At 43.7% G+C, this 71328-nt stretch overlaps 1 protein-coding gene, 1 long non-coding RNA gene and 1 pseudogene across 3 annotated transcripts; 1 reads left to right on the top strand and 2 right to left on the bottom strand.

The window, feature by feature from the left end:
* Window positions 1-6330: 6330 nt before the first annotated feature.
* LOC308628871 (small ribosomal subunit protein uS11-like) lies at window positions 6331-6889 on the bottom strand (annotated as a pseudogene). Its single transcript has one exon. The product of its transcript is annotated as a small ribosomal subunit protein uS11-like (transcript).
* A 24333-nt stretch (window positions 6890-31222) lies between these two features.
* On the bottom strand, window positions 31223-34022 carry LOC308628728. Its single transcript, XR_014017568.1, has 3 exons — window positions 33952-34022; window positions 31911-32050; window positions 31223-31386 (listed from the first exon to the last, which is right to left on the bottom strand). It is a non-coding gene; the product is annotated as an uncharacterized lncRNA (long non-coding RNA).
* A 6835-nt stretch (window positions 34023-40857) lies between these two features.
* HAPSTR1 (HUWE1 associated protein modifying stress responses) lies at window positions 40858-67905 on the top strand. Its single transcript, XM_081257309.1, has 5 exons — window positions 40858-41191; window positions 41521-41789; window positions 42404-42484; window positions 52167-52442; window positions 64666-67905. The coding sequence occupies exons 2-5, from the start codon at window positions 41564-41566 to the stop codon at window positions 64908-64910; spliced, it is 828 nt and encodes a 275-aa protein (XP_081113435.1). The 5' UTR covers window positions 40858-41191; window positions 41521-41563; the 3' UTR covers window positions 64911-67905.
* Window positions 67906-71328: the final 3423 nt, after the last annotated feature.

Genomic DNA, 71328 nt, shown 5'->3' with positions numbered 1-71328 from the left:
CATTTTATATTATAGCCACCCTAGTGGGTGTGAAGTGGCATCTCATTGTGCTTTGGGGTTGCAGTTCCCTGATGTCTGATGATGTGGAGCATCTGACTATAGCCTTTTTTTTTTTTTTGCGGTACACCAGCCTCTCACTGTTGTGGCCTCTCCCGTTGCAGAGCACAGGTTCCGGATGTGCAGGCTCAGTGACCATGGCTCACGGGCCCAGCCACTCCGTGGCATGTGGGATCTTCCCGGACCGGGGCATGAACCCGTGTCCCCTGCATCGGCAGGCGGACTCTCAACCACTGAGCCACCAGGGAAGCCCTGACTATATCTTTTTGATGACAAAGTTTAACAAGTCCCTTCAGGAAACAGGCCTTTATCTTCCACAAAGAGACAAGAGATTCTCCAAGGTGCCTGGTAGGGACTGAATGTTTGTGCCCAACCACTCCACCCTCGCAGATTAATATGTTGAAATCCCCCCCCACAATGTGATGGTATTTGGAGATGGGGCATTTGGGAGGTGATTAGGTCATGTGGGTGGAGCCCTCACAGAGTGGGATTAGTGTCCTTATTAAAGAAGCCCAAGGACTTCCCTGCTGGTGCAGTGGTTAAGACTCCGTGCTCCCAATGCAGGGGGCCTGGGTTTGATCCCTGGTCAGGGAACTAGATCCCACACTCATGCCTCAACTAAGAGTTTGCATGCCACGACTAAGGAGCCTGCGTGCTGCAACTAAGGAACCAGTGAGCTGCAACTAAGGAGCCCGTCTGTAGCAACTAAGACCCAGCGCAACCAAATAAGTAATATTTTTTAAAAAAAGAGAGAGACCCCAGAGTGTTCACTATTCCTGCCCATGTGAGGACACAGTGAGAAGACAGCCATCTGCAAACCAGGAAGCAGGGCCTCACGAGATAGCAGATCTGCTAACACCTTGACCTTGGACTTCCAGCCTCCAGTACTGTGAGAAATAAATGATTGTTGTTTAAACCCCCAGTCTATGGTATTTTTGTTACAAGAGCCCAGACAGATTAAGACGGTGCATGTAGTTCCAATGCTGTCCTGCTTGTTTTCTTGCTTAGGTAGGGATAGGTCTGCTATTTGCTGTGGTTCTCTCCACCCTGGACTTGGGCTCAGCTCTTCACAGCCATGCTGCAGGCCCTAGACGACAGCCTGAGGTCTCCAAGGATTGGCTTTCTAGAGACAGGCTAGGAGACACTTTTGCAAGGGGGAGAAGAAAGGAAGGATGGGAGACTGGAGTCTCCAGAGTCCTGAGGCACCCCCAGTTCCTCCAGGGAACTGATTCAACAAAGTAAGCAAAGCTGTGTTTCAGAGCCTCCTGGGGAATGATTTGTAGCTCTGGGAAGGCATCTGCTGAGTAATGTCCTACCACTATTGATGCGGATGGTGAGGATGACGAAAGATCCTCAGTGTGATGAGCGGGAGGCCTGCCAGGAGCCGCAGAGAGCAGCCCTCCTTTCTGTGGAGCATGCCTCCCTCTCAGGAGACAGGCTGACCCGAGGAGGAAGGGGGTGCCTACAGCCGCTTGTCATGGCCACGCTGTAAAGTGCAGGTTATCAGAGCAAAAATGGGAACTGGGGTGGTCAGCAGGGTCCATGCACAAAGAGGGGACTGGAAGCCAGGTGGGGGGCATCGAGAAGCATTCACCACACCCCAAGAACGGTGGGCTGCCTCAAAGGGCCAAGGAGGGTCAGATACGCATTTGTTAGAGGATGCTGGCTGTAGTATGGAAAGCAGACAGCAGGGGGCGGGAGGAAGACAGCAGAAGTCCTGTCTGGGAAGTAAAGCAGCAAGCCCTAGGGGCACCTCTGAACAAGTTCAGGTCCTGCTCTAGACACTTGCACAGACACAAAGGCAATACAAGACGTGGCCGTGGCCCTCTGGAACATTACAGCCACGTCTGGCTGGCCAGGAGACACACGTTTGCTGTTCTCGTGTGCAGTAAGTAGGTGAGTGAGATTTAGCAGCACCTCCTTATTTTGGCGTGAATAAATAAACAGCCCAACAGCAAGGCACACCCTCTCTGAGCATGTGCTTTACCCCCCAAGGCCAGTTAGCTGAAAGTCATACCCAGCCACAGGCTTTTGCCACCCAAACACCACTTCTAGAGGTTTTCCCTGTGCATTTGTAAGGTCATGACCATGCACTCCTGTCAGTTCATCTTTCTGGGCTTCAGCATCTTCATCTGTAAAACAGGATCATATGATTATCTCCATCACAGTGTGGTGATGAGGATTAACTGGGATAACACAAGCAAAGTGCTTAGCACAGGGCGCTCAGTGAATTTTTTTTTTTTTTTTTTTTGGCTGTTTTGGGTCTTCACTGCTGCATGCGGGCTTCCTCTAGTTGTGGCGAGCGGGGGCTACTCTTTGTTGCAGTGCGCGGGCTTCTCATTGCGGTGGCTTCTCTTGTTGTGGAGTACGGGCACGCAGGCTTATTAGTTGTGGCTAGAGGGCTCTAGAGCTCAGGCTCCGTAGTTGTGGCGCTTGGGCTTAGTTGCTCCGCGGCACGTGGGATCTTCCCGGACCAGGGATCGAACCCGTGTCCCCTGCACTGGCAGGCAGATTCTTAACCACTGCGCCACCAGGGAAGTCCTCGGTGAATGTTAATGATAATTGTTATTTCTGTTTTATCTTGATATGTCAGTATTAAGTTATTGTTCAACCGCAAGGCTGACTCTCCCATAGGACTGTGAATAGCCTGAGGGCAATGTCTATGTCTTAGTCATCTTTGCATCTACCATAAACCTAAATGCTTACTACCAGGGGTGGAGGGGAGAGCTGTGCCCCTGTCCACAGTGCTGAAGCTTCACGGCCTGAGCATTCCTTGTGATGCTTCCTCTCCAACCCATTCACACTGTCCTCTATGAAGATGCCCTCTGGAGTTGCTCATGATAGCGGTCTTGGCATCAGCCCTCATCTCATCTCCCAGCTATGTTAACTGAATATGGCAGGTAGTAAAAGGGTTCATACCACATGAACTCACTGTTGGAAAACACACCCTGTCCATGCATTCATTTTTGTAGAGCATATATTGTGTACAAATTATCAAACATGTATAGAAGAAGAATATATACCAAACAGTTAATGGTCTTATCATATTATGGTGGGATTGGTCACTGCAAAGGGATTGCTTTTTTTAAACTTATTCTCTTTGGTATTTTTGTTTGTTTTAACAATAACCCCTACTTTATCTTTGTCAAATTAATTTGAAAATAATGTTTAACCAGAAAACCAGTTAGGTGCTCGCTTAAGCAGCACATACAGTAAAATTGGAATGACATGGAGAAGATTAGCATGGCCTCTGAGCAAGGATAACTCGCAAATTCATGAAACGTTCCATATTTTTCAGACTTACAGATATTGAAAACAAACTTATGGTTACCAAAGGGAAAACATATGGGGGAGGGATAAATCAGGAGCTTGGGATAACACACTACTATATAGAAGATAGATAACCAACAAGGACCTACTGTATAGCACAGGGAACTCTACTCAATATTCTGTAATAACCTATATGAGAGAAGAATCTGAAAAAGAATGGATATATGTATAACTGAGTCAATTTGCTGTACACCAGAAACTAACACAACATTGTAAATCAACTATATTCTAAAAAAATTTTTTTAAAGAAAACACCGTTAGTTGGGAGAAACTGCACAAAGAAGGTTTGGGAACCACCTTCAGGGTCCAAAGGCAAAAAGATCAGTTTCATAATTAAGTATCATATGTTTATATCAGCATCACAGTCCCAGAACATTCAGAAGACAATGGATTTTGATGTTTTCTTATGCGTATGTATCAAAGCATCACCAGAGAGAAAGGAGGTTAGAAACCAGCAAATCCAGCCCCCTCATTTTACAGATGATAAAACAAACTCAGGGAGTGGAAGGGAAGAAGCCAACAACACTTGCTAATCAGAGGCAGCTCTGGGATTAGAACTCACATCCTCCTGGCTTCCTTCCCATGTATCAATTTCCTCGGGCTGCCATAATAAGGTACCACATACTGAGCAGCTTAAAACAATAGAAATTTATTCTCTCATGGTTCTGGGGGACTGAAGTCTGAAATCAAGGCATCCACAGGGCCATGCTGCCTCTGAAGGCTCTTGGGAAGGATCCTTCTTTACTGCTTCCTGGCTTCTGGGGGTGGCCAGCGATCCTTGGAGTCCTTCGGCTTGCAGACACTTCACTCGAATTCCTGCCTGTTGTCACATGGCCTTCTCCCTGGGTGTGTCTGTACCTTTTTCGTTTTCGTTAATTAATGTATTTATTTATTTTTGGCTGCGTTGGGTCTTCGTTGCTGTGCGCGGGCTTTCTCTAGTTGCGGCGAGCGGGGGCTACTCTTCGTCGCAGTGCGCAGGCTTCTTATTGTGGTGGCTTCTCTTGTTGTGGAGCACGGGCTCTAGGCACGCAGACTTCTGTAGTTGTGGGGTGTGGGCTCAGTAGTTGTGGCTCACGGGCTCTAGAGCACAGGCTCAGTAGTTACGGCGCACGGGCTTAGTTGCTCCGTGGCATGTGGGATCTTCCTGGACCAGGGACTGTACCGTGTCCCCTGCATTGGCAGGTGGATTCTTAACCACTACTCTACCAGGGAAGTCCTGCCTTTTTTTTTTTTTTTTTTAATAAGAATCCCCATGATTGGATTTAGGGCCCACCCTAATCTAGTATGACCTCATCTTAATCTACATCTTAATTACATCTGCAAAAATCTAATTTCCAAATAAAGTCACATTCACAGGTATCACGGGTCAACACTTGAACATATATCTTTTGGAGGGGACACAGTTCAACCCATAACACCCCATTTCAGACATACCAAGATGTCTCGATGTTCAATCATAACCGTTCTTAGCAATACCTTCTCATTCTCACTGACAACTTGCCATGCAGCAGGCACTGTGCTGAGTACTTTATAGACATTATTTCATGTGTCTACACTGTAGACACTATTATTATCCTCATTTTACTGATGAGGAAACTGAAGCCCAGAGAGGTGAAGCAACTTGCCTGGTATCTCATGCAGTTAGTGAGGCTGATTGTAATTGCCAAAAGGGGTCACAGAAATATTTCCAGCCCCATGTGCCTCTCCAGAATGGTGTTGTTCCCCATCAAGAAGCAGAATCTATTTCTCCTCTATCTGAATTTGGGCAGGACCTTGTGACTGCCTCAATGAATAGGATATGGGGGAAGTGACTCTAGGTAACTCCCAAAACTAGGTCATGAATGGTGATACAACTTCCAGCTGCCTCTGTCTTTGAGGATGCTTGGTCCTGGAACCCAGCGGCCATGCTGTGAGGAAGCCCAAGCCAAGCACTTGGAGAGGCCCAGCCTACAAGCATCATGAACCTCCCCATGTGTGAGGGAGGGAGCCTTCAGATGATCCAGCTTCTGACATTTGGATCTTACAGATGAGGCCCCAGATAAGGATGAGCAGAGACAAGCCATCCTGACTGATGTGCTCTGCCTGAATTCCTGATCCATGGCATCTGTAAGCAAAATAAATGGTTGTTTTATGGCACTAAGTTTGGGGAGTACTTTGTGTTGCAGTCATAGCAACCAGAGCAGCTGGTAAGTGGGAGAGTCAGGGTTTGACATTGGGAGTCCCAACCTCTTTTCACTCGCCCTCCACCCTTCCCCGCTCTCACTCTCTGGTGAAACTCCAGCGTTACCAGTGGCTAGCAGCCTCTTCTCTCCCAGTCTGGGGACCTCTGACTAATCTCAAGAGCAGTTATTTTTATATGGAAAATAAAAATTAGAATTCAAAGGCAATTGTTCACAGAGTGTGTAAAAGCCTCTCTCGATGACAGCTGTGGTTCTTTCCACAAAGGAGAGCCACCAGCCCACTTATCACCCCTGCCCGCGCGCCCCCCCATGCAAGAAAACCTGAGTCAAACAAAAAGTAATGAGATCGTCTGTTCCTTCCTGCCGCCCATGCCGTTTGCTCAGATCACAAAGCTTCCTCCTCCTCCTTCTTCTTTTAAAATGAAGTCTCTGGGCTGTGGCGCAGTGGTTGAGAGTCCGCCTGCCGATGCAGGGGACACGGGTTCGTGTCCCGGTCCAGGCAGACCCCACATGCCGCGGAGCGGCTAGGCTCGTGAGCCATGGCCGCTGAGCCTGCGCGTCCGGAGCCTGTGCTCTGCAACGGGATAGGCCACAACAGTGAGAGACCTGCGTACCGCAAAAAAATTAAAAAATAAAAGTCTCCAAGGATCGGAGAGCCAGGCATTGTCTTTTCTGTGCCTACCTTGCTTCCTTCCAAAACAGTGGGACTTATGCCTTCCATTTGCTTTAGCATTTTCTTTTTTGGAGCTTACATCAAGGCAATTTATTAACAGAAAACAATAATTTGAGGAGTCCTTCTCACAAAGAGTGACCACGGCTACCCCCCTTCCTGCGGGTGCTGTCGGAGGGGATGGGGGTGACATCCTCAATCCGCCCAATCTTTGTTCCTGAGTGGGCGAGGGCTCTGAGGGCTGACTGGGCCCCGGGTCCAGGAGTCTTGGTCCTATTTCCTCCTGTGGCCCAGAGTTTGATGTGGAGGGCAGTGATGCCTAGATCCTTGCACCTCTGGGCTACATCCTGGGCAGCCAACATGGCAGCGTATGGAGATGACTCATCTCAGTCAGCCTTCACCTTCATCCCACCAGTTACACGGCAGAAAGTTTCCTTGCCAGAAAGATCGGTGACATGGACAAAAGGGTCATTGAAGGATGCAAAAATGTGGCACACACCAAATACATTTCCTCCCTTAGCCACCTGAGGGCCGAGGCTGATGACCGGTTCTTCCTTGTTTTCTTTCCCCTTGCAAGGTGCCATTTCTGTGCATCTTCTCCAGAATCCACCACCAGAAACAGAGAGAGGGAGAGGGCGGGGCGACGGCTCAAGCTCGTCTGCTTTAGCATTAAAAAAAAAATCATACTTAACACATGGGCAGGTCTAGAAGCACATCTATGGGCCTTGAGGCTTGAGAGCCAAGTCTGGCTGAATATTGTAACCAAACGTGGGGTCAGGCTGCTCGTCGCCCAAAAGCCAATAAAAAGGCAAGGGTGGTGGAAAGGAAACTTTGCTTTATTTTGGATGCCGGCAACTGGGGGTGGGGGCAGTGGATGCCTGTCCAAAGGCCGACTCCTCCCCCATCCCTCCCCTGTGACAATCTGGGGGTAAGAGCTTTTATAGGTGAAGGGAGAGGGCTACATGCAGAAACAGCACAGTCAGCTCTGACAGTCATCTTGAAATTGGTCATTGGTGGTCTGACCAGTGTCATCTTGACTGTTAAAAGTACAGTTAATCTTCAGTTCCAGGGTTGGTTTGTTTCCATTTCTTTATTTTTTTCTGAATTTTTGAATTTTATTTATTTTTTATACAGCAGGTTCTTATTAGTTATCTATTTTATACATATTAGTGTATATATGTCAATCCCAATCTCCCAATTCATCCCACACACCTCCCCGCCCCTGCCACTTTCCCCCCTTGGTGTCCACATGTTTGTTCTCTACATCTGTGTCTCTATTTCTGCCCTGCAAATCGGTTCATCTGTAGCATTTTTCTAGGTTCCACATATATGCATTAATACACGATATTTGTTTTTCTCTTTCTGACTTACTTCACTCTGTGTGACAGACTCTAGGTCCATCCACGTCTCTACAAATGACCCAAATTCGTTCCTTTTTATGGCTGAGTAATATTCCATTGTATATATGTGCCACATCTTCTTTATCCATTCATCTGTTGATGGGCATTTAGGTTGCTTCCATGACCTGGCTATTGTAAATAGTGTTGCAGTGAACATTGGGGTGCATGTGTCTTTTTGAATTATGGTTTTCTCTGGGTATATGCCCAGTAGTGGGATTGCTGAGTCACATGGTAGTTCTATTTTTTGTTTTTTAAGGAACCTCCATACTGTTCTCCATAGTGGCTGTATCAATTTACATTCCCACCAACAGTGCAGGATGGCTCCCTTTTCTCCACACCCTCCCCAGCATTTGTTGTTTGTAGATTTTCTGATGATGCCCATTCTAACTGGTGTGAGGTGATACCTCATTGTAGTTTTGATTTGCATTTCTCTAATAATTAGTGATGTTGAGCAGCTTTTCATGTGCTTCTTGGCCATCTGTATGTCTTCTTTGGAGAAATGTCTATTTAGGTCTTCTTTGAACTGGGTTGTTTGTTTTTTTGATATTGAGCTGCATGAGCTGTTTATATATTTTGGAGATTAGTCCTTTGTCCATTGATTTGTTTGCAAATATTTTCTCCCATTCTGAGGGTTGTCTTTTCGTTTTGTTTGTAGTTTCCTTTGCTTTGCAAAAGCTTTTAAGTTTCATTAGGTCCCATTTGTTTATTTTTATTTTTATTTCCATTACTCTAGGAGGTGGATCAAAAAAAATCTTGATGTGATTTATGTCAAAGAGTGTTTTTCCTATGTTTCCTCTAAGAGTTTTATAGTGTCCAGTCTTACATTTAGGTCTCTAATCCATTTTGAGTTTATTTTTGTGTATGGTGTTAGGGAGTGTTCTAACTTCATTCTTTTTTTTTTTTTTTGCGGTATGTGGGCCTCTCACTGTTGTGGCCTCTCCCGTTGTGGAGCACAGGCTCTGGATGTGCAGGCTCAGCAGCCATGGCTCACGGGCCCAGCCGCTCCGCGGCATGTGGGATCTTCCCAGACCGGGGCACGAACCCGTGTCCCCTGCATCGGCAGGCGGACTCTCAACCACTGTGCCACCAGGGAAGCCTAACTTCATTCTTTTACATGTAGCTGTCCAGTTTTCCCAGTACCACTTATTGAAGAGACTGTCTGTTCTCCATTGTATATCCTTGCCTCCCTTGTCACAGATTAGTTGACCATAGGTGCATGGGTTTATCTCTGGTTTTTCTATCCTATTCCATTGATTTATGTTTCTGTTTTTGTACCAGTACCATATTGTCTTGATTACTGTAGCTTTGTAGTATAGTCTGAAGTCAGGGAGTCGATTACTCCAGCTCTGTTTTTCTCCCTCAAGACTGCTTTGTCTATTCAGGGTCTTTTGTGTCTCCATACAAATTTTAAGATCTTTTGTTCTAGTTCTGTAAAAAATGCCACTGGTAATTTGATAGGGATTGCATTGAATCTGTAGATTGCTTTGGGTAGTATAGTCATTTTCACAATATTGATTCTTCCAATCCAAGAACATGGTATATCTCTCCGTCTGTTTGTGTCATCTTTGATTTCTTTCATCAGTGTCTTATAGTTTTCTGAGTATAGGTCTTTTACCTCCTTAGGTAGGTTTATTCCTAGATATTTTATTCTTTTTGTTGCAGTGGTGAATGTGATTGTTTCCTTAATAACTGTTTCTGATCTTTCATTGTTAGTGTATAGGAATGTAAGAGTTATCTGTGCATTAATTTTGTATCCTGGAACTTTACCAAATTCATTAATTAGATCTAGAAGTTTTCTGGTGGCATCTTTAGGATTCTCTATGTATAGTATCATGTCATCTGCAAACAGTGACAATTTTACTTCTTCTTTTCCAATTTGTATTCCTTTTATTTCTTTTTCTTCTCTGATTGCCATGGCTAGGACTTCCAAAACTATGTTGAATAATAGTGGACATCCTTGCCTTGTTCCTGATCTTAGAGGAAATGCTTTCAGTTTTTCACCATTGAGAATGATGTTTGCTGTGGGTTTGTCATATATGGCCTTTATTATGTTGAGGTAGGTTCCCTCTATGCCCACTTTTTGGAGAGTTTTTGTCATAAATTGGTATTGAATTTTGTCAAAAGATTTTCTGCATCTATTGAGATGATCATATGGTTTTTTTTCTTCAATTTGTTACTATGGTGTATCACATGGATTGATTTGTGTGTATTGAAGAATCCTTGCATCCCTGGGATAAATCCCACTTGACTGTGGTGTATGATCCTTTTAATGTGTTGTTGGATTCTGTTTGCTAGTATTTTGTTGACGATTTTTGCATCTATATTCATCAGTGATATTCATCTGTAATTTTCTTTCTTTTTTTTTTTTTTTTGTAGTATCTTTCGTTTTGGTATCAGGGTGATGGTGGCCTCATAGAATGAGCTTGGGAGTGTTCCTTCCTCTGCAAATTTTTGGAATAGTTTGAGAAGGATGGGTATTAGCTCTTCTCTAAATGTTTGATAGAATTCACCTGTGAAGCCATCTGGTCCTGGACTTTTGTTTGTTGGAAGATTTTTAATCACAGTTTCAATTTCATTACTTGTGATCAGTCTGTTCATATTTTCTATTTCTTCCTGGTTCAGTCTCAGAGGGTTGTGCTTTTCTAAGAATTTGTCCATTTCTTCCAGGTTGTCCACTTTATTGGCATAGAGTTGCTTGTAGTAATCTCTCATGATCGTTTGTATTTCTGCAGTGTCAGTTGTTACTTCTCCTTTTTCATTTCTAATTATGTTGATTTGAGTCTTCTCCCTTTTTTTCTTGATGAGTCTGGCTAATGGTTTATCAATTTTGTTTATCTTCTCAAAGAACAAGCTTTTAGTTTTATTGATCTTTGCTACTGTTTCCTTCATTTCTTTTTCATTTATTTCTGATCTGATGTTTATGATTTCTTTCCTTCTGCTAACTTTGGGGGGTTTTTTGTTCTTCTTTCTCTAATTGCTTTAGGTGTAAGATTAGATTGTTTATTTGAGATTTTTCTCTTTTTTTGAGGTAGGCTTGTATTGCTATAAAATTCCATCTTAGAACTGCTTTTGCTGCACCCCATAGGTTTTGGATTGTCATGTTTTCATTGTAAGATGTGTCTAGGTATTTTTTTACTTCCTCTTTGATTTCTTCAGTGATATCTTGGTTATTTAGTAACATATTGTGTAGCCTCCATGTGCTTGTGTTTTTTACATTTTTTTCTCTGTAATTGATTTCTTATCTCATAGCGTTGTGGTTGGAAAACACGCTTGATATGATTTCAATTTTCTTAAATTTACCAAGGCTTGATTTGTCACCCAAGATGTGATCTATCCTGGAGAATGTTCCATATGCACTTGAGAAGGGACTGTAATCTGCTGTTTTTGGATGGAATGTCCTATAAATATCAATTAAATCTATCTGGTCTATTGTGTCATTTGAAGCTTGTGTTTCCTTATTAATTTTCTGTCTGGATAATCTGTCCATTGGTGTAAGTGAGGTGTTAAAGTCCCCCACTATTATTATGTTACTGTCAGTTTCCTCTTTTATAGCTGTTAGCAGTTGCCTTATGTATTGAGGTGCTCCTGTGTTGGGTGCACATAATTTATAATTATTATATCTTCTTCTTGGATTGATCCCTTGATCATTATGTAGTTCCTTGTTTCTTGTAACATTCTTTATTTTAAATTCGATTTTATCAGATATGAGTATTGCTACTCCAGTTTTCTTTTGCTTTCCATTTGCATGGAATATCTTTTTCCAACCCCTCACTTTCAGTTTCTATGTATCCCTAGGTCTGAAGTGGGTCTCTTGAAGACAGCATATATATGGGTCTTGTTTTTGTATCTGTTCAGCAAGCCTGTCTCTTTTGTTAGGAGCATTTAATCCATTCACGTTTAAGGTAATTTTCAATATGTGTGTTCCTATTACCATTTTCTTAATTGTTATGGGTTTGTTTTTGTAGGTCCTTTTCTTCTCTTGTGTTTCCCACTTAGAGAAGTTCCTTTAGCATTTGTTGTAGAGCTGGTTTTGGTGGTGCTGAATTCTCTTAGCTTTTGCTTGTATGTAAAGCCTTTGATTTCTCCATCGAATCTGAATGAGATCCTTGCCAGGTAGAGTAATCTTGGTTGTAGATTCTTCCCTTTCATCACTTTAAGTATATCATGCCACTCCCTTCTGGCTTGTACAGTTTCTGCTGAGAAATCATCTGTTAACCTTATGGGAGTTCCCTTGTATGTTACCTGTCATTTTTCCCTTCTTGCTTTCAATAATTTTTCTTTGTCTTTAATTTTTGTCCATTTGATTACTATGTGTCTCGGCATGTTTCTCCTTGGGTTTATCCTGCCTGGGACTCTCTGCACTTCCTGGACTTGGGTGGCTATTTCCTTTCCCATGTTAGGGAAGTTTTTTACTATAATCTCTTCAAATATGTTCTCAGGTCCTTTCTCTCTCTCTTCTCCTTCTGGGACCCCTATAATGCGAATGTTGTTGTGTTTAATGTTGTCCCAGAGGTCTCTTAGGTTGTCTTCATTTCTTTTCATTCTTTTTTCTTTATTCTGTTCCACAGCAGTGAATTCCACCATTCTGCCTTCCAGGTCACTTATCTGTTCTTCTGCCTCAGTTATTCTGCTATTGATTCCTTCTAGTGTATTTTTCATTTCAGTTATTGTATTGTTCATCTCTGTTTGTTTATTTTTTAATTCTTCTAGGTATTTGTTAAACATTTCTTGCATCTTCTAGATCTTTGCCTCCATTATTTTTCTGAGGTCATGGATCATCTTCATTATCATTATTCTGAAATCTTTTTGTGGAAGGTTGCCTATCTCCACTTCATTTAGTTGTTTTTCTGGAGGTTTATCTTGTTCCTTCATCTGGTACAAAGTCCTCTGCCTTTTCATTTTGTCTGTCTTTCTGTGAATGTGGTTTTCCTTCCACAGGCTGCAGAATTGTAGTTCTTCTTGCTTCTGCTGTCTGCCCTCTGGTGGATGAGGCTATCTCTGTATCCATTTCTTGAGGCCAGTTTTCAGAATTGTGGCAGCTTATGTCATGGGTGGTCATCATGTAGTTAACTTCTCCACCTGGTGGGGGTTTCAGTATCTGTAAGACAGCTCACAGGATATGGCTCAGAATATTATCTATAGCTCTTGAGAAGGAACTAAAGGTCCTTGACTATGCTTAATGACTCAACTATTATTATTTAGTCTTGTTGGACTGTTTTCCTTTGTCTCTACGTTTTCTCACTTCTCTGATTAAACTTATTCTTTGGCTAAAGTTTTTCCACAGACAAAAGGCAAGCTGAGGACATGGGGCCAGGGGGAAGGACAATAGGGTCCTGCTCCATTTCAATACAAATCTGTGTTTTCTTTCTTCTGGACATGGGGATCAGTTAGCAGTCACTGCAAGGTGAAAATGAAAAAAACCAAAACCAAAAAACCCAACAATCTCAACCTAAGCTGTTTTAAAAAATAATAATAATTAAAACAAAGAAATCCATTCCCTTACATAATGGGGAAGTTCGGGCATGGTTTGACTTCGGATGAAGCTGGATCCAGGGGCTCAGGTAATAATACCATCCAGACTCAGAATCTCTGCCTTCCTTCACTTTGCCTTCTCTGTGGTTTCTTCATTTTCCTGCTTCTCTTGGGGTTCCCTGGCAACTTTGGATTCCTCATGTCACTGATCCAAATGCAGAGGAAGACAGAGTTTCTCTGTCTAAGAGCTGGAAAAGAAGTCAAGGTTGGAGCCTTGTTTTCTCTGGTTGGCCCTTCTTGGGTCGTGAGCTCTGCCCTGAACCAATCATCATGACCTGGAGATGGACCTGTTGGCTCCCTTTGGGTCAAAGGCTGTGAATTTGACCACACAGGAGATTGGTGAAAAGGGGGACACAGGGACTGCTATCACAGGAAAGAGGAGGATTTGGATAGCCATAAACGGTGACTACAGGGTGGAGTTGGGGTACACAGAGAAAGAAACGTTAAATATCCACAGCCCTATTAACTCTGTCAGGGCATTCACAGAAGGTAATACAGAAATGGTCATTATACACATTTGGAAAGATGCTGAAAACAACAAGGTCCTACTGTGTGGTGCAGGGAACTATATCCAATCTCCTGGGATAAACCATAATGGAAAAGAATATATATATATATATATATATATATATATGTGTGTGTGTGTGTGTATAACTGAGTCACTTTGCTGTACAGCAGAAATTAACAGAACATTGTAAATCAACTATACTTCAATCAAAAAAAAAAAAAAAGCAAGAAAAGATGCTGAGCTCACCGGTAATCTGGGAAATGCTAAGGAAAACATCCAGTGAGACATGACTTTCCCATCTCCCCCATCCAGTGACAAAATAAATGAAAGCTATATCCATCCAGTGTTGGCAAGAGTGTGGGGATCAGGGACTTATACACTGATGATGGGGTGCAAACTGGGGCTTCCTTTTGGGAAGACAATCTAACAATATTTTCTGAAAATTTAAATCCTCACTTCTAGAAATCTCTAGAAATAGCTATGAGTTCCCAAAGATCCAAAGATACATGTTCAAGTGATGACGGTGAAAGGGTTGTTTGTAAAAATGAGATTGTGGAAACACACTAACAGTCCATCAACAAGGAATCAACAAATATATTATAGCATCTTTGTCTGTGGAATACCATGCAGTTCCGTGCCACCATTAAAGTGAGAGGAGCAGTCCTATGAGAACTGACATGGGATGTTCTCTAAAATATATCAAATGTAAAAAACAAGATGCAAAAGATGCACAAGGTATGACCCCGTTTATGGAAAAAGAAAATATACGAGAGACAACAGAATGCCATGGTTACATGTATAGACTCTGGGGCCAGGCTGCCTGAGTTTGAATCCCAACTCCTCCTCTCCAAAGCTGCGTGACTTTGGGGAAGTTATTACACTTCTCTGGGTCTGAGTTTCCCCCTCTGTAAAAGAGAGATGATAAAAGAATTTGCCTCATGTGGCTGTTGTGAAGATTAAATACATTACGCTATGTAGATTGCTTGGGGCAGTGCCTGATATGTGGTAAATGCCCAGTTAGTGTTAGCTATTAGCCCTGTGCACATTATCTACATAAATGCAAAGAAAAAAGACAGTAAGAGTGTGCTCCAAACTGTTGATAGTGGAAGCGGATGAAGAGGGACTTCATAGTTTGCTCTATATAGATCTGGAGTGTTAGAATCTTTCACAACGAAATTACATTCAAGGATTACCAGGGTAATAGTTTTAATATCCCTCACCCTGAAATCCCCAGCCATGAGTTTGATTAACATTCTTCCTTTTGTGGGATGTTCTCATTCTGTGTGAACTCGTATTCTAATTCTGTGTGGCACAGGGCACAGCTTAGCATGATATATCCCCCACTCTTGTATAGTTGGAGAAGGGGAAGTTGCCAGGGATTAAGCCACTTGGCCAGTCTCAACCTTTGACTAACTGGTCACCCTGGGGCCCACACCCAGAACCCTGATCACCTCCAACCCCACCCCACTCCTGTCCCTACCGTGGGGTTCAGTCTTCAGCACCTTTTCCTCCTTCTTTAGGCTGTACAAATCATCCCCACTCAAAAAAGTCCTGTTCCATCCTCCTGCCAACACTTGGAAGCAGATACTATTATTACCTCATTTTCCAGGTGAGAAAATTGAAGGACAGAGTGGTTAAGTAGGGAGCCCTAGGTCACACAGCTAATAAATGACAGATCTGGGCTTCAAACCCATCTCTTTCTGATGTTAAGGCTTCTTTTCTTTTTTAACAGTTAGATTAAATAAGTGTTTTAAATAAGTCAGGTATGGAAGGGGTTACAGCTGGTGCCGTCCATCCAAGAAAACCTCATAGCAGGAATGTCTTCAAGGTTTCATCACTGCCAGCGTTCAGAGCTTGCCATAGCTGTATAGGGACTGCTGGCCTGGGCCCTCATCTGTGGTTTCATCTGGGTCAGACGGTCCCAGGCAAGAGGGCAGAGGCAAGATGAGAATGGAGGCCCAGGCTATGTTCAGTCCCTGGCCTCATCCCCACAAAGAGCTCAGGGCGGCCAAGAACTGGAGGTTTGAGCAAGTCAGCACAAAGGGAAGCGGAAACAGTGACTCAGCTCCGGGTCACCATTCCCTGCTTCTTTGCCTAAGAGATGAGTCATCACCTTGATGCCTTTAATTTTCAGACTTCTAACTCATCCCAGCCATGCATAGAAAGCTGATGAAGGACCGACCGCTCCCTGCCACATGGGCTGTGCCCCCAGATGGCCTTGAGTTCAAATTCAATCTCTGATACTTACTAGTCATGGGATTTTGACAAATCACTGAGCCTGCATTTCCCCACCTGTAACCTGGAGATGCTAATGCCTATCTTGCTAGGTTCCTTCACCTGATCAGTATTTATTGTGCACCTACTATGTGCCAGGTGAGAGGGATATGGTAATAAACAAGACAGACAAACTTCTGGCACCTGTGAAACTTACGTCCTAGTGGGAGAAAACATGTATATATAATGTAATGTCAGTTGGTGTTAAGAAAAATTAAATGGATGAGGCAAGAGAGGGTCAAGAGGGTTGAAGGAATACTTCCCTGGTGGTCCAGTAGGTAAGAATCTGCCTTCCAATGCAGGGGACGCGGGTTGGATCCCTGGTCGGGGAACTAGGATCCCACATGTCATGGGGCAACTAAGCCCTCGTGCTGCAACTACTGAGCCCGCACGCCACAACTAGAGAGAAGTCCGTATGCCGCAGTGAAGGATCCCGCATGCTGCAACAAGGATCCCACGTGTCACAACTAGGACCCGATGCAGCCAAATTGAAGAAAAAAAAAAAAAAAGAGGGTTGAACGAAACAGTTTCCAGTGTCCAGCACGGGGCCTGCACATAGTAGAGCCTCAGTGAAGAAATATGAATTCCCTTTCTTGCAGGTTTAGGAAGGAAGGACCACATGGTTTTCAGCCCTGAAGAGGCTTCCCCTCCCTGGAGGAGATGCCAGGTGACAATTCCCACACAGGGTCCCAGGACTGGCTGAGGATTCCCCGCCTCAGAGCAGTGGAGGGGAAAGCTGTTCAGGGTGTGCGTGTGTGTGCGTTTAATATATTTTTTAATTGAGGTGAAGTTCATACAACATAAAGTTACCATTAACCATTTAAAAGTGAACAGTTCAGGGAATTCCCTGGTGGTCCAGTGGCTAGGAATCTGCGCTTCCATTGCAGGGGACATGGAACTTAAGATCCAGCATGCATCTCAGCCAATTGAAAAAAAGAAAAAGTGAAAAATTCAGTGACTTTTTTTTAATAGAAAGTAACTCTTTTTAAAAAAAATATTTATTTATTATTATTTATTTTGGCTTCGCTGGGTCTTAGTTGTGTCAGGCAGGCGGGATCTAGTTGCCCCCTGCATTGGGAGAGCAGAGTCTTACCCACTGGAGCACCAGCGAAGTCCCAACAATTCAGTGACTTTTTTTTCTTAATATTTATTTTATTTATTATTTATTTAATTTATTTATTTGGTTGCGCTGGGTCATAGTTGCGGCAGGCAGGCGCCTTAGTTGCAGCTCGCTGGCTCCTTAGTTGTGGCATGCGAACTCTTAGTTTCGGCATGCATGTGGGGTCTAGTTCCCCCACCAGGGATTGAACCTGGGCCCCCTGCATCGGGAGCGTGGAGTCCCAACCACTGCACCACCAGGGAAGTCCCAATTCAGTGACGTTTAATACATTCACAGTGTTGTACAACCATCACCTCTATCTAGTTTCAAGACATTTTCAGCACCCCAAAAAATTCCTGTACCCACTAAGCACTCACTCCTCATTCCTCCTCCTCCCAAACCCCTGAAAACCACTAGTCTGCCTTCTGTCTATAGATTTACCTCTTCCAGACATTTCATATAAATGGAAGCATACAATATATGACCTTTTGTGTCTGGCTTCTTTTACTTATTGTGATGTTTTTGAGGTTCATCCACATTGTGGCATGCATCAGAACTTCATTCCTTTTTATGGCAGAATATTATTCCATCATAGGGATAGACCAAATGTGTTTATCCCTTCATCAGTTGAACTGCATTCTTATGCTTTACCCTCTAGACACATCGCATGCCCCATCCCAGCCCTGGGAGCTGATTCCAGGAAGCACTGAGAGGGAGAGAAGTGAGACAGGGAAGGGAGAAGAACCAATAAAGGGTGTGTTAATGGGCAGGGTACCATGTTGGACAACAGGGCCTGTTTCCCTGGGGGTCCCCTGAGAGTCTGTGTGGAGTGCAGGTCACTGTGACTCCAATGGAGGGCAGAGAGCCTGAGGCATTTATTCACCGTCTGTCCTTCCTGGTTGAGGGAAGCCCTCAGGACTTGAACTCCCCCCACGTTTCCAGGGTGAGCCTGTGTTGGGTTGAGTTGGAGAGCGCCCTCAGGTAGAGAAGAGGAGAGGTGCAGGTTAGAGCTCAGGTGAAGGAGAGGATGTAACAAGAGTCAACAGCCTCTGGGACGCTTACGTGCGTGATGCTTGATTCAGGCTGGGCAAACATGCACGTGCCTTATAAATATCAGTTCATGGATTCCTCATGACAGCCCCATGAAGCAAGTGTTGCTGTCACCCCCATTTTACAGATGGAGAAACTGAGGCATGGGAGAACGGCAAACAGCTTGTACAAGATGACACAGCAAGTCCTAGCAGTGCAGGATTCAAACCCAGAAAGTCTATGCTTGTCACGACCACTTACTACTCTTGCCCACTCTGTTTTGCTTCCTTTCGTGCCTTCCATACTTACTGAGCACCAACTCAACCTGGCTGGTCTCAGCTTGGGGATCACCTCCCCTAAGAAACCTTCCATGACCATCCATCAAAAGTAGACGCCTCCTGCTGCTATGTATGGCAGAATTCTATTAGCTTTCCTCATAACACTTAACAGTTTGCAATTATTTTATTTGTTGCTTTACTGATTTATCATCTGTCTCCACCACTAGACTCCAGCTTCATGAGGACAGCAGTCCATCTGTCTTGTTCACTATTGCACTCCCAGTTCCTACCTCAGGGCGTGGCTCAGAATAGGAGGCTAATAAGAGCTGTGTAATTAAATAAATGAACCCACCGTACAAAACATACTGATGTCATATTTCTATACTCCTGACATATACAAATTATACTGTTTCCAAATATTAATTAACGAAGCCTTTGGAATTTCCGTGAGGGGTTGGCCAAGAGTGCTTCCATGTGGATGATCCAAGACGCAAATAGAGTGAAATGATTTATTCTGGGTCACTGATGACAGTGTCTGGAAATAGAAATGTACTCCAAAACCTTTGTTCTAATTAGTCAAGGTAATTGTTAGGCACAATTATCTAGGCATAAATGTCCTCAGCCAGGCTGTTTTATAACCCTTGGAATTTAATATCTTTACTAATTTTGCTTTAATGACAGGGTCAGCTGTGACTTGCCACCCCCAAAACATTTTTGCTTTTTCTGAGCTATCAAAATGTTTCTCTCAGGCTCCCTGGTGGCGCAGTGGTTGAGAATCTGCCTGCCAATGCAGGGGACATGGGTTCGAGCCCTGGTCTGGGAAGATCCCACATGCCGCGGAGCAACTGGGCCCATGAGCCACAACTACTGAGCCTGCGCACCTGGAGCCTGTGTTCTTCAACAGGAGAGGCCACGACAGTGAGAGTCCCGCGCACTGCGATGAAGAGTGGCCCCCACTCGCCGCAACTAGAGAAAGCCCTCGCACAGAAATGAAAACCCAACTCAGCCAAATAAATAAATAAATAAATAAAATTTATTAAAAAGAAAATGTTTCTCTCAAAATACAAACTTTTCAATAATAGATGCTTTGACTCACTCACTGTCACATTCTGGAATTGTCCCTCAAATTACTTCCCTCTAATATAGTTTTTGTTTTTCTCTTTTTGTTTTTGGATTAAAAAATTTTTTTTTAAATTGAAGTCTGATTTATTTGCCATGTTTCAGGTGTACAGCAAAGTGATTCTATTCTTTTTCAGATTCTTTTCCATTATAAGTTATTACAAGATATTGAATATAGTTCTCTGTGCAGTTTTGGGTTATTTTTAGAGGTCAATTCTGATCCCCTTACACACTCCGCTCCTGGCTCATTTATTGATTGAATCAGTATTTACTACACCCCCTACCAGGAGCAGGGCTCTGTGACCACACCAGGGAAGATGGGGAAGGAAACTCAGTTCCCACCCTGAAAGAAAACACTGAGTATTTCTGGAAGTGTGAGGAGGGTTTGCAGCATTTAACTTACTTCTTTATCTTCCTCTTGACCTCTATCATAGCCAACATTTCCCGAGGTCTTACTCTCTGTGAAGCATGGCATTGGCATTGCTAATTTAATCCTCAAAACAGACCTCTGAGCAAAATACTATTATTAGTGCTATTTTTATCATCCCCATTTTACAGATGAGGAAACTGAGGCCCAGGGCTTAAGTGATTTGTCCTAAATCATGCTGCTGGTGGGTAAATAATGGTAGCAGGATCTGAACCCAGGGAGTTGATATCAGAACCTACGCTCTTACCCACTATAGGAGACTCACTATACTGGAATTTTTGATTGCCCAGAAAGCCCCCCAGGTTCTCTGACATTGCATGTCCTTCTATATATTCACTCAGTAAACATTTGCCAGGGACTCTCTGTCTGTTGACAAGGCCCCAGTGAGGCCATGAGCAGGGTATGGAGATGAACCAGTGTAAACTCTTGCCATAGAATCTGGGTAGTTTGGGGGAAGGACCAGGATTTTGGAGCCAGATCCTGGACTCAAATCTTGGCTTGGTCAGTAATTAAGGTTGCCAGATTTAGCAAATAAAAATATAGGTCACCCAGTTATATTTAAATTTCAGATAAACAGTGAATAATTTTTTAGTATCACCGTGTTCCATGCCAGGTTTTGTTGTATTTTATCTGGCAACCTTACAGGTAATTGCTTTGTGACCATGAGTACTCACTCAATCTGTCTGATCTCAGATTTCCTGTGTTCAAAATGAGGATAATGATCACCATTTCACAAGATTGCTCAGAGGAGTGAAAGAGCACCTTTATGTAAAGTACTCAGAATGCTTCAGCCTTTCATAACTGGTCCATTTCCACAGACAGCCCACTCCAAACTGCTCCATGCAGTAGCTGAGGTTGAGGGACTTTTAAAATCAGCTCAGGCCACAGCCTACTGAAGACCCTTTGAGGTTCCCACAGCTCCTAGACTAAAGCCCACAGGCATCTGGATGTTTTCTAAAGTCCCGCAGGCTGTAGATGGTATCCAGGACAGAGACACTTCTCAGGAACCCAGCCCAGGGGCTAACCCCATCCATATCGTTTTTCTCGCAACCCATCTTCTCTCCCCAAAGTCAAGTGCCTGGGACAGTAAGCTCTCAGCATGAAGGAGGAGGGAAAATGCACGGGGGATTTAGGGCGTGAGATGTTGCAATAATCCAGTGTGACCCCACCAGATATATTTTGAATCCAAACGCCTCTCTCCAGCCTCTTTTCTCCTCTCTATCACGGTTGCCCTATCCAGGCACCACCACCTCTTGCCTGTATTATTTATTTATTTGTTTGTTTGTTTATTTCTTTTTGGCTGCATTGGGTCTTCATTGCTGTGCACGGGTTTTTCTCTAGTTGCAAGAGAACGGGGCTTACTCTTCATTGAGGTGCACGGACTTCTCATTGCGGTGGCTTCTCTTGTTGCAGAGCACAGGCTCTAGGCGCATGGGCTTCAGTAGTTGTGGCATGTCAGCTCAGTAGCTGTGGCTCGTGATCTCTAGAGCGCAGGCTCAGTAGTTGTGGTGCACAGGCTTAGTTGCTCCGAGGCATGTGGGATCTTCCCTGCCCAGGGCTCAAACCCACGTGCCCTGCATTGGCAGGCGCATTCTTAACCACTGAGCCACTAAGGAAGCCCTGCCTACATAATTTAAATAAACTTCTTCTTTTTTTTAATTTAATTTATTTTAATTAAAAAAAAATTTTGGGGCTGCACCAGGCAGCATGTGGGATCTTAATTCCCCAACTTGGATCAAACCCATGCCCACTGCAGTGGAAGCGCCCAGTGTTAACCACTGGACCGCCAGGGAAGTCCCACTTTTTTTTTTTAAATTACATAATTAATTTTTTTATTTGAAATTGTTTTTATTTTATATTGGAGTATAGTTGATTAACAGTGTTGTGTTAGTTTCAGGTGTATCAGTAAACTGATGGCTGGTCTCCCAGCTTCCACATTAAAACTCACAAGAGCAAAATTTTTATTGTGGAAAAATTTCAAAAAATAGACAAAAGTAGAGAGAAGAAAATAATGAACATAATTTCAACAACAATCAGCTAATCAGCTTATGGCCAATCCAGTTTTACCCATTCCCCGGACCCCTGGGATTTTTAATTCCTCCACTCCAGGATTTCTTTTCTTTTTTTTTTTTTGTTGAAGAATTTCAACCTCAAGGACAGGATAATCTGACTTTTCATCAATTCCCCTGCAAACATATTGTTTGTTATGGCATAAACTTTATTCCAAAATTTCATCAGGGATTTGCTTTTGAATCCAAAGTTTTGATACTCAAAATGAAAGTTTAGAGACCTTTAAAAAAAAAAAAAGCCTCTCTTTTACAAATCCTGCAAATCAAAAGCCTTGGCTTTCAGGATTATTGTCTCTGCCATGAATTTCAAAAGCCTGCTTAGGAACTCATAAAAGCCAAGAATTTAGCTCTTTGGCACTTTCTTTTTTTTTGAATTGCTTTGGGTCAAGCTTCTCCAAGGGGTGTATCCAGAATGATTCAGGCCTCAGCCTCAATACTTGGTTTTGTGGAGAGAGAGGTCACAGGATTTCTTTTAAAAAGGGAACAAACATAGCATTGCTGCATGTGCAGAAAATGTTACCCAGGACTATTTTTATTGTTGTTCAAATAATAATTTTAGTGAATTTAAGTGATTTCTCAGAATGTTCACAGATGTGAAGTCCACAACACTGTTTTTCCATAGACTTTTAAGCTCTTTGAGTACAATTTCTCCTAATATAAACTTTTACAAGACCCTAACTTCCAAGTTTGGGGGGGTTATTTTCTATTTAATGTTTCAATATCCTGGGTGTTTCTGCAAGAGTAGCTTGCTTCTCAGGGCTGTGCACCAGGGCACCCTTGCAAACAAGTGTCCTGGATGTCACCTAGAGTCTCATGTCATTTGAAAATTCTGCTTAGCTTTGCATCATCTGATTTCCTTGGTCATAAGCATTGGCATTAATGTTGAAGTTAGCCACCTGTTTTTTTTTTTTTAAAGTAAGATTTTATTTTTAGGCAAATCCACTGAAATCTCCCAATATTTTTCAAACCAAAAATCACCAGAATCAGGACTTACCCTCAGGCCTGGACATGATACAGACAAACCGAAGGGAAAGGAAGGATGGTTAGTGGTGAGAACCACTTACTGAGAATAGAATCACTGGTGTTTATCCTTAGCTCAGCCAACAGCTTCCCTGGTGACCTGATGTGCCAACGCTGGGTTCAGTTACCAAATGGGCAGTTTGCCTGATGACAAAATCAGAATATACTGAGTCCTCAAAGCCAGAGGCAAGAACCCTTGTGTTTTTTTAAAGTGGCCCAAATTATCACCATTGGGTATGACTTGATTGTTTTTTTTTAAATAAACTCTTAAAGGTACAACTCTTTTAGATTTACAGCAAAGTTGCAAAGATAGTAGAGATTTCCCGTATAACCCACATCCACTTTACTCTATGATTTTCCTGCATTATAAACGTCTTACATTATTCCCATATATATGCTACAGTTAATGGACCAATATTGATACATTTTTACTTAAGTCTATACTGTGTTCAGATTTCCTTAGTTTTTACCAAATGCACTTTTTCTGGTCCAGAATCCCACACAGGACACACATAATTACATGGAGGCATCATGGCTCCCTAGATGCCTCTTGGTTGTGACAGTTTCTCAGACTTTCTTGGTTTTTTGTTTTTTCCATTTGAGATGTAATTCATATACTACAATATCCATTCTTTCAAAGTGTACACTTCAGTGGGTTTTAGTATCTTCAAAAACTGTGCAGTCATCACTACTAGTCCCTGAACATTTTCTTCACCTCTGTAAGAAAACACACACCCACGTAGCACTCAATCTGCATGGCCCCAGCCCCCAGCTCCCAGCAACCACTAATCTACTTTCTGTCTCTATGGATTTGCCTATTCTGGAAATTTCATATAAGTGGAATCATACAACAGGTGGCCTTTTGTGTCTGGCTTCTTTCTCTAAGAATGACGTCTTCAAGGTTCATCTGTGTTGTAGCAGGTATCAACTCTTTGTTCCTTTTTCATGACTGAATAATATTCCACTGAAGGGATATAGCACATTTTGGTTATCCAAAATGTGGATTTATCAATGATGGACATACTCACTTTTGGCTGCTATGACTTTCCTTAATAACTTTAAGGAGAACTGCTTAGGTATTTTGTAGAATGTCCTTCATGTGTTTCTCATGACAATGCTACTGTTATGGGTTCTGGGGAGGAAAACCATAGAGGTAAAGTATCTTCTCATTGCCCGCATTGAAGGTGTATGCTACCGGTATGATTTCTCACACTTGATGTGAACTTTGATCACCTGGCGGAGATGGTGTCTGTCAGATTTCCACACTGTAATGTGCCCTAATTTTAATAGACTGTTGCATCAATTTCCTCTTTGGCTGTGTGGTTGTAATTCTGACATTAATTTTTGCTGCATAGATCTATTCAAAGGAAGGCTGGTTTTAACTTATTTGATTTGAATTCATGCTTTAAAGAGAGACCTTTTATTTTTTTCAGATAGAAGACATTTAATTACATTAAAATATCACACTGAAGTGATTTGTAGAGATTTTTAAGCAAATATTTAATATGCAGTGTTGGTGGGGATGTAGAGAAACAGACATTTCATAGGCCGTCTGGAGTTAGGGTCAAGATGGGGAGGAAGTTTGACATTTCACACCCAAAGTCTTAAAATGTGCCACCTGAATCCATCAGTTCTACGTTTAGAAATTTATATGAAGAAAACAAATACATATGCCAAGATTTGACCAAAACAAAGAAAAATCCTAATCCAACTCAGTATGGTATATTTGTAGGAACCAAAAATCGAAACCTAAGTGCCCCAAATAGAAAATTAGCTTTAAAATCGATGACATAACCCCAGAACCCAATGCCAACCAACCATTTAAAAGGATGTAAAGGTGTGAGTAGCTAATCACAATTTATGGCAGGGAAAAGAAGATGAAAAACAGAGCTGATAGGAAAATTCTAATTTTGTAAAACAAATGTATATATGTATTTGCATAGAAAAAATAATGGAAGGATATGTATGAAAATATTACATTTGTTTTTTGAGTTGTGGGCCAAGAGTTTGGTTTCTTTCCATTTATTTGTATTTTTACATTTCCTTACAATGACTAGGTTTTGATTTTGTCATAAGAAAAAATTAGTTTTAATTTTTAAAGTTATTTTTGATCTACTACATTGAATAATGTGATTTCTATGTATTTAGCCATCAAAGTGCACTTTAGAAAGGAACCTGACAAATAATTATATCATCACACTAGGCCAATCCCAGGTCTACTGCTTTTTTCGTTTTTCCACACCCCGAGGCATGCAGGATCTTAGTTCTTAGTTCCATGACCGGGGACCAGGGATCAGAACCCCACCCCCCCGGCCTCCACCCAGTGGAAGCGTGGAGTCTTAACCACTGGACTGACAGGGAAGTCCCTACTGCTTATTTTCTGTATCAGCCAGGGTCCCTGCACCAGAGAGGTGGCTGCTCAAATCGGGTGAGTTGAGGAGAGAGCAGTACAGGGGATCATGTTGTACTTGGAGGCCAGTGACAGCTGAGTTACCTCTCCTGTGCTGGAAAGGCAAGGAGAGGGAGTGGTCACCAGTAGTCAGAATGGGTAGCCTGCTGCCACCCCACCGGTAAAGAGCTGGGGGCATAAGTACCCTGACTCATGTCCCTCCCTCTGCTCTCTTTTTGGGCTCCCGTCGTCTAGACTACTGGAGATGAGAGGGCATATCCCAGTTTGTGGACATGGGCTACACTGGTCAACCTTCCTGTGCTGGGAGCCGAGAGAAGAATGTCCAGAGTGGACCTGGAAGGGTGGCCAGAGGACAGCCAGCCAAGGGCCACGGGAGCTTGTTTGAGTTGTTTAACCTCTATAGTATAATAAGAAATATATTTGGTCTTCATCCCTGCTTCCTGGCACAGATCTAAAGCCTTTGGAATTTCCTGAGTGACAGGGGTGGCTTCTGTTATTCACAAGAAGCCCCTTGCAATCACACCTGAGTTTAGGCTAATGAGGCGGCTTAGCGTGGGGCCTCTAGACAGCCTCAGGATGGGGTTGCTCACCAAAAAGACCAAGTGGTGGGAGGGTTAGAACTCTTAGCATCCAACCGTCGACCTCCAGGAAGGGGTGGAGGGAAGCTGGGGATTTTAGCTCTATCAAAAGTCTTGAACAACACCCTCTTTCTCTCTCTCCCTCCGTTGAAAGAAACCAGCTGCCAGGTCTCGAGTTGCGCCACGGGGAGTTAATTAACATAATTATCACCCAAACTGTTTCCTTTCTCAAAGGAGATTACAATGCGATCCCCGCTGTAAGCCCTCCCGTCATACATACCTCTCCCCCTTCCACGTCCCCAGCAACTTTCTTTTTTGCAGTACGCGGGCCTCTCACTGTTGTGGCCTCTCCCGTTGCGGAGCACAGGCTCCGGACGCGCATGCTCAGTGGCCATGGCCCACGGACCCAGCCGTTCCGCGGCATGTGGGATCCTCCCGGACCGGGGCACGAACCCGTGTCCCCTGCACCGGCAGGCGGACTCTCAACCACTGCGCCACCAGGGAAGCCCCCCAGCAACTTTTTTTTTTTTTTTTTGCTGTACGCGGGCCTCTCACTGTTGTGGCCTCTCCCGTTGCGGAGCACAGGCTCCGGACGCGCAGGCTCAGCGGCCATGGCTCACGGGCCCAGCCGCTCCGCGGCATGTGGGATCTTCCCGGACTGGTCCACGAACTCGTGTGCCCTGCATCGGCAGGCGGACTCTCAACCACTGCGCCACCAGGGAAGCCCCCCCAGCAACTTTTGATCTGTATTCTGTGACTATAGATTAGCTTGCATTTTTTCAAAACTGTATGTAAAGGAAATGAATCATAAAGCACGTACTCTTTTTTGTCTGGCTTCTTTCACTCAACACAATTATCTTGAGATTCATCCGCGTCGTATTAGGCACCAATAGTCCATCCTTCGTATCGCTGTGGATCGCCGGGTCCACTGTACGGATGTACAATAGCCCCTGTATCTTTCACCTGTTGATGGACATTCAGGTTGCCTCCAATTTGGGGTTGTTACAAATAGAGCTGGTATAAACATTTGTGTATAAATGTGCACGTAGGCTTTCTTTTCTCTCTGATAAATATCTAGGAGTGGCTAGGTCATATCATAAGTGTATGTTGAATTTTATTTTATTTTTTATAAATTTATTTATTTATTTATAATTTTTGGCTGTGTTGGGTCTTCGGTTGCTGTGCGTGAGGTTTCTCCAGTTGCGGCGAGCGGGGGCTACTCTTCCTTGCGTTGCGCGGGCTTCTCACTGAAGTGGATTCTCTTGTTGCGGAGCACGGGCTCTAGGCGTGCGGTCTTCAGTAGTTGCGGCTCGTGGGCTTGTAGCTGTGGCTCTCAGTCTCCAGAGCGCAGGCTCAGTAGTTGTGGAGCACGGGCTTAGTTGCTCCGCGGCATGTGGGATCTTCCCGGACCAGGGCTCTAACCTGTGTCCCCTGCATTGGCAGGCGGACTCTTAACCACTGCGCCACCAGGGAATTCCCCCCATATGTTGAATTTTAAAAGAAACTCTTGAATTATTTTTCAAAGTGATTACACCAGTTTACATTCCCACAAGCACTCTAACAGGATGTTTAACAATCACTGCACTAACTCACTAAATGCCAGAGGTCCCTCTCATTGTGATAAGCCAGCCCCCAGCCCCCAGCCCCCTTTACAAATGTCCCCTGGGATGGGGCAGTGCTGTCACTATTGAGACCCACTGGACCAGAGGTTCTTTGGTTCCAGCGCTAGGCAAGGATCCACCCCCATTTAGGAACCATGGAAGAAAACCTATAAACCCCCATATTTCTGAACTGAATTCACGGTAGCCTGAGGTCCAAGATGATCACAAGAGCGAGAGGTAACTGCTAGTAGCACATCTTGGCTTGGCCTTGCATTCTGTGGTTCTTCAGTATCTGAAAAGACCAAAATGGTCTTTATTTAAAGAACTAAGGTTTACATGCAGTGGTGAAACCCAAGTGGTGGTTAGAGCCTAGAGTCAGCTGACCCATTTGCTTTCTATTCTTAATTTTGTCTTTGGTCCTGGAGCCTCCCAGAGCCTCCCTGGGGAAAAAAATAAGCGGTGTTTGGTAATCCTGCGCTGAAAGGGGGTACTTAAGTCAAAAGTACACCTGAACTCAGCTAATTTGCACTAATCGCCTATGCCAGCCGCGGATCAGCCAGAGAGGAAACCGTCCTCACGATGCAACCACAAACACGCATTGTGGGAGCTTCCCACCTCAAACACTATTTTGATTTCTAAAACCTTCATCCCCTGCCCCCTACTAAACTGAAGAGTGCATCAGAATCCCCTGAGGGCCTGTTAAGACCCAGTGTGCCTGGTCCCACCCCTAGCGATTCTGATTTCTTCTATCTGATTTCTTCTATCTGGAGAGGTACCTGAGAATTTTCATTTCTAACAAGTTCCCACGTGGTGCTGATGATGCTGGGCCAAGGGTCACACTCTGAGACTCACCTCCCGACTGGAACCTTTTATTTGACAATGGGAAGTTCAACCATGGCAGTGATTTTTCAACTGATGTGATTTTTCCACTGATGTGATTTTTCCCCCCAGGGGACAAAATCCGGAGACATTTTTGATTGTCATAACTGGTTCTGGCCATTAGTGAGTAGAAGTCAGGGATGCTGCTCAATATCCTATGATGCATAGGACAGGTATGATTATTAGAAATTAATTAGAAATAATTATTTGACCCAAAATGTCAGTAGTGCCAGTGTTGACAAACCCAGCACTATAGGAGAATGGTTAAATAAATTAGAAGATTCCCACAAGGAATAAATATTATGCAGTCATTAAGAAGAATGCTCCTTGTACAACAATAGTCAATATTCTGTAAATGAAAGTAACCTTTAAGAATTGTATAAAATATAAAAAAATTTTTTCAAAAAAAAGAAGAATGCTCCTTATACTATATATAAAAGAGATAACAAGGACCTACTGTATAGCACAGGGAACTATATTCAATATCTTGTAATAACCTATAATGGAAAGAATCTGGAAAATAATATATATATTCTTTGTCAGATATATATATATATATTTATATATATCTGAAATATCAGAATCACTTTGCTGTATACCTGAAGGTAAACACAACATTGTAAATCAACTAAATGAGAAAAAAAAAAGAATGGTCCTTAGACCTTTTTATAACTTGGGGAATTGTTCATGATATGATATATGGGAAAAAAAGTATAAAAGAAGTATATTCAACATATCAGCTGTTTCATTTAATTTTCTTTGTACTTTACCACTACCTAGAATTATCTGGTTTGTTTATATGTATACTTATATATCGTCTGTCTCCATTTACTAGGTTGTAAGCTCCTAGTATTCTTTAGAAGAGCATTAAATAGTTGCTGAGCACGTGAATAAGTAAATGTAAGTAAAATCAGTGGTGTGCTGGTAAATGTTTAACAACCAACTCTCAGAAAAGAAAATCTCTGATTTGTCACATGTGCCAGTTTCCATGGTGGCTGATTTCAAGCTACCTCCAGCTTAAGAAGAGATGAATTAGAGGGCTAGCTCCTGGGCTAGTTGATGTCCTCCAAGGATGAGTAGAATAACCTGGCTATTAATATGATGCAGCTCCCAATTTCCGGTCTCAATCCAGCTTCCAGATTCCTGACTGAGAGCATCAGTTGAAGAAATGTTATGTTAATTGTGGCAGGAGTCTGGGGAATGATGCATAGAAACATTCTGGGTATTGGCGACCCATAAAGTGTAGGTGTTCAGGCGGTGAACTGCATGAAGGTGGCACATCTGGGGCATGTGCCATTTACATCACAGACACACGTGAGCTTGTATGAAAGAACGCAGGCAGGCTCAGAGATTCTGGTCTTCTGAGTCCTGAGGCAGGGGGGGTATACCCTCCTTTATAAACCCCATGGACTGCTGCCCACGTACACATTCTGGAGAGCACACAGACACATGTGGTCCTGTTATATATGCACATACGTGGCTGGGCATCCCCTAAGCTCCACCTTTCTCAGAGGCCCAATTCCACCCCCTCAATCCTGACTCTGAAGCTGACATGATGGTTCCACCTGGGGGAGAGGGCAGTGGGGTATCACCACTGCTGGTGATACATATATGTCCTGGGACGCCTTCAAGTGGGTAAAAGTATTTGACCCTCAACCAGGGCTGCTGTCCACCTGGCTACAGGAATGTACTTAAAACTGTTTTAAAAAAATCATTTGAGGACTTCCCTGGTAGCGCAGTGGTTGAGGGTCCGCCTGCCAATGCAGGGGACAGGGTTTCGCTCCCTGGTCCAGGAAGATCCCACGTGCCGCGGAGCAACTAAGCCCGTGTGCCACAGCTACTGAGCCCGTGAGCGACAACTACTGAGCCCATGTGCCACAACTACTGAAGCCCGCTTGCCTAGAGCCCATGCTCTGCAACAAGAGAAGCCACTGCAATGAGAAGCCCATGCACCGCAACAAAGAGTAACCCCCGTTCACTGCAACTAGAGAAAGTCCACGTGCAGCAACAGGGACCCAACGCAGCCAAAAATAAAATAAATAAATAAATAAATAATCCTTTGAGGGGCTTCCCTGGTGGCGCAGCAGTTGAGAGTCCGCCTGCTGATGCAGGGGACACGGGTTCGTGTCCTGGTCTGGGAAGATCCCACATGCCGTGGAGCGGCTGGGCCCGTGAGCCATGGCTGCTGAGCCTGCGCGTCTGGAGCCTGTGCTCCGCAACAGGAGAGGCCACAACAGCGAGAGCCCCAAAAATCATTTGAGACACTCAAGAGAATTGAAAACATATGTTTACACAAAAACTTGTACACAAATATTCATAGCAGCATTATTCATAGTAGCCAAAAAATGGAAACAACCCAAATGTCCACAAATGGATGAATGGATAAACAAATTGTGGTCTCTCCATACAATGGAATATTATTCAGCCATAAAAATTTGAAGTAGTGATACATGCTGCAATGGGGATGAACCTTGGAAACATTAAGGTAAATGAAAGAGACCAGACACAAAAGGCCACATATGGTATCATCCTATCATCCCTTTTCTATGAAATGTCCAGAATAGGCAAATCCATAGACAGAAAGTAGATTAGTGGTTGCCAGGGGCTGGGAGGAGGGGGCAAACTGGGAGTGAGTGCCAATGAGTGTAGGGCTTCTTATAAGGGTCATGAAAATGTTCTGGAATTAGACGGTGGTGATGGTTGTACAATACAATGAATATACTAAAACCACTGAACTGTACACTTTAAAACGGTGGATTTAATGGTCTGTGAATTATATCTCAATAAAAAAATTAATTTTCGGAAGGTGCCCTCTGTCCTAGTTTGCACACAGCCTGCAAATGTATGGGTTGGCAGTGGTCTCCAAAATAAGGCTTCTAGGGTTTCATCTTGGTGGCCTGGGGATGGGGTGGTGGGCAGGCAGTTCCTGGAAAAGACAAGAAGGTTCTATACTGGATAGACTCTCTGAGACCCTGCTGGCACCCACCTCTAACTCCTTGGCTTTCACCTTGCCTGTGACATCATCTCTCTTCTAGCACCTGTGATTCCTTGGTGAAGACTTGCTCTGTGGAAGTGGGCTTGACCCAATGGGTGGCATTACCACCACTCACCGGACCTTGACCAATGACAGCCTGGACCCCAGCTTCCTGACTCCTGGAGGTCCCCAGCGGGACTGAACCCCAGTTGCCCACAACAGTAACCTGCTCATTAATACACCACAGATTGGGTCCTCCCTGTCTCTGCCTTCCTTCCCTGTCCTCGGGCTGCCTCCCAAACCAACGACTTGCTCTCTCATCCTTGTGTCAGGTTCTGCTTCTGGGAGAACCCAACTAGGTAACTGTCTCTTTTTCCCACTTTGTGAAATAGTTTCATAGTTGACACAGTATTTTCCTCATCAGAAAAATAAACATTTTTTTCATGTCTTGAGATATCTGAGAATGATCACCTCACCTCTGGAAGCAGATTCTGGCTGAAGGAGAGGTTGAAGGTATTTATCAAGTGCCTACTGTGTGCCAGGCACTGTTCTAGGCACCGGAGATATAGGTGAACAGGGCAGCAAACAGACGTGGCCTCTGCTCCCGTGGAACATTCTAGTGGGAGTGAGAGAATGAATATGCCTCGTTCACCCCAAGTTTGATAAGCACCATAAAGAGATATCTGGGTGAAGTGGTCAAAGTGATGGGGTTGGGAAAGGGAGGTTGAGGAGCTCCATTTTTGGACTGGCTGGTCAGGGAGGGCTGCCTGAAGGAAGTGACATTTGAACTGAGACTTGATTGACAAGAGGGAGCCCGAGAGAACCTGGGACCTGTGCTGTGAGAACAGCCAGGAAGTGCCTTCCTACTGAAGATGCAGTCTGAGGACCAGCAGCAGCAGCATCACCTGGGTGCTTGTTAGAAATGCAGGCTCTCAGGCCCACCCCAGCTCCACAGAACCGGATTCTGCATTTGAATGCAACTGCCAGGTGATTTGTGTGGGGTAGTAGATTGCATAAGAAGGCCGGAGTTACTGCTGTTTCAGGATGCAGGCTGTGGTCAGACAGTGCGACTGATGTGTAAACATCTTGTCTCAGTGAGAAGCTGGTTCTCTTGTGCTATCCACATTGGCAAAGGGACCTGAGCCTTTGTTCTTGTTTTTAGAGCAGTGTCATAGTTTTTGGGAAAATCAAGGAATCATTTAGCAGTCAGAAGCAAGAGACCTGAGAAACACAGTCTATTATGAGGCATCTTATAAGGTAATATCACCATTGTGCTGAAGAGTGCCTCCAATCCAGGCCTGGGTACTGCCTGTAAAGTTGAGGCTAGTCGGGAAGGCCACAGGCCGTCTTTCTGAAAACTCATTTAATTGCCTGTAATTCACCCCTTGGACAGAAGTCAGAATGAGGGATCATATTCTTTTTTTTTTTTTAATTTATTTTATTTACTTATTTTTGGCTGTGTTGGGTCTTCCTTGCTGTGCGCCGGCTTTCTCTAGTTGTAGCGAGCAGGGCTACTCTTTGTTGCGGTGCGTGAGCTTCTCATTGCGGTGGCTTCTCTTGTTGCGGAGCACGGGCTCTAGGTGCGCAGGCTTCAGCATTTGTGGCTCACAGGCTCTAGAGCACAGGCTCAGTAGTTGTGGTGCACAGGCTTAGTTGCTCTGTGGCATATGGGATCTTCCCGGACCAGGGCTCGAACCCATGTCCACTGCATTGGCAGGCGGATTCTTAACCACTGCGCCACCAGGGAAGCCCCGGGATCATATTCTTAACCTGACTATGATCTCATAACCGGCAGCAACTTGCAACTACAGATCCAGGCTGAGGACCAGCCATGGAAGGAACATATCCTTGCAATGGAGAAAAGTTGCATAAACAGTGGGTGAAAGCAAAGCAAAAGCACAAATGTCCCCAAATATCATTATTTTTGCACTGTGCAAATTACCATGAGCTTTACAAACTGTAATGGGTAATGGATTGTGTTTGGCTGTTAGTACAGAGACCTGACTACAGTTGCTTATATAAACTACAGGGCTTCTTTCTTTACTTAAAAAAAAAGTCTAGGACTTCCATGGTGGTGCAATGGTTAAGAATCCGCCTGCCAATGTAGGGGACACAGGTTCGAGCCCTGGTCCAGGAAGATCCCACATGCCGTGGAGCAACTAAGCCTGTGCACAACAACTACTGAGCCTGCGCTCTAGAGCCCACGAGCCACAACTACAGAGCCCACGTGCCACAACTACTGAAGCCCACATGCTTAGAGCCCATGCTCTGCAACAAGAGAAGCCACTGCAATGAGAAGCCCATGCACCGCAACGAAGAGTAGCTCCCGCTTGCCACAATTAGAGAGAGTCCGGTGTGCGGCAACGAAGGCCCAACGCAGCCAAAAAGTAAAATAAATAAATAAATTTATTTTAAAAAAATGTCTAGAGATAGCCCAGGGACACCCACAAATTCATCAGTGATTTCCTCCTTTCTGTTCCACCATCCTTATCATATAGCTTCCTTCCTTAAGGTTACCTCATGGTCAAAGATGGCTGCTGCAGCCCTTGCAATCTTGCTTGTGTTCCAGGTAGAAGGAAGAAGGAAGTAGCAAGTGGGCAAGTTAAGTCAGTTCCCTCTAAATAGCTTTCCTGGAAGCCCCACCCAATGACTTCCTCTTATTATTTCATCATCCTCCCTTAATTTCAAGGGATGCTGGGAAATGTAGTTCTTAAGACAGACACATTAAGTTCCTAAAGCTGCCAACCCGCTTCTCTTCAAGGCCAACTGGGCACGTTCGGTTTCCCACAGGTACGATCATTTGGTTGCCATCTTTGTTCCCTCCATTGGCCTGGAGGACTTGATAGCTCTTGCTAAATTCACCCAAAAAAGCTTAAATGATGGCCAACAAAGCCCGTTCTTCTTGAACACTGGAATGACTCTAATAAAAAAAGCTCTCCTCCAAAATAAAATGGCCTTGGACATAATAATGACTCAAAAGGAGCCATCTGAACCATTATCCCAATAAAATGTTGTGTTTTCATACCTGAAAAAAAAAAAAGGGCACATTGCCCACTTGAATAAAATTTAGGCTCTGTTAGCAAAGAACAACTGTGGAATGATAATTGGGAAAGGAGCTAGCAGACTCTGTTATATATATTATCCCATTCCGTGCTCAGTTTTGAGAGATCCTTAGGAAAATCCACCATTTCCCCCACGAGGTCTGAGATTCTGTGACACGTCTGGGTAAAAGATTTTTTGACTCATAGATAACAGACTAGCAGCACTATTTTCTATTGTTTGTTAAGGCAGGTGGAATTTACTTGCCCTAGGTTAGCTGTATTTCATAACAAGGGGAGGAGAACATATAAGGCTTCCAATTTCTGTTAAAAATTTCTTTCTTTAAAACTTATCTTTGTTTTCAATCTGTGTTACTGTTTAAAACAAGAGTTTACCTTCAATTTACCAAATGAGGTAAGTGGGTTATAACTGGATCCAATCAGGAGCATGCCATTTCTGCTCTCAGAAAGGCACCAAAAAGGGGAATCAGAACACACCTCTTCCACCTTCCTTCCCTACTTGCTGGAACACTCACCTCCTGTTCCTGTACAAGATGACTTTGGAAGGTGAGTTGTGGGCCTTCTGGGTCACCCTTGGAGTCTAAGACTTTTTTTTTTTTGGCGGTACACAGGCCTCTCACTGTTGTGGCCTCTCCCGTTGCAGAGCACAGGCTCCAGACGCACAGGCTCAGCGGCCATGGCTCACGGGCCCAGCCGCTCCGCGGCATGTGGGATCTTCCTGGACCGGGACACGAACCTGTGTCCCCTGCATCGGCAGGCGGACTCTCAACCACTGCGCCACCAGGGAAGCCCTAGGACTTTTTGAACAATCAGAGAATCCCACCTTCATTAGAGAGCTGAATGCAGCCTGGGTGAAATCTAGATCTGGTGGTTTTAAAACATGTTCTCCATGGACTTCCCTGGTGGTCCAGTGGTTAAGACTTCGCCTTCCAATGCAGGGGGTGCAGGTTCAATCCCTAGTCGGGGAGCTAAGATCCCACATGCCTTGTGGCCAAAAACCCAAAACATAAAGCAGAACAATATTGTAACAAATTCAATAAAGACTTTAAAAATGGTGCACATCAAAGAACTCTTAAAAAAATAAAATAAAACATGTCCTCCAAATCTATGACACTCCTCTCTTCAAAAGATGGGGTCTAATTCCCCCGTCCCCTTGAATGTGGCCCAGACTTAGTGTGTTGTTTCTAAGGAATAGAATGTGACAGAATGATGGTGTGTGGCTTTTGAGGCTAGGTCATGAAAAGGGTAACTTCTGCCTGGTATTCTCAGCTCACTCACTTTTGGGGAAGCCATGTCTTAAGGACACTCAAGCAGCCTGTGGAGAGCCTGAGGCTCCTCATCTGTTCATTTCACCATCCTGGTTCATTGAAAGATCAGACAGTGAACTGGGAATATGCGTCTTCTCAGTGAGATGTTTGGATTCCTTCTTCTCCAAGAGATCTTCTCACTAAGTCATCCCCCTCCTGCTGTCTTTGCTTCAGCAAAGGATGGTGATTCTGGAGACAGGCTGCCTGAGTTTCAATCCTGGTTCTACTGCCTACAAGCCAAGTGGGTTTTTTTGCTTTTTAAAAATTTATTTATTTATTTATTTTTGGCTGTGTTGGATCGTTGTTGCTGTGTGTGGGCTTTCTCCAGTTGTGGCGAGCCGGGCTACTCTTTGTTGCAGTGGCAGGCTTCTCTTTGTGGTGGCTTCTCTTGTTGAGGAGCACGGGCTCTAGGCACGTGGGCTTCAGTAGTTGTGGCGCACGGGCTTAGTTTCTCCGTGGCATGTGAGATCTTCCCAGACCAGGGCTTGAACCCTGTCTCTTGCATTGGCAGGCAGATTCTTAACCACTGCACCACCAGGGAAGTCCAAGCTGGGTGGTTTTATATGAGTTATTTAACCTCTCTAAGCCTCAGTCTCCTCATCTGTAAAATCAGACAATTGATGGATATACATCAGGGTTTCTCAACCTCAGCATTACTGACATTTGGGCCAGATATTCTTCGTTGTGGGGCTGTCCTGTACATTGTAGGATGTTTAGCAGCATCCCTGGTCTCTACCCACTAGATGCCAGTAACAATGTCTCCCCTATCCAGTTACAACAACCAAAATGTTCCTAGACATTAGCAAATGTCCCGTGAGGGGGCAATATCACCCCCAGTTGAGAACTGCTGACCTAAGTCATTTAGTTCTGTGCATGGTGCTTAGTCAGCACTCGAGAAATGATCATCATGATTATTTTTCTCTCTTCTGATTGCAACAATATTAGATTTCAGCAATGTTTTTGCTAGGTGTTTTTTTTTTAAGATGCTGTTTGCATTTTTGTGACAAAATTATTTTTTAAAATGTATGCAAGATGGCTAATTTCATGTGATGTGAATTTTAACTCACTTTTTAATTTATTTACTGTTTAAATTTATTTATTTATTTATTTATTTGGCCGTGTCAAGTGGGATCTTAGTTCCCTGACCAGGGATCGAACCCATGCCTCCTTCAGTGGAATCAAGGAGTCTTAGCCACTGGACCACCAGTGAAGTCCCTGTATGCTGTTAAATGTTAAATAAAAGATGTTTTATTTTATCTTGTTATTAGTATTGCCTTTTGTGCTTAGAATATGATTTGACTTTTCTTATGTCTTTTGTCTCATGTCCTTGAGTCTAACTTTGACCTTTCTAGCAGTAATTAATCCATGAGACCACTTTTGCTGCCCACTGTGATGAATGCATGCATTATGTATCGTGAGAAGCTATTGGTATCCTTTATTCTCTTGACATTTCTGCTTGGTAGTCAAATAGGTGAGGAAAAAGATGGGCTGCCATTGTGGTTTTAATTCAATCACATTAACAATCTTGGAGTGGGGAAGGCCTTTTTAAGCTTGATGCAAAACTCAGAAGCTTTATTTATTAAAAAAAATTTTTTTTTTGGCCACACCTTGAGGCTTGCAGGATCTTAGTTACCCGACCAGGGATTGAACCCGGGCCCTCAGCAGTGAAAGCACCGAGTCCTAACCACTGGACCGCCAGGGAATTCCTTCTGGTTACTTTAAATGGATTGAAGTTTCCAGATCTTAGCTGAAAGGTGTTATAGTCACTGTGGCTCATACAGCCTCCCAATTCCAAGGCTGGAGGCTAATCCAGGAGCATTTTCCCAGGCCCCTTGAGTGCTAGTCTTTGTTGAGTGATTTTGTGTGCTGGGATTGTAGGAGTTGGTTCTCTCCTCACTTTTTACCATTCAATCCTGAGACTTTTAACCCTTTTTTTAACCCTATGACTTTATAATATCATCTCCATTTATTATGCTCAGAGAGGCTTAGTAATTAGCCCAAGGACACTCAGCTAGGAAGTGCCTGTACAATTATTTAGAAAGCCAAATGAGATGGCACCATCTCACCATCATCAGAAAGAGAATGTAGTTCAAGTCAGACCAGATCATTCCTGGTTCCTGGAGCCCTTTCTACTTCTGTGCCTTTGAATCTATGGGTCCCTCCACTCTGAGGGGCCTCTCCCTTCAGGGAGCCTTGCCTGTGCTTCACGGCTTAGCTACAACGCTTCCTCCCCCAGGAAGCCCTCCCTGATTCTCATCACTGGGAAATACCATTTGGCATATGCTCATGCTGCTTTTCACGGTGGCCACTTGTGAGACTCACCCCACAGCTTTTGCAGGTTGGCTATGAGCACCCACCAGGTGTTGATGTGTAATAATGTTGCTTAGGTTTTAAGAAAGGCAGTTTAGAATGAAAAAAACAAAACTCATTTGCCAGTAGCCAGTAGCCTGGTCTCCAGTCATTTTGTGTGTATGTGTGTGTGTGTTTGTGTGGGACGGAGAAAAAGAGAGAGAGAGAGAGAGAGAGAGAGAGATTCATTTAAGACCTTGGTAGCTCCCAGAAGAATCTCACTTACCACAGAAAATGTTACAATGCATTCAGATGATGATGATGATGATGATAATTATTTGTTGTAAAAATAACTGAAGATTTTTCCTATTGTATTGAAAAAACATTTTCATATTATAGAATCAATAAATTGTTTTTGTAGTGCCTGTACAAAACAGACCCTAGGCTGTGTTCCTCTAATACTGAGTGGACAAGTGCCCTGCCTGCTGCTCCCTCGCATTCTGGTCGACCTAAAGAACTTGGGATTCCTACTTTTTTTTTTTTTTTTTTTGGTACGCGGGCCTCTCACTGTTGTGGCCTCTCCCGTTGCAGAGAACAGGCTCCGCGGCCATAGCTCCACGGCCATAGCTCCGCGGCCATAGCTCCGCGGCCAAGGCTCCCGGGCCCAGCCGCTCCGTGGCATGTGGGATCTTCCCGGACCGGGGCACGAACACGTGTCCCCTGCATCGGCAAGCGGACTCTCAACCACTGCACCACCAGGGACGCCCCTATAAGCCCTACTTTTGCCTGGCATGTCCTTCCTGCCATGGCCTCCATCCCCCTTTCTTTCTAAACCTTATCTTTTTAAGATTCAACCAGGAACAAGACTGCCAAGATCCCTGCCCTCTAAGAACTTACTTTTTGGTGAAAGGAGACACATAAGTAATCATTTCAGATACTGATACAGGCTATGAAAAAACAAAACAGGCAATAGGAGAGTGTAGAGGGTGGTGCTTTAACGAGGCTGGTCTGACAAAGGCTCTCTGCTCGCGGGCCATTTGAGAGGAACCTTGAAGAATGACGACGAAAAGGAAAAGATTCCAAAGAGAGAGGGAACTGCGAGGGCAAAGGCAGTTTCCGAGGAAACAGAAAAGAAGGCCACTGTGGCTGGTCAGCCCAAGCCAAGCAGAGACGCGTTGAGATGAACACAGAGGAGGCGGGGCCAGGTCCTGCAGGGACTTGTAGCCCACAGAGAGGAGGTCAGATTTTATTCCCAAGGTGATTGCTTTACAGCCAAATTGCTTTGTAGAAGGGTTTTCTTGCAGCTCGTGGGACTTCTCCAAGCCCCAGTGGCTCATGCCTCCGCTGCCAGCCTGTGACGGCCAGTTTTGCCTCTGTGCAGTCATCGCCCCTTTAAGTGGCGGCTTCCTCCTCAGACCCTGAGCCCCTGGGGACACGCCCGGCTGGGTGACCGCAGCGCGCAGCCCCGCGCCTGGCCCACAGCAGTCGCGCAGCCCGGGTCTGCGGAGGATGACCAGACGATTGCGCACGGAGACTGAACAAGAAGTCGGCGCATAACTTTCCCCCTGGAAGCGGGGCCTCCCACTCGGCGCGGCCACGCGGATTCCGGCAGTGGGGGGGGGCGGGGGCTGGCACGTGAGGCAGGCGGCCGCACGTGGCCCAGGAGTGTGCTTTTCGGGACAGATGCGGGGGCCGCAAAGTTCGCGAAGGCGCAGACGCAGCCGGGCCTCGGCACCCCGTCTCCCACTCAGTTTTATTTTCAGTTTCGCGGCTGCTGCGGTCTAGTCAAGGGACGGTGTCCTCGGAGGGCGCCAGGGCGTCTTCGGGGGGGGGCCTGAGAGTCCCCCACGCGCAACGCGCAGCGAGCCGCGTGCCTGCTGTTTGCCCAGAAGGCTGGTGCGAGCCCGCGGGCCTCGCATCTCGGAATTTTTTCTTTGGACTCTGAGGCTCAACTTGCCAATCTAAGAAATGGGCCTGAAATAAACAGCTGGCGAAGCACTTTGCCAACTTGCATTCAAGTTGGGCGTTTAATTCACTTTCTTCAATTCCCTCCTCCCTTTGGAAGCCCAAGGGGCTGGAGTAGCGGGATGCCGCCCACCACACCCTTCCGTCCCCGCAGAGTGGTCACGGGAGTTGATTTTGCGTCCCCTGCGGCCTGGAAGCACTGAAACAGCCCTCCTGTGGGGTGCGGTCTCGGAGCCCCGGGTCACGTGACTCCTGCCCGCTGCCTCTGGCCAGCGAGCAAGTGCGCATGCGCAATTTCTCTCTCTCTCTCTCTCTCTCTCTCTCTCTCTCTCTCTCTCTCTCTCTCTCTCTCTCTCCCTCCCTCCCACTCTCCCTCTCCCTCTCCCTCTCCCTCTCCCTCCCTCCCTCCCTCCCTCTCCCTCTCCCCCTCCCCCTCTCCCCCTCTCCCTCTCCCCCTCTCCCTCTCTCCCTCCCTCTCCCCCTCCCCCTCTCTCTCCCTCTCCCCCTCTCTCTCTCTCTCTCCCTCTCTCCCCCTCCCTCCCCCTCCCTTCCTCTCTAGCTCTTTACCTCTCTCTCTCTCCTCTCTCTCTCTCCCCTCTCTCTCTCTCCCCCCTCCCCCTCCCTTCCTCTCTAGCTCTTTACCTCTCCCTCTCTCCCTCCCCCTCCCTCTTTCTCTCCCTCCCTCCCCCTTTTTCTCTCCCTCCCTCCCCTTCTTTCTCTCCCTCCCTCCCCCTGCCTTCCTCTCTCTCTCTCTCTCTCTCTCTCTCTCTCTCTCTCTCTCTCTCTCGCACTCTCTCTCTCTCTCTCTCTCCCCACCCCTCCCTCCTTAGGTTGGCTCGGACGCAACCACTGTCAGCTCCTCCCCCATCTTCACCCTTCCTTTCACTCCCTTCCCCTCGCCCTTTGGTTACGTCAGGCGGACACGCCGATGAGCCAATCACGGCGCTGCGTTTAGAGGCCGGCAAGCGGAACCGGTCGGATTGGACCAATAGGAGCCCTCGGATTCGGCGCGCCCCAACCGGGCAAGGGAGGCGGGACCGAGTGGGCGGTGCTTCTGCGTCAGCATGTGGGTGGGGACCAGCAGTGCAGAGGCGTTGACGACGGCGGTAGCGACTACGACGTTCCTCAGTCATCGGGGTAGGCTCGGCGGCGCCGGCAGGGCTGCGTGGAGCGGTCGGCGGTGGCCGTAGGGAGGCCGCGGCGCCATGGCGGGGCGGTAGACGTGCTCAGGCCGGCGAGGCGAGAGGCGGCGGTGTTCATCCGGTCCGCAGCACCCTTCGGCAGGGGCCTGGGGTGGGGAGGACCGGGGCGGGGGTCGTCGCGGGCAACGCGGGGCCGCGGGGCGGGGCTCGCAGGCCGTCGGGGTGCAGGAGGCCTGGGCCGCTGCGAGGAGCCGCCGCAGGCCGCTGGGCTCCGCCGCCGGGCCGCTTGACGACGACGCTCCCGCGGGGGCCCCGCCTGAGCAGGACGCGGCCGCGGCGGCTGCGAGGCCGCGGGAGGCCGCGGAGGATGGAGGAGCGGAAGGAGGAGGGCGAGGCCGAGATCCAGGAGCACGGGCCCGAGCACTGGTTCTCGAAGTGGGAGCGGCAGTGCCTGGCCGAGGCCGAGCAGGACGAGCAGTTGCCCCCTGAGCTGCAGGAGGAGGCGGCGGCGGCCGCGCAGCCCGAGCACAAGCAGCAGAAGCTGTGGCACCTCTTCCAGAACTCGGCCACCGCCGTGGCCCAGCTCTACAAAGGTGAGGGCCGCCGCCGCCGCCATTTTGCGCCGCCGCCCCCGCCTCGCGCCCGGCCGTCGGCGGAGAGCTCGGGGGGCGGTTGGCTGGGCTCCGGGTCGCAACGCGGCCCCACCGCCCCCTCCCCGCAAGATGGCGCCGCGGGAGGCGGGCCCTCGGGAGGCGGCCGGGGGCCGGCGCGGGGGGCGGCCGGGCTTGGGGCCGCCCGGGGGGCCCTCCCGCTCCTGGGGCCGGGCCGCTGGGTGCCCCCGGGCCGGGGAGGGCAGGGGAGGAGCCCCCGTTCACAAAATGGCGAAGGGAGGCGGCCCGGGGGCCCTATTGTGCCGGAGCCGGCCTCGGGGCGGGGACTGCGAAGGGGTGCCTCCCTCTGCCGCGCCTCTGCCCCGGCTGCGCCCGGGGGCCCCGCGGCTCCCCCTCCGGCTCCGCCGCGATCCCCTTCTTGCCCGCTCCCCACCTAGCGCGGGATCCCGGAACCCTTGAACAAAATGGCGAAACCTAATATGGCCGTTCCGGAGTGATTGACGCCCAAATAACATTGCTTTTTCATTTTCTTTTCTTGTCTTTGTGTGTTTCTTTCTCCTTTTTTGTTTTTCCCCCTTCCTTTCGTCGTTTTTCAGACCGAGTGTGTCAGCAGCCAGGACTTTCTCTCTGGGTTCCCTTCCAAAATGCAGCCACTGCCGTCACCAACCTTTACAAAGGTAAGGACAACTTTGCTGCATTGCCGGTTAAGGGGAAGGGCGGCCTGCGTCAGGGTTTAATTCCTGCGTTCTTTAGTGCATTGGCCACCTTGACCTGGAGGTATCTCCCGAGTGTTTTCTGCTTCTGAATCCAGCCACTAACTCTCAGTACCTTGCAACTTGAGAATTCTGGCGGTGTGAGGTTATATCTAGGTAACGGGTTCTCAGCCGGGGGCGTTTGGTTCCCTCACCCATGGCGATATTTGACAATGTCTGGGGCACTTCAGAGTGTCATCACTGAGAGGAGGCCGCTAACTGTCCTCGGTGCACGAGACAGCCTCCCCACCCCCCAAATGGCAGTAGTGCCGAGGTTGAGAGGCCCAGAGCTCCAGACCGTGAGATGTGCTTCTTAGGCACCCAGGGAAGAGGAGTGTCTCGCACAGAGGTGGGAGGGACAGCTTGTTTGTGGAAAAGCACCTCTTGGAATAGGTTTTCTTGAGTTAGGCAATTTCGAGCATGATGGTGGCACAGCATAATTTAAGTGCGTCGAAAACTAGCTAATTGGAATAATCTGTACGCATATTATTAACATGCAGATATTTGATGGAGTTGCTCTTCCCTACAACTCCATCAAATATTTGCCTTCCAAGCTACTTTCTGCCTGACCGTACATTGTTGGCAGGAAATCTGATCAGTTTGAGTTGATATCAAGATTTGTGTTTCATGGCAGTGCTTTTCTGCAGTTAATCCCCGCCCCCCATGTGAAGATATGTGAGTAAATGTTCTTGCCCATCGTGTTCTCTCAGCAACAGTGGGTTTAGATTTTGTGCTTTATTTGTTTTGAAGATTTGGAAATTTGGGTTTGATTTTTGGCAAGGTTTCTGTGGGAAAAGGATTTGAATTTGAGTGTTAGTTTTAGTAAAAATGTGATTTAAATAAATGCTTTTAAACTGCTAGAAGCTGTTGATAATTGCAGTAGAGCTTTGTGTTTTTCAGAATTATCTAAATAGGTTGAAACCGGCTGTGGAGTGACTTGATTCTCAGATTCTTATCTGCATGAGAGTGAGCAAATTAAGATAGCATTCTTTAGGGGACAAAATCCCTTATTTTGGATTTCCTTGGTAGACCTTGCAGTTTTTTGGGATGGTAATTGAGAACGTAAACTGAACCTGGTGAATAGAACGTTAATTTCAGGGAATGAGGAACTAATAGTCTAGGCTTACTGAGAAAAGGGAAACCTAATGAAATGGTGCCCCAGTGGTCAGCTTTGATTTTATGTAGCTGAGTTCCTTAAATTTTGACTCTAACATTCATTACTGCTTGAGGGTTTTAACATTCTCAGGAATGGCTCTTGGTTTCACCCAGACAGGGAATTTTGAAATAATACTTGAAGCTCATATTTTTGGAAAACTCTGCATTCCTGGACTAAAATTTACATATAGTAAAATCACCGTTTTAAGGTGTATGGCGTGAATTTAACAAACATACATTGTTAGTAAATGGAATATATCTGTTCCCCACCACCACCCCGGGCAACCGCTGATCTGATTTCTCTATATATGGTTTTTGTGTTTCCACAATGTAATAAATAGAACTTTATAGTAGGTAGCCTTTTGTGTTTGGGTTCTTCTGTCCACTTTTCATAATGTTTCTGAGATTGATCCATTCAGTTCACATTGCAGGTATTAATAAGTAGTTCAGTGCTATTCTTTTTTTTTTCTGACTAGTGTTGTGGTGTGTGGAGGTATCACGGTTTATCCATTCAGGTTTTGCAATTATTTTTTGCTTTAAGGGGAAGGCAACACATATTTTTAGTCCGTCTGTGTGCCAGGCTCTTCGACTAGGCCGTAGAAAAATATGAATGTTCTCTGACTTCTCAGTTTTTGGTGCTGTTGTGCGCTCCTGGAATGCATCTCTTTAGGACTGTAGCTGACGGTTTTCTTTAGTGTTAATTCTTCATATAAAAAAGTGGGCTCAGAAGCTGAACTCTGAAATAATCCCTAATTTGATTTCTTGATTTGAAAATGCTTCTTATAATGTATTAGTTTTCTTTATTCAGAAAATGTAATGAAAGACATTAAATTTCTTTTTAAATAAACATGAAGTTCTTGCATTATGGCAAAGCTGGGTTGTCAGTACAACCTTAGTTTTATTTTGTGTCCTATTTCTGTAAAATGAAATATATCCCCTTTTACCTGAGGAATGGTTAATTGTGGTTTGTGGAATTTGGTAGTATAGCAACATTATTCTGTTCCTAGCTGACTGTGGATAAGCTCTGCAGATCCTCACATTCTTCCTCCTTTTCGGGGTGTGGTCTTTAGAGAGCAAGAATGCAGCTGCAGGAATAATTGGGCACCTTAAATAGAACCAATAAAATTAGCAAGGTAGTGTCACAGTGCATGCAGCTGTAAGTAGTGGTAAATTTAGAGTGTTCACAGTTCTTATTCAGTGTCTAAATGTAATTTATGGGGGCGGGGGTGGGGGGAGTTTTTGGAGGATCCTTGTAAATGGGCAATGCTCTTGCAGTTTGTATGATTAAGCACTTATCTGACAAGCTAAAGATGGCTCATTTTGCCTCACCCAGCCTGGGGAGAGGTTGGTACTTTTACCAGCTTCCTGATAACACCTAAGATGAGCACATAGGAAGGTCAGAATTGAGGTAAAAGTCTAGAAGAGGGCCCCTTTTGGTTGCGTGTGGCGTTTTGAAACATTGAACGATGCAGTTGGTTTGGTTGAAGGTGGCTGGAGACTTGGAGGAGAGTGAATTGTTGGGGTGTCCTCAGTGTGGACAGAATTCGGCAAAATGGAGTTCCTTCTACTCCACATAGTAAGTTTAGTCAGACATTGGCATCCTTTTTTGGAAGGGAAGAAAATTCTGATGGCTGGTTTTTGTTTTTACTTTGCTTTGATAACTCTAAAGGAAGTAATGTTTGTTAAATATTCAGTGGTGTTGTGTCCCTTGGCTTAGTACGTTTTTTGATGTCTGCAGCAAAGGGAGTGAAGTTATTGAGGTGGTTTTAACTAGCCTGGTTGATGCTTATCTGAAAAATGCTTTGTCAAGCTCATCTCTTTCTGCCTCTTAAATCCACCTCCCATTTCCTTGGGTGACTGGTTTCAACCTCTCTCCTGACTCCTCATTAGGAAAATAATTCTAAATTCCTTCTACTGTGTGGGGTTACTTGCTCAGTAGAGGCTAGCCGTCCTTTGGAGTCTCGTGGTCAGCGGAGGTGGGCACCGGGGCCCTGCTTGGTCTGCAGCAGCTGCCTGGGAGCCAGTGCTCACCCACATCCCCCAGAGCCACTTCTCACTGCTTCTCTCATTGTCATTTCCCTCAACTTTGTAGTATTTTTCTTTTTTGATTTTTGTTTTATGTTAAGCTCCAATTTTTTGTTGTTTTATGCTAAGCTCCTCTGCATTTTAAAACTGTCTGAAACTTTAGTTGCATACCGACTTCTCCCACGTATGTTAAGAGCTTTCTTTTGATACTGTTTATGTTAAAGATGTTTCTGGTTTTCTCCTTGAACAGCATTTGCCCCAAGGTGTGACTCTAGCAGTACTTGGAGAAGGCCAGCAGCATCATTATCATGAAGTCGTCTGATAGATTGTTCTAGTTCAGATTTTAGACTGTTACTTTTACTTAGTTGTATGGTCCTGGAGACAGATAATGGAACAAAAAATATTTCACTATTGTAAGCCTTCATTTTCTCAATTGGAAGTAGGAGTAAGTACGCACAACTTAGAGTGCAGGCTCTTAGTGCGTCATGCAGTGAGTCTTCAAGCATGGACTGTGTTGGTGATCAGGTTCTGTTTCTCAGATGATGTTTTTGGCTATGGGCAGTGCTTAAGATGAAGGGAAGAAATTCTTATTATTTTTTGTCTTTTTTTAAATTTCTGTCGGAATAACCTTTCTGGTGTGTCTTCGTGTTTCCCTGAAAGGACTGAAAGTAAATAGCATTGACAGGAGAAAAATAGTGTGATGCCCTTTAAAGTCCTTATTTTTGAGACATCTTGATGCCAGATCCTCTTTATAGTGTGTAGTCACTTCATTGTGGCCTTCTTGGGCTTCTCTGTGAACTGAAAGTGAACGGAACATACTGAAAATTTGTGGATGAGTGATTGGTGTATAAACAGCTGGTCAGAGAAAGCATGTTCTACCTGGAGGCAAATAATGAAATTTCAGCTTATGTTTTGGCTTTCTGGGGTTGGTTTGTGAGTCCTGCTGCAGAAAACTATTGAACTTTGAGAGTGTTCAAAAAACCTTAGTATGGATTACAGTTGAATACCCTCAGTTTTATTTTACTAAGCAGCAGCCTCAGTCATTACTAATACCATTTATAGATTTCTTGTGAATTTTTATAGAAGACAGTTTCTGATGTGGAACTTCTCTGTAAAAGGATGTTTTGGCTGCAAATAGCAGAAAACACAAGTCAGGCTGGACATGGATTGCCTGCTCTCTGCCTTGAAGCCTGAAGGTGGGCTTGATTGAATCCAGTGGCTCAGGCCTCCCTGCTCTGCAGCTCTCTGTACTCCATGTGTGGGCCTGCACATACCAGCTTTGTCATTAGGCTAGTTTCAGTGTGTTGGCAGCTCACACCTCACATCTTAGGGTCACTCACGGAAGGTTAGAAGAGCCCAGAAGCTTCTTTCCCAGGAGCTACCAGTAAATGACTTCTGTCTCTGGGCCAGAATTGGGTCACATGGTTATTCAGAACCAGTATCGTAGCCACAGTTTTGGGGTTATGCAGATTTGTTTGGGACTAAATCACAAGTTTCACCACTTGAGCAAATGTGGAGGAAGCTTTTCTTCAGAGCTATCCAAACAAAAACTTGGGAGTACCTTTAGGAAAGGGAGGACCAGGACTGGGTGGTAGGGAACCGTGGCCACTCTGATCCTTCCCTGGTTCCTGCTGTTTGTATGTGCTAGGTGAAGATTTAAGTCAGTATGTAAGTTACCTAGAAGTTCGTGTGTTTATCTTTGGATACCACTTTCTTAAAGAAGATAGAAATTATTTCCTTAAATCAATTGAAAAATGGGCTTCCCTGGTGGTCCAGTGGCTAAGACACTGCACTCCCAATGCAGGGGGTCCCGGTTCAATCTCCGGTCAGGGAATTAGATCCCACGTACAGCAACTAAGAGTTAGCATGCTGCATCTAAAGATCCCGCATGCCGCAGTGAAGATCCCACGTGCCTCAACTAAGATCCGACACTGCCAAATAAAATATAAATAAATAAGTAAATATTTAAAAAAACAAAACAGTTGAAAAGCAGTTTTATTTTGGTCATGATTCATATCTTCTCCTTTTTTTTTAAATTTATTATTATTTTTGGCTGCTTTGGGTCTTCGTTGCTGTGTGCAGGCTTTCTCTGGTTGCAGCGCGCGGGGGCTACTCTTCGTTGCGGTGCGTGGGCTTCTCGTTGTGGTGGCTTCTCTTGTTGCGGAGCACAGGCTCTAGGCGTGCGGGCTTCAGTAGTTGTGGCATGTGGGCTCAGTAGTTGTGGCGGATGGGCTTAGTTGCTCTGCGACATGTGGGATTTTCCCGGACCAGGGCTCAAACCCGTGTCTCCTGCATTGGCAGGCCGATTCTTAACCACTGCGCCACCAGGAAAGTTCCTAGATATTTGTTTCTAATTAAACAGTTAAAATACATATTTTTTCCTACAGCAGACTAGTTGGTTAGTGCAGATTGAGTTCTAAGTTCAAATGTTTTGTAGTTACTAGTATTCCTTGGAAATGTACCCTTATCTAGCAGTGTGATTTTCTGGGTTGTAGATCCTCTAAGGAGAATGGGAGATGACTTCTCTATTGTTGAGGAAGAAATCGATTGTAGAAAGAACTTTTGCTGTTCAGTAACTTTTTAGGGCAAGGCCCTTTGAGCCTCAGTTCCAATTCCTTGTTTATGAAATTGAGATATCTGCTTTGGCTAACTCACATAAGGTTTGTGAGTATCAAAAAACTATAGATAGTGAAATCTGATCGTGTTTGTTTCATGTAAGAAAGTTCTGCATTTGGTCTTCCTTTCAGAAATCAATATGGTGCTTTGCCTACTGCCCCTTGCCAGCAGTGGGAAAATGAGACTAATAAAAATCCCTTGAATTCAATTTCAGGTATTTATATAAAAACAGTTTAAAAAAAATAGGAAACATAGATGTCTACTATGAGTTGTATGAATCAGTTTATTTCTTGAATAAGGAAATGAATGTGTTGTGATTAAAGGTTAGATTGACATTTTGATGCCCTTGGGCTTTGCCTAACCTTCGAGATCATGGCCGTTTTCCACAGTGGCTTTGGCATCAGTAAAAGTGTTGGACACAAGACTGTCCCCACAGTTTTCTGTGCTGTGCATTTCTAGAATTTGGGTGTCTAATTGGAAGGTTCAGGAGTATTCAAAGCAGTCTTTGGCAGAGAGCCTTCTGGAGGCCATCTTTGTACGTTTATTATTTTACTGGACACTAGATTAACCAGTGATTAAAATCTAGTTTGGTCATTCCTAAGATTCTTCAATAAACATTTAGATCTCTTCTACTTAGTGCAAGATGTGATAGGAGGGTTTTATTTTCAACCAAGTAACTCTTTAAAGTTCTCAAACATAAGAACTATATTTTAAACTATGTTTTAGTGTCAATATGAGATTCTCTGTTTAAGGAAATAACTGAGATTGGATTAATCTGGGCGGTAAAGTAATTGGATTTGGCTTTCAGGATATGTTAATGGTATAAGACCAAATTATGCCCAGACAGTGCAAAAGCATGTATGTACCCGAAGACCTTAAATGTTAAATCTGCTTTTCTCCTCCTGTACTTCTTAGTCTGTAAAAGTCTGTTTACAAAATACTTGATTTTTAGCGTGTTCTTGGTTGGTTGTGTTGTTGAGACTTGTGCAGAATTTTTGAGGTGAAATGACTGGTCAGTTGCATACATTTTAAAAGAGGTTCACAACTACTTACATAACTGCCTTCCTTCAAAAGTATGAATATTGAGTTTTCCAACTTTGTTCAACTCTGTCATTAAAGCATCAGCCTGTTGCCGATCTGACTTTTGGGCTTTCCTTGTGTCCTCAATCAAAACAAATCAAAGCTCTTTCCTCCCAGGATTGTCAGGGTTTTTGTTTGTTTGTTTGTTTTTTTAACTGCCTCATCTGGTTCCTTCCCTTTGGCTCTTGAGTTTTGTATCAAGTTCAGCTTTTCTTATTTGCTGTCTGGTTTGCTAGGTGTACATTTACATGCCTGCTTCATCTTACTTTGCACTATCCATGCTTGCTTCAAACTTGTTTCTTGTACCCCTTACTTTTTTTCCTCTCTCTATACTTCCAATTCTGGACCTGCCTCCATTTGGTTCTCGAAAAATAAAATTTCCTGAGTCATTCTTTTTGGAAACAAACTTCTCTGGTTAAGAGCTTGATTTTAACAGCTCTCTTTGGTAGGGCAGCTTTGTAGAAACCTAGTTCCTTGTAGATCCATAACAGTGGACGGTTATCCTCCTTTCTGTGGTCCCATGGGATGGGCTTAGTTTACTCAATGATTTGATTTCTCTTAAAATGCTTCCAGCTCTTTCAGAATCACTTAAGGTCTACATATAACTTTACAAGGTCATCTTAGAGATTATGCATCCTTTAAGGTTGGCTTCATCTAAGTCTTTAAGACTAAGAGATGGGAAAGCACTGTATTAGCGTCTTAAATGCTATTTACCTTTGAAATGGGGTTCTTGCTTTGTTTATGATGAAATGAGGAATCAGAACACATTGATTCACATTGTAACTTGGGCATTCTAGTAGTGAGACACTGGTGCTTCATTCATGAGTAGCTTTTTCTTTTAGACACATTTATTTTTTATTTATTTATTTATTTTGGTTGCACCGGGTCTTAGCTGTGGCAGGCGGGCTCCTTAGCTGTGGCATGCGAACTCTTAGTTGAGGCATGCACGTGGGATCTAGTTCCCTGATCAGGGATCAAACCCCGGGCCCCCTGCATTGGAAGGCGGTGTCTTATTAACCACTGCGCCACCAGGGAAGTCCCACGAGTAGCTTTTTTGATATTTGTAAAATTAGAAAGTTGTGATGGAGTTTAATATTTAAGAGTACTCCTGTGGGTAACTTCTTTCATTTTTTTTTTTAACTTTTTAGCAATAAGAACTGATCATCTAAGGAATAGGCCTTGTTGTAAAGTTCTGTTTGTGCTGCCCTCTTGCCATCTTTTTTTTTTTTTTTTTTTGCGGTACGTGGGCCTCTCACTGTTGTGGCCTCTCCCGTTGTGGAGCACAGGCTCCGGACGCACAGGCTCAGCGGCCATGGCTCACGGGCCTAGCCGCTCGGCGGCATGTGGGATCTTCCCAGACCGGGGCACGAACCCGTGTCCCCTGCATCGGCAGGCGGACTCTCAACCACTGCGCCACCAGGGAAGCCCTGCCATCTTTTTTAATAATGCAAATTCATGCAGCTTGGGAGCCTCTGTGATGTCTGGATTATTGTCTTTCTGGGACACAGGTCTTCATTCACTGATTTGTTTATCCTTTCAGCATCTACTTTAGATGTCGCAGACAATTAAAATCCAGGTCAGGAAAAGTAATAGAGGATTGATGATATATTGGTGATTTTCCTGCTAGCACAGCAGCTCAACTAAAAATAAATTGCAGTGACTTAAGTTTCCAGGTGTTGATATTGTTTTCAACCGTGTAAAGCCACTAAAGGGGCAGGCATCATTTTATTGAAAATCTCGGTTCAGTATGTACAGGGGGCAGTATCTACAGGGAGAATAGGAGACCAGTCTGAGAGAGTTTAAGACAGGGTCTTTTGGAAATGGTTGTAAGTTACAGAAAACTGTTGGGAACTGGAAGCAGATTGAAAATGTGCCTGGGATTGAAAACGTGCCTGGGAAAATGAATGAAGCTTCTTGTTTCCACAGTGCTGTTTGGCTTTGTTGAGCAGTCAGTCAGTTTCTAAAATGTTTGCTACTGCTTTTAGTGTGTTTCCAGTTCTTGGTGCTGAACCTGTCAGTAGGAGTACACCTCCGAAATGACATGGTACATGCAAGGTGAGCACCGCCTGAGTGATTTGTTGTGGTGTATAGTCATCTGGTGAATGATGTGAATGCTCCTGTTTAGAACTCCTAAGAATTCCTTCTTTTCTCAAAGCTTAGTGGTTAAGAACCACAGACTCTGGAACAAAAATTCCAGCTCTTGAATACTGTGGTAGAATTACTCAGTGTCTGTTTGCTCAGTTGCAATGAGGGGACAGCAGTAGTGCTCTCAAGGTATTCGTGTACCTTTTTTCTCAGGGGAAGCTGGGTGTAGTACCAATAAGCATTTAATAATTCACCTATTCACACACACAAAATAATTCACCTATTGTTAGCATTACTAAATAAACTAGCTTGAGGAAATAGCATTATTAAAATGTAATTTTTCGGTTAACAATAAGTAGTCCCTCTGTTTTTTATCTATTGAGTTTTTTTTTTTAAAGAACAAGGCAGAAGCTCTAGGATTATGTGATGTGTTTACTGAATTTAGAACATTATGATTAGGTGTCAGGTATGATATTTTAAACATGAATGAAGTTCAGTTTAATAGATTACTGATAGACTTAAAGAGCCCCGTACTTCATGATATTCATTTTGGTGAACTTGTAAAATGGTGTTTTTCTTTAGGAGAGAATGCAGCTTGGCTCTACTGATCATCATGTATCTTCTTCTTCTTCTTTTTTCCTAACAGAAAGCGTGGATACCCATCAGCGAAGTTTTGATATTGGAATTCAAATTGGCTATCAGCGACGCAATAAGGATGTGTTGGCTTGGGTTAAAAAGCGCAGAAGAACTATTCGTAGAGAAGATTTGATCAGCTTCCTGTGTGGAAAAGTTCCTCCACCGCGAAACTCTAGAGCTCCCCCAAGACTGACTGTAGTGTCCCCTAACCGAGCTACTTCAACGGAAACTAGCTCATCTGTAGAGACTGATTTGCAACCCTTCCGGGAAGCCATAGCTCTGCATGGTAAAGCCGTTTAAACATATTTCTTTGGAAAAATGGTTAAGAGTGTGCCTGTGGACCCAATTTCACATTTAGGTTTAGGTCCAGATATATTGTCTGTTTTGTGTCTATTCTAGTTACTACTTGCTCTAGAAATGTTTAAATAGAATGTAAGCTAAGAACTTATATGGGCAATTTTTGAATGTTAGCCAGCCTATCCTAAAAAAAATGTTTTTAGAAAGTTAGTTTGAGCTGATTGGTGTTACAATAACAGCATTTTTTGCAACATTGATTAGAATTTATTGCTTTACACACTTATACTGTACATGTTTCCTTACTCTTCTGAGTCAAAGAGGAAGTTCTTGTGTCTTAATAATTCTATTGCATTTGTAATTACCTGGAGAGCCTAGTCAGTTATGGACAAGTGAGGCAGATAACTGTTGGGCTAGTTCTCATGGGAACTCCCTTTGACACCTTAAGTTATTGAGTGTGCCTGTAGAACCTGAGCGTTGATGGCCCAAGAGGGAGTGGACAGATGTAAGGATAATTAAATTGACTTTCCTTATGTCTGTTGTCCCTTAGGGCCTTGCTTTGATAGTCAGGACTGTTAGAGAACAGGTCCATCACCATCTCCCCAGGCCAGACCTGCCATAAAAAGACATTCTTGGCTGAGGGGTTTAAGTATTATTCGAGAAGCCTGGGGTATGTAGTCAGTAAGTTTGTTGTTGCTTGTTCTCTAATACAGGCTTCCAGATAGAACTGGGAGAGGTACTTATAGGACATTCAATACTGCTGTAAAAATAAAACAACAAAATAATAAGGCTTGGTTGAAGCCAAGATGAAAACATGGATTGTACAAGTGACTAAACAGATAGAAGTAATTAGTGAGTTAGGTCATGAGTCCTGTTAAAAGTTAACATATTTCTGAGCCATAGTGTAGGTCATCTAAAATAAAACCTGGTGATAAAAACTGGTATGTATACAAAGGGCTTCTATATCATCGAAACTATAATACTTCAGAGATTCTTGTTCTCTTTGGCAAACATTGATTCTTTATCTAAAACCCCATTCAGAACATGGGAGTTGGGAAAAGTGTTGTTTTTTTCCCCCTCCTGATTGTGAGTTTGTTTACGATAAGTTAAAAACACAAAAGCATTTTATTGCAAGAAAGTCCATGATGTATGGATGCAGTACGTAAGACTGCTTGCTGTTTCTAATATAGTGGAATAGTTGATGCTGTCAGAAGTTTGAAACTCAGGCAAAATAGAGATTGATCTGTTCCTACTGAACTAGAGTTTCACATCTTTTACCATTGTTTGAAAAAAATTACTAGAAGTGTACATAGTTTGTCAGATTAATTTTAGTGCATGGTAGTATTTGATGTAGTTGTGTTTTCCTTAAGCATTTTGATTTCGTTTGTCATCAAGTGGATTTATGATTCATTCCATATTTCTCTTGTTAAAGTGTCTTTTTTTCTGTATTATACTCTACTATAGAAGGTAGTTTTAAGAAACATAAATGCCACTCTTGTTATAAAATCTTAATGCAGTTGTATACATTGTAAAAAGGGCAAGCCAGCAGCCCTCCCCGCTGCAACTACTATATTCTCCAAATCCCATTACATTTTCTTAAATTGAGTTTATTCAACTTGTGATTTATTATTTTACTGAACTTGGGGAGTTTTAGTGGTGATGTCGATTTAGGAAGGTACTATTTATAATTTTGACTTACGTTTAAATTGTGAGGGTTTAAAAAAGTTTAATTATAAAGCTATAGAAAAATAACCTTTCCCTTCAATAAACTTACGAAGTAGTGCCAATCCAGAATACATTGGATTCCTAGGGTTCATAAACTGAATTCATGTAGTTAAAACATGAAGTTGCTATGCAGTAATAGGGCCCCTTGAAAAGAGTACACAGAAACAAATTATATACTGAGTTTTGTGTTCTATTGGTTTTAGAGGACATAGCTGTGTTGGGAATGCTAGTCTGACTTGAGTATTTTTAGTAATTTGAATGATTTCTAATAATAGGGCATTGTTAACTAAATTGTAAAGCAGATTAATGACTAACTTTGTAACCAGGTGTCCTCATGATCTGATTTATTGAATAGCTGTAAATTGAAGTCAAAACTGTTCAGATCTTTTAAAATATATTTGGGGGCTTCCCTGGTGGCTCAGTAGTTGAGAGTCCGCCTGCCGATGCAGGGGACATGGGTTCGTGCCCCGGTCTGGGAGGATCCCACATGCCACGGAGCGGCTGGGCCCGTGAGCCATGGCCGCTGAGCCTGCGCGTCCGGAGCCTGTGCTCCGCGATGGGAGAGGCCACGGCAGTGAGAGGCCCGCGTACCGCTAAAAAATAAAAAATATTTGGAAATTCATCTTAATTAGGGTACATACTGGTCAGAATTTGGTTTTGCATAGAACTTGCTTAGCCAGATCTATGGAATGTGAGGTCAAATTGAAGTTCTTGGGGTTCTACGTTGGAGGGAGAGTCTAAATTCATGAAGTTTTGGGGTGCCAGGGGGAGACAGGAAAAGAATTGGTATACTGAGGCTGACTTAAGTTTATAATCAAAGCAAACATTAGTGTAGGAGTCACATGATTTATTCTTATCCATAAACAACCTCACGTCCTTAAAAGAGGACAGTTACCCCTGTAATTTTTTCTTTTTTTCTTTATCGGCTCCTAAATTCTCACTTCCACCAAATGCCACCCATATGTGCTTAAAATATGTTCCTTATATGAAGACAGTTGGCAAGATATAAAATAATTGTAGAGTTTTTCATGTAGACAGTGAGGGTGTGATAAGATCCTTTGATCAGTACCCTCATGAGCCTTAGACTTAAGTATTGCAATTAAAAAGCACATCAATTAATGATTATCAAACAGTTTCAATCAAAATTGTCAACTAATGGTTATGGAGGTTTAAGGAATATAATCCAGTGCTTTATTTTGGCACTTGTTTGCAACATATGTTGTTTATTTTCTGTGTAACATGATATCTCCTCATCTGGATGTTAAAACTCAACAGAGAAATCAGAGAAATGCGTATGCATGTGCTAAGTTGATTTCTGTCCTTTCCTTATTCATCCTTGTCTTAAAATAAGAACATTATCGAAAATTTACTGAGAACTGGATTAATAGCTGGCACCTTGTTTTTATGTAAACAAATTTCAGATAGACCAAAAATCATCTGGACCATTTTGTGGTTCCCTGCCTGCCTTTCTGATTATTCCTCTTAGTCATCCTTTCTCTTCTAGAGACTTTTCTTGTCTTCTCTTTAGGCTACTTTGACCTCTGACCTTTCAGTGACTTAGGTTACATTCCCCAGGATTTAGCCCTTAGCCACCTTTTCCTGCAATCCCTTTAAGGGCCACTTCAGTCTTAATTTCCAAAATTGGTCCTTATAGTTTAGACCCTGTCTCCTGACTGCTAAACACGTATGCCCCATTGTCCCCTGGTGGACATCTCCACCAGGGTGTCCTGCAGGCGTTCAGAGCGGACTCATCTTTCCAGCCTCAACAACGGCAAAAACAGATCTTTTCTTCACCTTGCCACTCAGCAGATGCGTACGTGGCAGATTCTGTGCAGTTTCTAGGGAATATATATGGTTGAATAGGGTGCTTCCTTTTCTGTTGAGGCCAATGCATACTTGGATAATTTATTTTGATGTCATATGTAAGGTGTTCTGGGGTCAGACAAGGACATTTCACAGTGCGACCTGGCCATGGGTTCAGAGAAGGCTATTCTGGAGGAGGTGAGTTCCGGGCGCTTGGAATAATCTTCCTGCTCTTGCTTCCCAGTCCTGAGTTGACCCATTCACCAGTCCATCTTTTCTGGGACCACTGGAGTGATCTTTCTGATCTTGTTGCTTCACTGAAAAATAACCTTTGTACCCCTGTGTCCTCTAGGGTGAAGTCTGAACTGAGCACAACATTGTAAGGCCCTTGTGATTTGATCTGACCTTGGGTCAGATATCATAGCTGTACTGTGTAATCTTTTGAATACCTTCATGCTCTTTTCTAAGCTTTTCCTTCTGCCTCTTCATCCCTTCAGACTGATCGATCATCTGTGACGAAGCTTTCCTTCAGTTCTCCCCATTTTCTCCAACCTTCCCTGAGCTGGGTATCTGCTCTCCCCTTTTGCTTTGCTTCCATAGCTATCCCTTCCCATAGACAGGGGCTACAGTGGTGCAGGGGCCGTGTCTTGGAGCTTCTGGCTTTAACAGAACCTGGCATAGATGTGTTCTGAGCTTAACACAGGGGTTCAGAGGTCTGCTAAGTCAACACAGTTGGGGCAGAGAACCTTTCCAAAGAGTTGAGGCTTATAGATCCCCAGGTGACTGCAGGATGAGGAGGGTGAGGAGAATGGAGAACAAGAGCGGGTGTATATTAGGAGTGCTGCAAAGTCAGCTCTTCACACTGGACAGCTGAGTCTTGGAGTGGGGCCTGAGGGTGATGTACCTTTAGAGCGGTTCTTTCAGTGTTTACTTCACCTCAGCATCCTGCTGAGGAGGGTCTCATTTAAAACTACTATTTCCCCTGGATTATTGCCGTTTTATTGATGAAGGAGGCTTATTTGGCTAAAATAGACCAGGTCAGTAAATGGTAGAACAGATATTCCAGATCTGTCTGGCTCCCCAATTCAGTACCTCTACATGGGTACATTGGGGTTTCTTTCCTTCCCCCCTTTAGTAGGGCTGGTGGGTGGCGTGGGAAAGGTCTCTAGGCTTATTTTTCTTCCCTAAAGACATCAGACTGTATACATAAGTTTGGTATTTCTTGCTGGGGTTTTTCCCCATAAGTGAATCTGGATAAGTAGGCTTGAAGATGAATGGCTTTTGACCTGTATTTCTGGTTCATTTTAGCAGGAAGAGTATTTACGCTTTGTACGTAGGCTGCGTTCCCAGCATGACCTTGGGCAAGATGGCTAACCTCTCCAAGGCAGTCTCCTCTGTGAAAAGGAGATACATAAAGTGAGAAGCAAAGTACCCACCCTTCAACAAAGTGTTCTTTGCCTTGAGAGAAAGAGGACTTCTGGTTAGTTCTCAGTCCTGAGTGCCTTCTTTGCCTCTGGATGGCATTACTGCAAAAACAGACCTGGAGGTCAGGTGGCCTTTGAGGATAGTTTTTCTCCCTTTTCAGGAAGGGTGGCTTTTTAAATTGCAGATAATCATTCCAGAGGAAGGGATAATTTAAAACATAGTGTTAACTACCTACTTATATTGCTTGCTAAGATCTTGAGCTTCTTTTATGTTGGTATAAACTGGTGAAGTTGGTGATGTTCTCTCTGTCTACTGGGTGGAGAGATTCTGAGCTGACTTGCCCAAGCTAGTGCTGTGTCTAGAAAGCCTTAGATTGAAATCTGGTTTCCTCATTTTGAGTTCTGTTTGTCATCATAGGGATTAGGTAAAAAGGGTCCAGAGCTAGAATGGGGCACATATGTGGAAGATAGAGACCTCGATGGGAGAGGAAGCCAGATGCCAAGTCAGACTTCACTCATTTGCTAACTATTAAAAACCTGCTCTCACTCAGTCATTTCATAGGTGGACTTCGTAGGTTTTTGGCCCTGGTTCAGACTGTTCCATAAAAATCGGAGACGCTTGGTTTTATTGGTAGTTCTAAAAGTCATTTTGATGGCATTCTTGACTGTAGTACAGGGAACTAAAACCCCATTGGGACTGGGTTGACCCTCTGTAAAATTCATCAGTTCACACAGGGTCTGGGTGTTAAACTAGTCACTGCTGGGAGCCATTGCTGTCATTGGCATTTGGCTTTAAGGTATCTCCTTGCTCAAGTTCAAGTTCCTTTTGTGTTTAAACAACAAAAGGTAAAAAAAGACAGTGGGCTACTACATTTGTAAGTACTGAAAGCGTCTTAAGCAAATGCAGGCAGTCTAGCCTTTAATATGATATTGGAGAATTTCCCCTGAAAAAGGAAAGTAACAAAAGAAAAGGTGTTTTGTTTTGTTTTGTTTGTCTGTTTTTCAGAAAACACTGTGTGTGTTAAAAGATAGTTTTTTTTAGCTAGGGTTAAAGTCTGAAGCTTTTTACTCTGGAAACGTGTGTGTGTGTGTGTGTGTGTGTGTGTTTGTGTTTGTGTTTGGCTGGCTGTGGTGTTATGAGTTCTGATTTCTGCAAATCCTTCTGTGGAAGGTGCGGTCATTTAAAAATGCAAGTGTATCTTGCATTCTGTAGCCTTTCCTATTGCCCAACATTTACTGAACACAGTAAACAGCCAAGCATTCTATTTATTAGAGGCTAGTGATAGGGGCAGGTGATACAAAGATGAATCACATAATCTCTCAAGGAGTTTCTAGCCCAATAGAATTGTATTAGACAGTTTGAAGCGTAATCCCAGCCAATCAGATTGAGGCACAGTGCCATCACTTTAGGAGTTAATAGGCTCTATATCTATATCTGGCCTCTCTTTTGTCTAACAAAGTCTTTTTCTGGCATATGTGGTGATCCTTAGTCTCTTAAATCATTAAATTGCTTGACAAGATTCTTGGATCTGGAGAGACTGGGTATAGGGCCATATAAGAAAAATGCATTCATTTGATGCCATATTCAAGGGTGTAAGGTCAGGTAGGAATTTTTACTTAGAAAAAAATGTAAGGCAGATTCCGAATTTGTCATAAAATGGATCGCTTCTTCTAGAGTTTTGGAAAGCTGTGATTTGAGGCAGCATGGACCAATAGGATTTTCTTGCTCCTTCGAGCCACAGGTTTTGTAGCTTTTGTTATTTTGTCAGAACATTCTTTGGCCTGTGTGTAGTAGAGAAGTTACCAAATTTTGGTGAGTACAAATCTTCCTGATAAAATTGAGATCTGTACATTTAAGAAGAAATTTGATTATTTATGCTTGGTTCTGTGTCTCTCCCCTTTTCTATCACTCTTCATTCCTTCCGTTGATAAAGCTAAATATATAGAAACAAACATTGACAGCCACACAGATACTTAGGTTAAGTGCTTTTAACCCGATGGTACAGTATGAAAGAAACTTCTTGGCAATTTTCTGTTGTAGAGAATTAATTAGAACTGACCTGTGGGGGATTTATATCCAGCCACCTGTCAGAATCCCTTGTCCTCCTCTTGCCCACACTCCTAGCACAAAGTGCGGAACACAGTAGATTCTTAATAAATGCTTGTTGAATGTTGCATTCTGCATCTTCTTGAAATAACAGAACTGTCAATAGTCATTTAACAGTAAAATGTTTTAAAAACTTATTTGGAAATTAAGATGTAAGAGATTAATGCACCAAAAGCAAATCTCATCTCTTAATTGCTTAAGCTTGATTATTTCAAGTAATCTTCTTTAATGGAAACTCTTGTGAAGGCTGGAATTTTTAAATTATACCCTTTGTTCAGACCAGCCTCGAAGAACAAGAACAATTAAGGCAATTAAGATAGCATTAAATTTTTGATGAAAAGTTGGCATTTTCTGTATATTAAGATTAGATATTAGCTACTGAAGTTTCTGTGGGTAGGACTTAACTAAAGCTTCCAACATTAATAATACAAAACTGTTACGAATTTGCAGTAAAATTTTCTTGGACATTTTTTTCATTGAGGTGAAGAAGTCCATGTAGCCATGCCTCAAAGCCAGTTTACTCACCTAGTACTTCCTTAATAATCCATTGGTAGTTTAACATTTAAGTTTTATTTTTTTTCACTAGTTTTCTGATTTTATAAATACTACTTTCTTGGGAAATTTGAAAATTTCCAAAAAGTAAAAAATTCAGTATCTTGTTTTCTCACTATACAGAGATAACTGCAGTTAAATGTTTGGTGCATTTTCTTCCAGTCTTTTTTTTCAATGTATAAATATTAAAATTATTTCATAGTTGAGATCATGCATATATGGTACTGTATCTTGCTTTTTTCATTTTAACGTCGTGAGCATTTTTCCCATGGCATTAAAACTGTCTTTGAAAAATTGAAAGCATTTTGGGCTGTCAGCATAACTGAAAATGTTTTCTTGGTGTGACACATGTATCTTTGTAATTGGTTTGATTTAGTGTGCTTTACTTCAATAAAAGTTCAGTATTACAATTTACAGATTGGGGTGGGGAGTGGTATCTACTTCAAATTACCCAAATTTTCCTAGTAGAATTCACTTTTCCAGGATTGAACTCCTCCCCTGGTGCACTTAAAACCACGACATTTACACACAAGTGCTTGCTTGCTTAAAACCTCAGAATACAACTTTGTGCAAAGGGAGTGTATGTCCATTTGAATAGTGCAATTCATTTCAAATGCAAGAATGCCTGTTTCTTAGGGTTTCCAGTCAGAATGTTAATGACTTTGTCCAAGTTGCGGGGATTTCACATCCCCCTTCTGCCGGAGATGAGAGAGCTGGTGGCGCAGACCTGCAGAGGGTCCTGGACCTGTGCTGAGTGGAACCACAGTAAACAGTCTGCCTTGTCTCCTCCAGGGCGAGTCTCAGAAAGGGTAGAGGCGGCCTCTAGGCCACTTCCAGGGCTGCCGGATGGAGGAAGGGAGGCTGGCTGGGCTCTGCATTTGCTCTTCCTGTGTGACCTAACTATGTGCTGGTAAACTGGAATTACATGTAATTAATTCTGAAAACAGGATTTTCTTATGACCCTAAGCATGACCTTGGTATGAAAATAATAGTTCTGTGCTACTTTTTAACAATTTGCCATGTAACCTAGATTCCTATAACTTGGACTGTAACTTTGTTTTAGCTCATGTGGGAGCTTTCTTTTCAAAGTATGATTAAATCCTCCTGATCTTTTTCCCACCCCTGCACTAATCCTTTAAAATGAATGCAGAAACTTTTAAAACTGATAAGTTTATCTTGTATTAAGCAATGGAGACTTTTCTGTCTAATCATACTACTTGTTCTACTGCTTTTTGTCAATTGATATTCCCATAGCCCTTTTGAAAAAGTGTGTTTTTGGTAGAAATTAAGTTGTATGCCCTTGGGCCATACAACTTAGTTTTTAGTTCTGAAGCATGTTTAGATTCTCTGTACTTGTATAGGCCTGATTGTTCATGTGGCTTAGCTAAGGTTTCCTAAAGCATCTTCTAGTAGCTGTCATTGGTTTATAAAATAAAATTTGGGTTGTTGAAAATATATATTTTTTGGTTGTTAATCTTAATTTTTTTTGACACTTGTGAAAAGTCTTTTGGGGGAAGATTAGATAGTTAAACTTTGAAAAGAATTTTCACTGCTGAGAGTAGATAATAATAAATAGGTAATGTTGCACATTGTGATTTTGCTTTAGCTGTCAAGCTAAGCCCAGAGTCACACACCCAACAGAAAAAAGATTGTGGTTTTCTGGAAGTTACTGGGGAATTTTCAAATTGACCAAATTGATGTTTAATCTCTCTTCTTTTTTTATGGAGGATAGCAGTTGAAGGATTTGCTTGAGGTGCCTCTTCACTTCTGATGGAGCGTTTTGAGCCTTGGGTGTTAAACATACAGCTACGTGGCTCCTACATTAACAAGAGGGGCATTGGAGCAGGGTTTGTTGAGTTCTTTTTTGGGTATCAAATGCTTAGGGGATCCTGAGTTTAATTACTGAAGTAGCCCGCTTTATTGCTGAGGGCCCACATTTTGCAGCATAATTACCGTAGAATCTCCTGCATTATGAAACAGGTACGAAGAGGTGGTCTCAAGTACGCAGACACCTTTCAGTATGTTACAGGCTGTGAGATTAGGAAAAAAGGCACAGCTCTCCCCTCAAGTTTACAGTCTTGGTGGAGAACTTAGAAAAAGAAAAAACCAAACCCAGCAAGTTGGGAATAATTGAGTTTTAACTTCATGGCAAAGATTTAAGTGAAGAGAGCCACCTGGGTATTTATTTCCTGGCATTGGAGAGGTGAATAAACATCAACAGCTTTGGATTTCAGAGTGACGGGTAGGGCTCTGAAGCGTTCTGTTATGTGCCAGGCACTGTGTTCATGAGACAGATGTAAAGACACAGTGTCTATAGGAAGAGATGAGCAATGGTGCTGTGCTATGTGAAATCAGCCCGAGGCGTTTCTTTCCCTTCTTTTTAACTTTTAATAAAGTTGTGTGGGCTGGGGAAGAAGCAGCATGGTTTTTTTCTGAAGATGTTTGGTTTGAGAGGGCCAACAGGCAGTTAGAAATATGGATGGGCCCTTGATCTCAGGAAAAATGTCTGCTCCTGTGGCACGGATGTGGAAAATGATGCCTGTGGGTAAGCTAAGAGGGCAAGGCTCTCACCTGGGTGACATCAGCCTGTGAGGGGCAGAAGAGAAGCCTGCAAAGACCAGTGAGGAAGGAGCAGGCAGGCTGGAGAACAGCAAAGAGGAGAGTTTCAAAGGAGAGGGAGGAGAACCAGGAAAGTAGCCCCAGACTGGGAGGCGGTGCAGGAGGAACTAGGGCCTCAGGCAGTGAGGAGCAGATGTTGGGAGGCAGGTGCAGCCCGGGCCATTTTTAGGAACTGCAGATGAGTTGATACTGGCAGTGCATGATTATTAAGCCTTAGGATGGGAGTGAAGAGGGCAGAAGGGAGAGAGTTAGCTTTAGCTGTCCAGAGACAGAGCTGCGAGGCAGGCCGGGCCCTAGATCCTGAGGCTGAAATAATTTAGGCCCGAAGAGGTGGGTAGCATAACATGAGTAGGAATTTAGATTCTGTTTGAGTCTTGGGTCCCAGCTCTTGGCTTACTAGCTCTGTGACCTTGAGTGCCTTACTCAACCATTTAACCTTGGCTTTTCATCTGCAAAAGAGGAGATAACAAATATCATAGGCTTAGTTTGAGGATGAAATTAAAAAGTGCTTATTAATACAGTGCCTGACATAGGAAGTACCCCAGTATTCGTGCTTTTATTTATTTTTAATAGTCACTAGCCTTGGAAAGGAGTGAGATCAGATTTCCTCTGGCGGGAGGGAGAGAAGAATGCATCTTCTACAGGGAGAGCAGTGAGGGGACTAGTTGGTTCCTAGTGTAGGGAGTTGAGAGCAGTTTAGAAAGGAGGTGTGGACTGCAGAACTTGATCAGCGTATATAGGGAGGTGGTTGAGGCCAAGGGTTTGGGAATGTTCACAGTATTTGTAGAGTGAGAACAATGTCAAAGGGAATTCAATAGCTTCGGTGTGGTAGGAAGCAGAGAATCCTTTTTCAACTTAATGTTCAAATTTAAAGTACGTTTATGGAGTAAATGAGAATGGGCCCCTACGAAACCAACCTCTCTAAGCTTACTTTAAGGTACAAGTCCTATTCTTGGGAAACACTGATTACACTAGATCATATCAGTTTAGTCAAGCACTAACAAAATCCATATATGAGGCTAGGATAGCCCAAGGGGGAATCCGTAAGAAGGAAAATCCACAGGCAGTGATGTCAGGTTATTAAATTTAATGCTGTGGTTTGTTTTCAGGCCTCTCATGCCTTTCACAGGTGTATCCTGAACATTTAGAAGCAGAACATACATTGGTCTCCTTTAACTGTTCAGGGGTCTAAGGAATGAGTGTCCGACCATGAGTGCTGGAATACTCTGGATTTAGTAACTCTTAACCTTGAAGGCAAGACAGCAGGATTTTTTACACCACCCTTGTTCTCCCGCCTCCCAAAGGATTAGAGATGATGCTGAGTGAGGCTGCCCTAAGGGGTATCTACCAAGTATAGTATAGTCCAGACCTTGGGGTGATCATATAGCCTGATTTGTCCAGAGCAGAATCACTTTGTATTTGATGTCCCAGGATCATTTTTAATAGTGACCCTTTTTCATGTTCAGTAGTGTACTGTTTTAGATGCTAAATTAAAAAGTCGCCTTATCTATAGAAATGTCAGAATAAGCCCACTCAGGCCTGCAAGTGACTGCATGCTCCCCTGTTTGCACACACACACAGCACAGGGATCTATTGGAACGGTGACTTTGGATAACCAAAACGTTCTCCTGTTTAAAGCAAGCACCTCCTTCCTCAGCTCTAAGTTACATGTAGTCCGTACCTAGTAGAGTAGACGGCAGGATTTCATAATGGAGTCGAACACCTAGCACGGTGCCTGCCGCATAAAAAGCTTCCAGTAATTGGTAGTAACCGATATTGTAAATATTGGTAGTATTACCAGCGAACATCTGTGTCAAAGCCAGATGATTCGTTCTTCCAGGAAAAAACTGCTGCCTGGTGACCCCCCTTGCAAGGAAAATAGGCAGACATCCTTTGACACCATGACGACGTTGAAAGTAAAGTTGGGTTGCTTTCAAGAGGGTTAAATAATCGAGCAACTCTAAAACCTTTTTTCTTCTTCCTAGGTCTTAGTGGTGCAATGGCTAGTATAAGCGTGCGTTCGAGTACCCCAGGCTCTCCTACACATGTAAGCAGTGGATCGAATGCTAGTCGAAGGAGAAATGGACTCCATGATGTCGATTTGAACACTTTCATATCAGAAGAAATGGCACTCCACTTGGACAATGGTGGAACTAGAAAGCGTACCTCAGCCCAGTGTGGCGATGTCATTACAGACTCACCAACCCATAAACGCAACAGAATGATCTAAACTGCAAACATTTTCACACCCACCATGCTGCTTGAAAGCCACTTGATCCTCAACATATACTATTATTGCAAAGGAAACATGAGGCCATCTTCCCTTGTTCACTGTTTTAAGACAAGTGAATTCTATAATGGTTGCCATAAAAGGAAGTTCTAGGTATTAACAGTAGATGACTCTTGTAACTATGGCTTTCTTAAAACTATAGTCCTAGCAGAGGACATCAGATATCGTGTAGTCGTTAGCAAGATCATCATAGGCAAACATATATCCGTTTCAAGGCTAAAAGTGACCTTAACTGTATTTATTCTCAAAGGGAAAGGAAGTATCAGATGTTTATTTGGTTATAGAACGCTTTTTTTGGGGGGGGGCGCTCCATTTCCTGCTGTGTTGAGTATTTTGCTTCAACAGTATTGCCAGGTTCCTAAAATTGTCTAAAACACGTGATTTGGCTTCCTCGTCAAATCGCCAGGCTTCCTTTTTTTTTTTTTGCGGTACGCGGGCCTCTCACTGCTGTGGCCACTCCCGCTGCGGAGCACAGGCTCCAGATGCGCAGGCTCAGCGGCCATGGCTCACAGGCCCAGCCGCTCCACGACACGTGGGATCCTCCCGGACCAGGGCACGAACCCGCGTCCCCTGCGTCGGCAGATGGACTCCCAACCACTGCGCCACCAGGGAAGCCCCAGGCTTCCATTTTTGCAGCAGCACTGTACCATGCACCTGGTTTCTCTCTAGTAACAGTGTGCAACTTCTGATTATTGAGCTGTGCCCTATTTTTAGCTTTCAAAGCAGTTTCTAATTCTGGTGATTGTGTGATGTAAAGAGGTGCTATGATGATCATGCAATTAATACTTAATATCGAATCAATACACAACTTTATTGGATTCACTTTGTGTGTGTTAGTGCTCTAAAAGTAGCAATATTATTAAATTGCCCCCAGATTAACCTTGTAGGATTAAAATACTCATTTTTAAGACAAGTACTACTTCCCATGCAGGGTACTGTCCTTATGGTAAATGTAAACATGTGGACTGCATTCATGGTGACCTAAAGTAGAGAGGTCATGAACTTTATGGGCTTCCTTTTTGGTTCAGTATTAGAGCAAGATGGATGGTGGGAGGGTAGGTATTCTAGTCTGTTATATTCTGTTTAACATTTTTCATGAATGTTCTACTTTGTGCAGTTTCCATTGCAATGGGTGGAAGATAAAGGTCTTTTATCTGCTAATAATGTGTTCACACCTTAAACAGCAAAACCCAACTCTCCAATCCCTCTCCTATAAAATGCAGTTTGGAATCTCATTCTGGAAAAGATGGAATCGCATGGAGGTTCTCTAGTTGTTAGGTAGACTTAAATAAAAGTTCTCAATAGATTCCTCTTTTGAGTAAATATAAGACCTCTTGTACCTACAATGTTTTAGAGCATGTTTCATCTTCATTTTTAATATCTTGAACTGAATGGTAGTCTTTTTTTAGATGAAGAACTGATGTCAGCCTGCCAGGTACTGTAATTTATTCTATCATATTATTATAAATGTATCAAGTAGGACAGTGAAAATGTTTCCTTGCAAACTTGTAGCTCAGTATCAGTTACTTTCTGTTTTTATCCTTAAAAGACCATTGCAAATCAGTGTAAGGGTATTTCCAGTAATTACTCACAGCACTTTGTTAAAGTTTGCAATTTCTTCAGCCATTTAATAATCTTTCTGTGAAGAAACTTTGCTAAGTTAACCATAATATTCATTGACTGGGTGGGATGTGAATGTAATGTGTGAACTGAAGAAGTTCTGTATTCACTATAGATACAGCCCTTATTTGAAAAAAGTCAATTCCATACTAACCCTAGGAATGAAAGTGAGGCATTTCTAAATTTTTGCAAAAGTAGATCATTTTTTTTGTTTGAATATGATAGGAAGAATTATAGCAATGTATCATTTTACCGGAAACGGGTGAGCCTATGTATTATGAATACTTTCAGGCTTCCCTTTGGAATACATCAAGAAATGAATCTGGAGTTATCTTTGTTTTTCTATCGTTGTAAATTTAGATTCTGGAATTGGGTTTGGTGGTGTGAAGCGTTGCTCACAAGCAGCCAGAACTCTTCCTAAAGGATTTTGAGGCTGAGGAACACATATTTAATCTCCCCTTTATGCCTTGGTTCTAGTTCCTCTTTCCAAGTTAGTAACAACAACAAAAATTTTTTTTGGTGGTTTTTGTTTTAGTTGGTGCTCTGAAGCTTAATCTCAATACCCTTTACTCTCGATTGTCAAATTTTGATAAAACGTGCCATTTTCTTTGGTAAGAGAAAGCAGCTCTTCACGTCTGCCAGAACACAAGTTATATATCTTATTGGCTCCATTAAACTTTTTGAAAACTTTAGCATTTGTTACTTTTTTCCATTGCATTGAATTCTAAATGCTCTGTCACCCAGCAGTAACTCTTCCCCCCATCTCCGTCCCGTTGCTCTCCTGTACCACCCGAGCACAGAATAAACCAAGACCTAGGAGTAGAAAGGGAAATGATTTCTCTTAGGAAAACTTAGTTCTGACTGCTAGATTTTTGCAGCCTTTCTTTGTGCCATTTTAGATGCAAAACAAATCATAGAAGATTGCATATTTGTGTGATACTTTTTAATAATTTTTTTTTTCAGTCTCTTGAGAACAGTGTAGGCTGACAGTTTACTTTGGGGGAACAGAACCTCTTTTCATCTTAAGCTAGATTCTCTGATTCTTTTAGACGTCATAGCTCATGAGTTCTGTTCCTGTTACCCTAACTTGGCATGAGTGGGTTGAGTTATCCTTAAACTGCAGTGTTCTGAGCATGGCTGAAGCATTAAAAACTTAAGTATATAATGTTTGGTATTTTATAGAGCAAAATTAATGGAAAGCATTTGGCTGAATCTAAAGACCTGCAGTCAAATTCTTCAATGTGGTTTACCCAACTGGAGTAGTGGTACACACCTTAAATCATTCAATGAATAAATAATTTAAAAAAACGAAAAACTATGGGGCTTGTCTGCAGTTTTGTTTTGGTCATCACATCTGAACAACTTTGACATAATCAAATGAAGTTCAGGCTTAAAAAATAACTAGCCGAAATATTTTTCCCAAGGGCTGCTGGAACTCATTAAACTTGAGTCACTGTGGCTTTTGGGCCTTGAGGTTGCCGTACAGCAGTGAAAGCTGGGCTAATTTAATTTGCTGAACAGTAAGGGGGTTCGCCAAGGCCTGGCCAAGACTTGGGTGAGCTAGCCTCAGTGCAGTGAAGGTGAAAGATGCCAAGAGATGATTTGGAAATGGGCCTTTAGCTGGGGACACAGGCAGCACAGTTAATTTCAGAAAATGATTATGAGTGGATCAGTAAGTTTTTGGCACCATTACTACCTGAACTTTTTGAGGGGTATAGTGACTGTTAGTCTCATGACATTTTATTTTGTATAGCTTGCTACTACCTGCCACTTCATCCATTAGATTGATTTTTAGGTGTCTAGTTAGGAGGTTGGGAATCTTTCATAGGTTCTGGACTCTTGGAGTGCAGTGACGTGAAAGCTTCCACCAGAAGAAACCCTTGTTTATTTTAAACTTAAGATTCATATGTTTAATTTAGCTAAGTTTAGGAGGTTATTCTGATCAGATGTTGTTAAAGTACCTGCTCCCTCCTTGAAAGCTGTTACAACTTTGATCAGTTCAGATGACCTCACCTGGTATGTCTTGCTTCCACACCCCACGCTGGAATGTTTGTGAGGTGTGCGATGTTTTAGTGGGGTCACTCTGTGTTGTACTGATGCACTTGACAGGGTTGTACTTCCTGTGATGGGACCTGCATGTTCTCTGTGGAGTCCAGCACAGAGTAGCCTGTGACGCAAGAGGGTTTTGAGAGTCCAGCACAAATTTTGTGGCCCTCGGCAAAACTGGGAAGTTTCATTGATGTTATTCCAAATTTCTGATGGCCCCTCATTTTATTTGTGTGGAGTTAATGCTTAAAAAAAATTTTTTTAACTGCCAAAATCCAGCCACACAGCAGCTTACAGTATATGCAGATCTTTCTGCATAAGAATATATATGGTGATATTTTGTGACTAGAATTCCATGGTATGTCTGGGCCTTTATGGTGGGTCCCAGTTTTTTCCATAGTTAGTAGCAGTGAACAGTCAAGTTTTTTTTAGGTTCCTATGGGATAAATTTCTGCAGGTAAAGTTGTTGGTTCAAAGGAATTCATATTAAATTTCATATTAAAATTCAATATTAAAATATTGATATGTCCTAACAAAGAAGGAGGATCGGCTAATACTTCCATCACCATGGTTATAAGAGTGCCTTTCCCCCTACATCTTAGCCAGTGTTGGGTAGCTGTACTACTTGCAGAGGGAAATGATCTCACGATTTGCATTTGCCTTTTGCCCCCTTGTATGAAGGAGGAACCTTTGCTTGAAATCATGTGGATTTGAATGCTGACCCCTCCACTCACTAGGTGTGGGAGCCTGGGTAAGTTTGCCACTCCGGGCTCAGTTTCATCATCTGTGAAATAGAAAAAAATGATGCGAAGCTTAGTGACTTGAATTCTGTGGATACATTTACATCTGCATTTATAATCTGCCTTCCATCAGTGGAGCCCTTATTAACTCTGGAATGTGGCTGATAGTTTTTTTTTTTTTTTAATGTGCCATTGAAAAGATTAACATACGCGTTTTTATAAAGAAAATTAAAATGTCAAACATTAGTGTAAAGGCTTTTCAGCCCTCTCCAAAGGTAAAAACTGGATAGTTTTGGAGAGTAACCTTCCAAACAATTTTCTGTTGGTTTATAAGTCCTTCATGTGTGTGGCCACTCAGCTGTGCTGGACACATTTGAGTGATGTGAGAGACTGGAACGTGGAAGCTCCAGGTTTGAAAATGGGCTGATTTCACCATGTCCTGGGACAGTTTGAGACCAGAGGGGTAGGTACCAAGCACAAGGTGAAGCTTGCGGTCTGTGTAATGACTAGATTTTAGGGCAAAAGCTTGTCCACATGTTCGCGAGATCCTACTTTCAAGAATGAAGTTGAGCGCCTACCTAGGATGCCACAGGCCAGCAAGTACAGGTGACCTTCCTTTATGAGTCCTTAATCCTCGAGTTGGGGAGCCAGGCCTTCAGAATCCAGGGGACCGGGTGCTGGGTGGGCGTGTCTGCTCTGCATTCAGTGCAGGTCCCAGTTGTGCTTGGTTGCAGCACAGCAGCGCTTGGTAGGGCTGGGGTAGTCCTCTGCTGTGGATCTGGTGGGTGTGTGCTTTGAGCTGCCTGAAGTGTTTAGGGTTCTGGTCATTCATGGAGCTGTCATTGACAGCGCCAGGAGTCCTAGGCTTTATCCAGCTGCAGCAATGAGGAAGGCTCAGCAGGTGTGCAGCCTGAGGAAGAAGGGCTGGGGGTGCTGGGGCAGCCCGCCCCCACTGGTTTCCCTGGGGTGCTTTCAGCCCCCCCGGGCCCGGTGGGCTCCTAATCCAGATGACCCCCGTAAGTCCACCAAGGTATGTGCCACTGTACCTTTGGGATTTGTGGAAGGATCCTCAGACCATTGGTATCTGTTCCTTAGGGGTGGTGGTGACGCTGGGCTGAAATTCCTGGGGGAGAGGAGAACATTCATCAAATCATGGAGGAGGTTGATTGTTCTTTTCACCCATCTCTTCTACAGTGAGTCTCCCGACCACAAAGGCAGTGTTGATTTCAAGGTGTATCTAGAAGTTTGTAACTACCACGAAGTTCTGATGTGCTGTTTGGGGCTTCTTGGGTTAACATAAATGTCTACAGAACTGTGTTTGCTTACACAATTATATTTGGTACGTTAAGGCTTGTCTCTTGCCCGTCTCAGTGTTTCTCGAGCATTTGGACTGTGATCCACAGTAAGAAACACCTTTCCCTTCAAGACCTAGTGTGGACACACATGCACACACACACACCCCACAACTGAAACAAGTAGTAGAGAATTGTTGCCTTTCTGTGTGTGGTGCACTTGACTTTATGGTTTCTTGCTATTTCTCTGAACAGTATGCTGTCTGTGAACTACTACACTGATTTCCCACCCAGTTTGAAAACCTGGGAGCTCTGGATATCAGCACCTGGCACAAAGTGTAGGAACTTGGACATTTCTTGAATGAGTGAGTAGATAAAGGTGGCTTGAAGTTTTCTAGATTTTCATGAAAAGTCCCTCTTTTTCCCTATGGACCTTCACAGTCTGTCAAGAACCAGGGTATGGTGGTCAGTGAGGTGAGCGCTGTCTCCTGTCCGAGGTGAGGTGAAGATGCCTGGGACGACAGCTGCACGTGGGAAGCACACCCAGGAGCCGCTCAATATGGTCACCTCCACTGTCCACCTGGCTGGATAAAATCCCCTTTCAGAGTGTGAGAAGGATCTCTCCTGGGTTCTACGCTCGCCTCCAGCTCCTTTCGCTAT

Source organism: Mesoplodon bidens, assembly GCF_964165515.1.
Source record: "Mesoplodon bidens genome assembly, chromosome: 15".
Lineage (NCBI taxonomy): Eukaryota > Metazoa > Chordata > Mammalia > Artiodactyla > Ziphiidae > Mesoplodon > Mesoplodon bidens.
Note: the sequence above shows the minus strand (reverse complement) of the source record. Positions and strands in the feature narration are given on the sequence as shown.

Bases quoted from the DNA above. Each gene is read 5' to 3' on its own strand.
- HAPSTR1 (XM_081257309.1), top strand. From the start codon at position 41,564: ATGGAGGAGCGGAAGGAGGAGGGCGAGGCCGAGATCCAGGAGCACGGG. The intron at 42,485-52,166 runs GTAAGGACAACT...TTTTCCTAACAG, and splicing joins CGTCACCAACCTTTACAAAG to AAAGCGTGGATACCCATCAG. The intron at 52,443-64,665 runs GTAAAGCCGTTT...TCTTCTTCCTAG, and splicing joins GGAAGCCATAGCTCTGCATG to GTCTTAGTGGTGCAATGGCT.